At 36.0% G+C, this 72,089-nt stretch overlaps 4 protein-coding genes across 4 annotated transcripts; 3 read left to right on the top strand and 1 right to left on the bottom strand.

Moving 5' to 3' along the window:
- Positions 1–5,806: 5,806 nt before the first annotated feature.
- Positions 5,807–8,085, bottom strand: TMEM225 (transmembrane protein 225). Its single transcript, XM_004427183.3, has 4 exons — positions 7,908–8,085; positions 7,149–7,295; positions 6,745–6,879; positions 5,807–6,048 (listed from the first exon to the last, which is right to left on the bottom strand). The coding sequence occupies exons 1-4, from the start codon at positions 8,083–8,085 to the stop codon at positions 5,807–5,809; spliced, it is 702 nt and encodes a 233-aa protein (XP_004427240.1).
- Positions 8,086–19,620: 11,535 nt separating this feature from the next.
- LOC101404449 (olfactory receptor 8D4-like) lies at positions 19,621–20,568 on the top strand. Its single transcript, XM_004427463.2, has one exon. The coding sequence runs from the start codon at positions 19,630–19,632 to the stop codon at positions 20,566–20,568; it is 939 nt and encodes a 312-aa protein (XP_004427520.2). The 5' UTR covers positions 19,621–19,629.
- Positions 20,569–33,584: 13,016 nt separating this feature from the next.
- On the top strand, positions 33,585–44,919 carry LOC101404712 (olfactory receptor 6M1-like). The gene is made up of 2 exons (XM_004427464.2): positions 33,585–33,603; positions 43,970–44,919. Exons 1-2 carry the CDS (start codon positions 33,585–33,587, stop codon positions 44,917–44,919), a joined length of 969 nt encoding a protein of 322 aa, XP_004427521.2.
- Positions 44,920–67,281: 22,362 nt separating this feature from the next.
- On the top strand, positions 67,282–68,226 carry LOC101404963 (olfactory receptor 6M1-like). Its single transcript, XM_004427465.2, has one exon. The coding sequence runs from the start codon at positions 67,282–67,284 to the stop codon at positions 68,224–68,226; it is 945 nt and encodes a 314-aa protein (XP_004427522.2).
- Positions 68,227–72,089: the final 3,863 nt, after the last annotated feature.

Here is a 72,089-nt window from a genome sequence, read left to right as displayed (position 1 = left end):
TTATTCCAGAAATACACTGTTAGGTTAATATTGAAAAATCAATTTAACCCAATCAACCAAACAAACTAAAAGAAATTGTATGATTTTCTTATTGGTTACAGAAACACCATTTGAAATATTTATTATTTATTCGTGACAGGACAAAAAGTAACCTCTGGAAAATAGAAATATTTCCCTAGAAATAGAAGAGAACTTGCTTAATCTAATATAGAGAATTTACAAAAAAAAAAAATTCCTGGCAAATAGCATATTTTGATGAACTATTACAAGCATTTTCCTGGAGATCAAGAATAAGACTTAGATGCTCAACGGTACACTTCTATTAAACATTGTACTCATGTCCTAACCAGTGTAAGTAAATGAAGTAAAAAGCAAGTAAATGGCATAAGCATTATAAAGAAAGAGATAAAAACGTTATTGTTTGATATATAATTTTGTACATAGAAAATAAAATAATCTATTAGAATAAGTGAATTTAGAAGTTCATTGTACACAAATATATTGTATTCCTACAAAATAGCATTAAAGAGAGAAAAATGAATTTTTAAAGTGATACCATTACCAGTAGATTAGAAAAAATATGCAGGGATCTAACAAAAAATGTGAAAAGCCTCTATACTGAAAGCCAAAACCAGTACTTAGAAATATTAAAGATGATCTATATAACTGGAGGAATATGTCTGTTCATTGACATGGGCACTCAATATTGTAAAGATTTGATTTCTCTCCAAATGGATCTATGGTTTTAATACAATCCAGTCATAACAAATATTCTTGTGTAATTTGATAATCTAATTCTAAAATGTATATGGAAATTCAAAGTTTCAAAAGTAGCCAAGATATTTTTGAGGAAGAAAGCTGGAGGATTTATCTTACTAGAAGTTAAGTATGAAGCTTTAGAAATTAAGGCAGTGAGCTGCTGGCGTTAGGATAGACCCCACTCCTCCACAAAAAAGAAATAGTCCAGGGCCGGCTCCGTGGCTTAGCGGTTAAGTGCACGCGCTCTGATGCTGGCGGCCAGGGTTCGGATCCCGGGAGCGCCCCGAGGCACCACTTCTCCGTCCAACGTGAGGCCGAGTCCCACGTACAGCAACTAGAAGGATGTGAACCTATGACATACAACTATCTACTGGGGCTTTGGGGGGAAAAAACTGAATAAATAAAAAAAAAAAAAAGAAATAGTCCAAAAACAGATTCATACAAATATATTCACCCCATTTATGATAAATGTGATACTGCAGTGTAGTAGGGAAAATATTTTTTCACTAAATAATATTGGATAAATTGGTTATCCATTTAAGAAAAATAAATGTTGACTTCCTATCTTAAAGTATACATAAAAATCAATTCTAGATGAATTGAAGATCTAAACATGAAAAGTCAAACAACAAAGCGTTTTATTAGAAAACATAGGAAAATGTTTTCATGACTTTGATGTTGTAAAAGATTTTTTAAATAGGTTATAAAAAGTAATATCCATAAAATGAAACAATTGATAAATTGTGTTATAGCAAAATAAGAATATCTGTCCATCAAAGGCTTCATTATGAGCATAAAATGGCAAGCTATAGAGTAGGAGAAAATATTTGCAATATACAAATATTTATTATATCCAAAATATAATAAAAGGACAGATAATAGAGATATGGCAAAATATTTGAACAAGTATTTAAAAAAGAAGGATATCCAAGTGGTCAATAAATAAATGAAAATCATTCAACTTCATTAGCCATAAGAGAAATGCAAATTAAAACCGCAATTGGTATTTTTATTTTTAAGTTTGCCATACTATTACCCACCAGAGTGACTTGGCTAAAATGAAAAAGACAGACAACATGAAGTGCTGTCAAGGATGCAGGGCAATTAGAACTCTCACACACTGCTCATGGGAGTATGAAATTGGTACAATCATTGTGAATAATCATTTGGTGGTGTCCCAAATTTGAATGTGAACATGGATAAACTATGACTTAAAAATTCTCCTCTAGGTGAATGACAAAACTGTTTATGTATGTCCGTGAAAATATAGGTACAAGTATGTTCATAGTCCAAAACCTCAAACAACTTAATGTCCATAACAATAACGTGGATCAATATATTCTAGCATAGTCATAGAACAGAATTCTCTACAGCAATGACAATGAATAAACTGAATGAATGAACCACATACAACGTCATTGATCATTTCACACACATAATATTTCATAAAGAAAGCCAGGCACAAAGAGTACACACTAAGTGACTCCATTTCTATAAAATTTAAAATCAGGTAAAATCAATCTATAGCTTTTGAAATCATATAGTTAATGTCTTTGTACTCAAATGGCATAAAGGAGACTACTAGGGTACTGTTAATATTCTGTTTTCTTATTTAAGCACTTGTTGCACAGGTGTGTTCTCTTTGTGAACATTCAAAAAGCTATGTACTTATCATTTGTAAAATTTTCTGTGTGCATGTTATATTTCAAAAAAGTTTACTCAAACTTTCTTCCAAAAGAAAACAAACCTATAAAAAAGATAAAGTGACAACGAGAGTGCAAGAAGAGAAATTATAGCCAAATTTTACCTAAAAATAGATTCAAGAATTCTAAAATAATTAGAAAATTTATCTTAGCAGTTTATTAAAACAAATACAACATGACTAAATAGGGATTTCCCCAGCTATGCAAAGGGTTTATCAATGAGAAACAAAGGGGGAAAATGATTTTAGGGAAATTTGTACAGGAACATCAGCTGAGTCTGTAAGTTTAATTTAAAACAAATAGGGCATAATGTTAAGATTTTATAAGGTTAGGCAATGAGTACACAGGTGGTTAGCATATTGTTTTCTATTTTTTTCTGTATCTTTGAAATATTTCACAATGAAATACAGAAAAAGGAGCTGGCCCCAAGGCCTAGTGGTTAAGTTCACTGCACTCTGCTTTGGCAGCCCTGGTTTGGTTCCCAGGTGTGGACCTACTCCTCTCGGTGGTGGCCATGCCGTGGTGGCAACCCACATACCAGATAGAGGAAGATTGACAACAGGTGTTAGCTCAGGGCGAATCTTCCTCAAGCAAAAAGAGGAAGATTGACAACAGGTGTTAGCTCAGGGCGAATCTTCCTCAGCAAAAAAACCCTCAAAAAACAAACACAGAAAAATCTCCACAAATTATAATTTATTTATATAATTATATTAATTAATATGTTAATAGTACATCCTATTATGGGAATAGATGAAAAATCAATTGATATTTCAATAGATGCATAAAAATATTCAATAAAATTAAACATTTATTTTTGGTAAATATATTCTGCAAATTAGAGGGGAAGTCCTTAAATTTGATGAGGCAAGTATTCCAAATTCTACAGTGTATATATAATCAACTATTAGGATTATAAAGGTATTCTCATTAAAATAAAGAACAAGGAAAGGATGCTTATTATCTTTTTTCCTTATTCAACCTCATCCTGAAGGTCTGAGCCAATGTATAAGAAAACACAATAAAAAAGAAGTGATATAAATATTGGAAGGAAATAAACATTTCCTTTCTGCAGACAATATGTTTTCCTCCAAGGATAATCTAAAAGAGTCTGTAGATAAATTATTAGAACTAAAGTAAGAGTTTGGTAAGGTTTCTAGACACAAAGATCAACAGCTTTACACTGGTAATAAGCAAATAGAAAAGACTATAAAACATTCCAATTCACAAAAGCACAATACTGCAAGTCACCTATGAATCAACCTAACAAAAGATTTCTCTGGGAAAAAAATCACAAAACATTATTGAGGAACATAAAAGAAGACCTAAATAAATATCATATTTTTGGGTTGGATAAAGAAATACTATTAGCACTGTCAAAATTAGTTAATAAATTAAAAAGATTCTGAATGAAATCATAACTGGGATTTCTGCGGAACCCTACAAGCTAATCCGATTCATTATTTATATGGAGACCAAAAGGCCAAGAACACATCAAAATAATTCTGAACAAGAACAAGGACTTGGACCTATTCAATATCATACTTTCTTTTACTACATAGTAGTTAAGGCTATGGTACAGTGCAGGGATATAAAAATAGACCAATGGAATATACTAGAGAGATCAAAAACAGACTCACATGTATGTATATTGATATATGATGAAGGTTATGTTACAAATCAATAAGATAAGGAATTAAGTCATAAAATGTTCTGGATAAATAGTTATCCACGTGGAACGGGGATAAAATTGGATCTATACCCTATATAATTCACAAAGATTATTCCCAGTTGGAGTAAAGAGCCGGGAAAGAGTTCTTAAAGAAGACACATTAAAGCACCAACTAAAAGGAAAAGGTTGATATGCTGTTATTACATTTAATTTGAATACCTCTATTAAACAAATGACATCATAAATAAAGTTAAAAGCCAAGCACAACCAATTAGTACCAGTTTCCAGTATACAAGAACTACTAATCAATAAGAAATAGACAAATAATCCATTAGGAAAGTGGTCAAGCAGTAACTCACAGAAGTGGAAAGCCAAAAGCTCAGTTATGAAAAGGTGCACACACTCAGTGACAGTGCAAATAGAGATCACACAAGCACTGGCTAAGCACTAAGAAACTAGAACTCTCACACGCTGCTGGCAGAAGTGTAAATTGGTACAACCACTTTTGAGATCATTTTGTCAATATTTAGGTAACTTCAAAATGAATATACTCTCTGATCCAGCTATTCTAGTCCAGGTAAATACCTTAGAGAAACTCTAGCTCATAGACAGAGGGAGCTGTGTACAAGAATGTTCACAGTAGTATTGTTTGTAACAAGATAAAAGAAAACAACTAGGTTTTCATCAAGTGGAGAATGAGTACTTTACATTGTCTCTGCAATGAAAAGGTTAACAGTAGTTTCAATGAATGAAGTAGAAAACATCAATAAATCACAAAACTATAGAGTTGAGTGAACAAAGCAAGTTGCAAAAAATGATCTGTACAGTATGACATTTAATAATCTTTGAACATTCGGAAAGCTAATCTATATAATTTTTATAGATGCGTAATATTGCAGTAAAAATGACAACGTGAATGTAAAATGATCAGCAATGCATCATTAAAAGTGTTTCGTGATGAGAGACCAAAGAGGAAAACAAGATTAGGGAACATTTTAGAGGAACATCAGATATATCTATAAATTTAATTTAAAAATATCTGACACTGGGGGCCGTCCAGGTGGTGCAAGCGGTTAAGTGCCCGTGCTCTGCTGCGGTGGCCCGGGGTTCGCCGGTTTGGATCCCGGGCGCCCAGCGACTCACACTTGTCAAGCCATGCTGTGGTGGCGTCCCATGTAAAATAGAAGAAGATGGGCATGGATGTTAGCCCAGGGCCAGTCTTCTTCACACACACAAAAAAATATCTGACACAAATAGGGCACGATGTTAAAATTTCATCAAGTTCGATGATGTGTACACAAGTGTTTATCATATCGTTTTGTATTCTTTCTGAATGTTTGAAATATTTTACAATAAAAGAAACAAAATGTATTATATATTTTTCGAAATCTTTGTGATGTATATAATTAACAATGCAGCGAATATTAGTTATATAATAATATTTATTATATTAATAACAAATGTTATTAAATGGTGAGAACAAATAGAAGAAACTTTGTTCAGCAGGCCAGGATAAAAAAAAAAGCCATCTTCTGGATCTTCTTACAGACCTCAGTTTAGTCACAGTTATTTACATAATGCCAAACACAGACAACACAGTTGGAGATACACACAGCACATACACACAAAGCTGTTTCTATTAGGATGAGCATATACTGAGAGAGAAATTGTCAACTCATAGAGCCCAGGTTACACGACGTGTTTGGATTTGTGATTTGTTTGGAGAATCTTCCTTTGTATGTGAGGAGTGCACACGGACAATACTACGAGGCATTGCAGTGCGTGCTGGTAATGAAATAACTTTGATAGAATTCCCAGATTGCTGTATATCCTGACTTTCACTGGCAGATTTATGAATGATGGTCAGGCAGGCACAACTATTGATGGACTGCTTGTGCTGTAGGAGGGAGAGGATTCCTGGGGAAAAGAGAAGCCAGAAGAGAGCAATGAAGAAACAGTGGAGAGCCACAGAAGCATTTCTCTCCATGTTGTCTCCTGGCCTGAAGTCCAGTGGACTGCCCTTCAGGAGGGAGATGCTTTACTGGAAGAGACTGGAAGTGTGTATAAGCTAGCTTAATTCCTGCTCAACTCAACAAAACTGAGGATTCTTTTTGAAAGAGGACACGCTTCTGAGTTAGGACGTGCAATTTCAAATGAAATTTTGAAGACCTCTTAGGAAAGGAGGGTCTCCGGTGTTGATGGGTGGCCATTTAGCATCAGATATCGCTTCTCTCTGACCTCAAACTGCCTTGGCCCTACACTGCACACTCAGGATTACTGCCCCCCTTGAACACTCCATATCAGCCACTCTCCTTAGTCGTGACTTTGATGGTTATCTCTGTCCTGAAGCGGGAGGGTGTGAAAGACAGTAGAACAGGCAGAAATAAGGAGCTGTCCTCTGCAGCAAGCATATTGAACATTTCACATAGCCTTAATCTCTACCTTTATCCTTGCAGGAACTGTCCTTAGAGAGTGAGTCTACTTCAATTTTAGCCTTTCAAAATGCAGGGGTTGGCATCTTTCCCCCCATTCCTCTTTTCCATCCTTTCACTCTCCCCTCTATCAGGATTGGATTGGTTCTTATCACCTGTCAAGGGCCCTGAAGACACTCACCACAGGCAATGAAGACGAAAACATTTAAGTAGGCAGTGAAGATGATCCAGGTGATCTTGTAACTAGCGTAGTACACGGATTGACCTTGCCTTAGCTTTTGGTGATACAGTAGGAGTGCACAGAGCAGAAGGATACCTAATGTCCAGACAAAAGGAGAAAAGGTCCCTTCTGAGAAACTTTGGTTCTTCTATTCAAGCCTTAACCCCAGATATGCCTGACTTCCCAACCTCCACCCTGTACAATTGCACCTTGTTCAAAGACCAATCCCACTTCCATGGTAGATCCAATTCACAAGTTGTATATCTGAGCCAAAGAATTGGGAAGGCTGAGTTAGGCAGACCCACAGCCTGGACCCACAAACCAAGTATACCTCCAAGAGTGTATTAGGCGTTCCAAGAAGTTACCTGTAAGGAAACTGAGGAAGACAATGATGAAGAGGGTATGTTTAGTTTGAGGAATCAGATAGGTGAATTCCAAACCCAGGAACAAGTTATGGAAGAAGGAAAGGCTGAGGACCAAAATCAGCATAATCCTGACCACTTCCAGGTCATCTGTTGGAAAGTAGAAACTGTATTGAGAGAAGGACAGATATTTCTTCTAGGGTCATTTCCACCTGAGGGCCACAAATCTCTAAGAAAAAAATGGGAATAGGGTGAAAAATGTGATTAAATAATAAAGAGGGAAGGAAGGAAAGAATAAAGAGGCAGGGAACCTTAAGCTGAATGTGAGAGAGAACCAGAAGAAACTGTTTTCTATATTGGTGTCTCTGTTCTTTCTCTTCTGTTCTTTTCTCAGAACTTATTTCTTGTTAAATACTCCAGTTCATCCTGTCCACCTCTAGGGGCAGTACAACCTACTTTTCTTGCTGCCAGTTACCTTTTTTTTAATACCCTCATGTTCTAGATGTGCTGGCCCTCTGCTGCTATTGCCAAAGCATCTCAACTGTCCAGCAATTGAGTCTGTGAGCTTCTAAACTTTTCTCCAAAACATGCAAATGGTGAGATTTTGGAGTCGGCCTTGACTATGTTGATTATGGAAGTAGGCACACTGCAGCCTGAGGAAGTTGTACCAGAGAATAGTGGGTAATTTGGTGAGATGAATGGAAGTCAAGGAAAAATGAACCTTCCCTCTCCACCCGTCTCTGTCTGTTGTATAATTCTGACCTTCTGGCCAAATAGTAGTGGAAGATATCCATGGACTGTGGCTTATTGTATTTTTTTTTGTTTCCAACTTTAGTTCAACCCATTCTTCTATGATGATTCCTACCGCCAAGAAGACTAAGGCCCAGGAGGAGAAGAACATGTTGATGGCCTGGATATTTCTGGTTGACATATGCACCATTGTGAGTGGGGATTTCAAACTGAGATCACCACCAATATCTCACATGTGTCTTCTCTGATTTGATTAGTCACAGGAGGAAGGGCAAAATCTAGACTTTTAGCAATTGCTGAGGCATTGGCAGTGGCAGAAGCTGAAGTAGCCTATGGAACAGAGAAAATAAATCCCACTCTTCGCCACTCCTGTATCTGGGCTGACCTGCTAACAGGGCTGCCAACTGCCATGGAATCATCTATTGGTTTGACCCTTGACCCTGAGGCCTAGAGCAGTGGAAGGATCAAGGGGCCCAGAGGTCCTGAGAAAGCTATCAGATATAGAGGGAGATATGGTATCACATGTAGAGAGAGTTATCAGACATAGGGATAACTAGAGGCCTTGAAAGAAGTTAGACATGCATGACTAAAGAAGGCCTATTTTATTATTTTTTTTTCTAGATCCCTTAGAGAGATTTGCCTTTTAAAATATAGAAAGCCTATTAATGTGAATGAAGCACTATTTTGCAATGTGAAGAAGGCCTGTAGTCACATCTGCCCTCCGGCTGGAAATGAGACCTTCTTTGAAGTCAACTTCTGTAAACCGGCCCTAGCTCTTTTCTGCCTCCATTTCTGAGCCCCAAGTTGTCTAAGAATGCCATTTGTCCCTTGGTGGGTCCCTGGGGTGGCTCTGGGCCCCGCAGAAGATGATAGAGGAGGGCATAAATGATAGTAGCTGTTCTCTTATGTGAGTCAGTGATCTTTTAACCAATTTGAGTTAATTAAAATTATATGTTTCAGATTAGTTGATATTAGGTAGGGATCAGGGAAGATAAGAAGGAATTCAAGATCATTGAAATAAGTAGTCAGATAGCTTGCATCACAAAAGGCAATGACCATTAAAAATTTAGGATGTTTTGGAGAAACTTGGGTCCTCATTTGGTGAGCTTAAAGAAGTTTAATTAGGCAGGCATCTAAGAAATAGACTAGCACCTTGAAACCAAAAGAACTGACCTGATACACTGGACCACTGCAGTTTAATATAATTTATAAGGCACAGACAATTATTTCTTGTCAAAGTTGCCTTTGTAACTTGGCAGAGAAAACATTTTCAGATTCCTTGAGTAGGTAACCATGGTATGCACTAAGCTCAAAGTCAGAGGACATGTACTGAAATCCAGTAGAAAGCTTTACTGAACTAAGATGAAACTCATCTCCAAAGCCCTCTGTATGCCTATTTCTTTAACTTTACTGCAGGCCCCTGGATTTCTTTTATTGCCTCAAACATGCTATGCTGTTTCTCTTCCAGACCTCTGTACACATCCCGTTATATTTTATCTTTTTGATTTTTCAAAACAATGCTCAATATATTTAATCTTACAAGGGAGATTTTGTGATTAAGAAACTAGATTCAGGATCCTGGCTTTAAATCCTGGCTCTACTACTGAGCAGCATCATGGTCTTAGAAACAATAATGCTTCCTACTACATAAGGATTTTGTAAAGATTAAATGAGTTTGGAGATGTAAAGCACTTAAAAGAGTTCTTGGCACATAACAAATGGTATACAAGCAATTACTGTAGTATCAATTTGAATTCCCTGGAAGGAGACTCTAAGGCAGAGGTTTGTATGTGCGAGTTTATTGGGGAGTACATCCCGCCAGGAAACCACACGTGTTAAGTGTTTGAGGGAAGCAGGTTTGGGCAGAAGTTGAACTGAGATTTAGTTGCAACAGAAGAAACATTAGCCAACCCCACCAGGAGCACTGGATCTGAGATAGTCCCTCGGAGTCTTCCTGAATGGAGCAAGAGAGCTCAGTTTGTCATGGAATGCAAGCTGCCCTTGGGGTGGTATTTCCCTTCTGTCTCAAGGGAGATTCTTATATCTCTCCAGAACTGCAAGCTTCAGCAGTCAACATTTGTGGTAGCTACGGGAATGAGCTCCCATTCTTTATCACTTGCTGTTAGGGCTGCCAACTGCCGTGGAATCATTTATCTGTTTGACCCTTGACCCTTGGGGACAAGTGTAGCGGAAGGACCAAGAGGGTAATAGGCAGCACACCACGACAACATGTGTTATTACATTCTTACATATTGATGCATTTATTTCTATGCAATAGACCCTTAGGAGTAGGATTCCTGGGCTGAAAGATTTATGTCTCTTTTAAATTTTCGTACATAACGACAGTAAAGATATAATGATGTAGCCAGATTAGAGAAACTGATAGGATGTGAGGGATTAGTGGGATACAGGTCAAAGATGAAATCATGTTTCCAGCTAAGGAGGATAGTAGTCAATGATGCTATTAACTAAAACATAAAACATGGGAGGAAGCATAAGCCTGGTAAGGAAGAAGTTAGTAAGTTCTGGTTTGGGTTAAGTTTAAGATGTCTACAGGATGTACAATAGACAGAATTTAGTTCTGGAACTTAATAATAGATTAGAGGTTATCAGCCTAAGGATGGCAGTTGAAACATAGGTGTGCATGTCACCATGTAAGGATACCACATGGTATGTCACCACATGCAAAGAAGGAAATTCTGGAGAACATCTATACTCAGGAGAAAGAACAACAAGAAATAGAGAGAAGGTAGAGAAATGTTGCTGAGGAATTAAAAAGAGGATAGAGTTTTGAGGAGAGATCGGGTGATAGCATCTAATGCTGCAGAGAAATCAAATGAGGTGGGAGCTGAACATATATCACTTAGACAATCAGAATGTCGCTAGTGATTTTGGTCATAGCAGTTTCAGCAGAATGATGGGAGAAGTAGAAGAGAGAGTTTTATTTTTTTTTTAAACAGGCAACTAGATTAAATAAATAACAAGAGAAAAAGAAAAGTAGAATTGCAGCTTCAAGGGAGAAATGTGCAAAATAAAAAAAGTAGAGACTAGTGTAATGATTCCCATGTATCCTTCATCCAGCTTCAATGACCATTCCCTGAATTATTCTGAAACAGTCCAAATTTCATCTTTAAATATTTGTGTTATTAAAAGATAAGAATTGATTTTTTTCCCCATAGATTTATAGTCTTTCTCTCTCTTTTTCTTCTTAATCTGGTTTATCAGAAGGTTACCAATTTTGTCAGTCTTTTCAAGATCTCTTTATGCATTTATCCATTTGAAAATATTTTTAATATATTTCACTATTTTAAGCTTTTACCTCATTATTTTCCTTTTCCTACTAATTTTTTTTTTTTTGCTTTTATCCCCTGAATTTCTTAAAATAGTTTAAAATTCTTCTTTAATATGCCAGGCTTTGGACAATATATATTTTCCCTGTACATTAAGTTTGCTGTGTCTCATACATTTTTTCTACATTTTTGTTTTGTTTTTTTAATTTTTTAATTTTTGTTTGCTTTTTTTTTGCTTGTTTATTGCAGTAACATTGGTTTAAAACATTGTATAAATTTCAGGTGTGCATCATTATACTTCTATTTCTGCATAGATTACATCATGTTCACCACCCAAATACTAATTACAACCCATCACCACACACATGTGCCTAATTATCTCTTTTGCCTTCCCACCCCCACCTTCCCTTCTGGTAACCACCAATCCAATCTCTGTCTCTATGTGTTTGTTTGTTGTTGTTTTAATCTTCTATTTATGAGTGAGCTCATAGGTATTTGACTCTCTCCAACTTATTTCACTTAGCATAATACCCTCAAGGTTCATCCATGTTGTCACAAATGGCAAGATTTCATTTTTTTTTTATAGCTGAGTAGTATTCCATTGTGTATATATACCACATCTTCTTTATCCATTCATCCCTTGATGGGCACCTATGTTGTTTCCAAGTCTTGGCTATGGTGAATAATGCTGCAATGAACATAGGGATATATATGTCTTTACGCATTGGTGTTTTCATATTCTTTGTATAAATACCCAGCAGTAGAATAGCTAGATGGGATGGTAGTTCTATTCTTAATTTTTTGAGGAACCTCCAGACTATTTTCCATAGTGACTGCACCAGTTTGCATTCCCACCAGCAGTGTATGAGAGTTCCCTTTTCTCCACATCCTCTCCAACACTTGTTATTTCTTGCCTTGTTAATTATAGCCATTCTGAGGGGCATGAGGTGATATCTCACTGTAGTTTTGATTTGCATTTCCCTAATAATTAGTGATGTTGAATATTTTTTCATGTGCCGATTGGGCATCTGAAGATTTTCTTTGGAGAAATGTCTGTTCAGATCTTTTGCCCATTTTTTCATTGGGGTGTTAGCTTTTTGGTGTTGAGATGTATGGGTTCTTTATATATTTTGGGTATTAACCCCTTCTCAGATATATGGTTTGCAAATATTTTCTCCCATAGATGTTCTCTTTCAAGTTGAGGAAGAGTCCCTTTATTCTATGAGGAAGAGTGCTGAGAGTTTTTGTCATGAATGAGTGTTGGATTTTGTCAACTGCTTTTTCTGCATCTATTGATATGAGTATGTGGTTTTTCCTTTTTAGTTTTAATGTGATGATCTACATTAATTATTTTTGAATGTTGAACCAGGCTTACCTACCTGGGGTAAATGCCAATTGGTCATGATGTATAATTCTTTTTATACATTGCTGGATACGATTTGTTAATATTTTGTTAAGGATTTTTTCATCTATGTCCATGAGGGATATTGGTTTGTAGTTTTCTTTTCTTGTAATCTCTTTGTCTGGTCTTGGTATTAGGGTAATGCTTGCCTCATTGCTTCAACCTCTGAAAGAGAGTGTAGAAAATTAGTATAATTTCTTTCTTAAAATGGTTTAGTAGAGTTCACCAGTAAACCCATCTTATCCTGGTACTTTTGATTTTGGAATGATATTAACTATTGGCTCAATTTCTTTCATAGATAAAGGCCTATTCAGATTATCTATTTCTTTTTGGGTGAGTTTTGGGTTTGTACTTTCAAGGAATCAACCCATTTCACCTAGGTTATCAAATTTGTGGACATAGAGTTGTTAATAGTATTCCTTTACTATTGCCTTAACTTTCATGGAATTTATAGCAATGTTCCCTCTTTCATTTCTGATATTAGTAATTTGTATTCTCTCTCTTTTTTTCTTAGTTAGCCTGGTTAGAGGCTTATCAATTTTATTAATCTTTTCAAAGAATCAGCTTTTGGTTTTGTTGATTTTTCTCTATTGATTTCCTGTTTCTGATTTCATTGATTTCTGCTCTACTTCTTATAAATTTTTTTATTTTACCAAGTTTGGGTATGATTTTCTCTTCTTTTTCTAGTTTCCTAAAGTGGAAACTTAGATTATTATTATTCTAACAACAATGAAAGTAAATCAAAGGAGGAAGTGGAAGAGAATTTCGTGTGGCTTCCCGAGTTCTCAGTTCAAGAGAATTTTTAAAAAATTTTTTTCTTTTAGGTACCTTTTTCTGCATGAGGTCTAGTTTTTTCTGGCTTTTGATACTATCTTGTTTCAACAGGACACTTATCTTCAGGTACTCTCTTCTTTCCTTTCACATCCCGGACTCCATGTGGCTCATCCAACTTCCTAGGTGCCTACCTTTTCACCAATAAAGGTGCCCTCTTGGGACTGTAGTCCCATGAACTTTACAAGCAACTTCCTCTTGCTTTTCTAGTAGCCAGCACTATAACCTGTCAGATAGCAGACCTTTTCTTACTATTGTCTACTATTACTACTCAGAAGTAGCTCCTTCTGATGAGGAACACTAGCTGCTGTCATTTGTGTTCCATCAAAAGGATTGACTACTGAGGAAGAACACCCAGCATCATGAAGCAATATGTTTCGCCATTGGTGTAGTGTTTTGCAATAAGGTCTAAAAAGGTTATTAAAAAAAAGAATTACAAAACTTAAACACTCATATATAAGTGTATCCATAAGACTCCAACTCCAGGTCATTGGAGTCTATGTAATCAGGAATCTATGTAACCCACTCCAGACCTGACACAAGGCTTTTCAGAATTGAGGAGAGAAAATTGAAGGCAAATATTTACAAAATGATTTTATAATCCACTTCATGTGGCAATCAGAGACCAGGATTCAGAATTTTGCCCCATTTGATTTATTACTTCATTTTGGCCCATAGATAGACCTTTCAATTTCTGCTCAGAGAGATCTAAGAACTCAAACATGAACCATGCAGCTTTTTCTTACCAGCCTAGTAATAAATTCAGCTTTCTGTTAGAGTACTATGTGGTGTGCTTTGTTATTTCCTCCTGACAAAATCACAGCAGAATTCAGTTCCCACATCAGTGGACTGTACAGTAAGGAGATCTCTTCATGACCTCCAGAAGAATTCACACTTTTATTCCCTAGAGAGCCATTGGTTGTATTTCTGCCACAGAAAAGCCTATAGCTGAATAAGGAGGAGATATTTGAAATACACATCTCTGAGAAGGGAGTAGTGTCTAGGATATTTAAAGAAGTTTTATAAATAAGTATGAGAAAGAAGGGTTGCCCAATAGAAAAATGGAGAAAATGCAAAACCAGACATGTCACAAAGAAAATATCCAAATGGTCAATAAACATATGAAAAGATACTTAACCTCACTTGTCATCAAGAAATTGAAAATAGTGCAGAAATGATAAGCAAATACTCAAGATAAAAAATTATGGAACAAACATTTGATTTATTACTACCTGTATCACTTAAGCAACTCCTAAATGCTCAGAGCAGTACAGGGCCATTAGAAACATAATATCCTCTAAGATACATTTATGAATAGTTGTGAAGAATGTAAAATATTTTCATGCATAGCTTTTGTTCGTTCTCTTTATACAAAATGGAATTCTGCCCTTTAGAAATTCTACTTGGTTTCCCATTGTATCACTATATGATTAGTTCTTTGCAAGGGTTAAATTATGAGAAGAATTGAAGAAGAACCTCTTTGTAAGTCTGTGTGGGTCAAGCAAAGTGTGCTATGAAGTAGTAAAAAAGACCTGGATACTAGTTCCCGTTGTGCTACTAACTAGCCATTCTTGTTTGTGGGCAAGTAACTTCATTCTTTTGAGTCTTAAGTTAAAATGAGATGGTTTTATTTGATCTCTCTTATTTTCTCTTGCAGTAAGTTTCAATGTTATTATCTGATGTTGTGTGGGATATTAAATCTCTGTAGAAAAAAAAATGAGATGGTCTGTGTTTTAATCAAGGTTTAGGGTTTGCAAGGCTGAAATCAGGCCAAAGAGTGGGTCTGTAACTTCTTCCTTGCTAAGATGGGATAATGTCTGTGTGTTTTTGGTGTTGTGGAAATGACTACAATCATTCATTCATTTAATCGTTGACATTCAGTTCACATTTTTTTTAAAGCGACAGACATATCAGTAAATATATTACTTAACAATAAATGTCTCCTTTCTGTTCTTCTGCTCTACTTTGTGCACATTTTCTGAAATTATTTGTCACAAATGTTAAAATATTTTGTTTGTATGTGTATTTTTCCTATACAGTAATCTCCTTGAAGGCATAGCTTTTCCAATAATTATCTACTAAGCGCCTGAAATAGTACCTGTCACACATTAGACAAGACATATTGAGTAGATGAATTTCCACTGCCCTGACATAGACTAGATACCCTCGTAACCACCTTTCTCAGCTCCCAAACTCAGTAGGTGGGTAAACTTGTGAGTTAATTGAAGCAGTGCCTCAAAGATCTGACCTATGGCATTAGAAAACTAGGAAGAAGGGCTCAGCTGTTTATGTTCTTCATCTCCACTGCCATATATATTGGATTTAGTATTTAAATAGTCACCATAGAAAGTTATATTTTACTCAATTTGGTGTTTCCTTCCCTCTGATAATGCAGATGCTTTCTTTATTTCATCTACTTTGTCTCCTCTACCCGCCATCCCAACCCCTTTATTGTGATTTCCTACCATTGTGACTTGGTTCTTTTAAGGGTCAAGAAAGTCTGGGCTTTCTTTCCCAGGCTATTGCTCCAGACAAAATGTAGATGAGGACCCAATGGTGATAAAATCATCTCCAATCCTAGAATTGTATTACAGTGAAGTTTGATTCGCTCCTACCTCTTTAACTGCAAGACCTGAACACAGAGATCTTAAAAAACGCAAAATTTTTGTTCTCTGATGAATTAAAAAACTGACAAAGATAAGAACAGATCTCTATGGAAAAAAGACAAATTGAGATCTAAATCACAAGAAATTGAAAGAACTTAAATTATTATTAAAAAGAAAAGAAAAAATCAAAATTAAAAAAGTAGAAAAGAAAACAACACATGCCAGAATATTGAGAAAAAATCTTTAAATCATACTATCCTACCATAACAATTAATTTCCTTTTGCATGTTACCTTCCAGTTTCTGTTTGTATGCACATATGTTTATATGCACTACATGGATTTACATGGTTGTAATCAAAATGTATGTACTATACCTAGCTAATAGCATAAGCACTTAGAAACTCTTTAAAATGATAGTTTTAATGAATGCACAACAATCCATTGTGCTGATATACAAGAGTGTGATAACATTCTCCTGTAGTATTGACATGGTTTCACTGATTATACTGGATCCCTCTTGAACAGTGGAGTGGAATCAGAGGAGTTGGGTGGTTCACATGGTTGATTCCCTTCCTGTCTCCTTCCTGCCCCACAACCTCTCCCAAGGTATACAGTAGACATGTTAATATGAAGCTCTTTATATTTTATAAAATATTTCTCTGTGTATTTCTTATTTGACCTTAAAACAACCCTTAAAATTCAGATAGAACAACTGTTAGAATTATATCTATCTTAACAATAAGGAAAGCTTGGCTTAGAGAGGTGAGATAATTTGCCCAAAGGCCACACAATAGGTAATAGGTAGCAGAAATGGATCTTAATGTATCTTCAAAGTGAAAATCACGCATGCATGCTCTCTCTCTCTCTCTCTCAGTCTTGCTCTCTCTCTCTCAGTCTTTATTTCTCTGAATGTCTGTTCCATGCAGATATTTAGCCATTAAATTAGTAGGGTCCACAAGAGAATATGCAACATGAATCATGAATCATGTCAGTCTTAAGACAGATAACCATGAAAGGTCCAGTGACAATCGTAAAAATTAAAATCCACTCGGGACGTTGTACACAGGTACAAATGTTTTTGCACCTGAAAGTGTCTTGGGAAGGAGAGACTATGATATTTTAGTGTTCATGATTGCAAGATTCACTTGTAAACAATTGAACATAGTCTCATCTGGGGCAATTAAAACTTTTCCTAAACACCATGAGCTCTGGAGACCATAAATGAAAATGGAATAATTATTCCTCTAAATTAGTGTCTATGTCACTTATCAGTTTGATTAGGCACCTACCTCTGTGATCCAAACAATTTCAAGAATAAGATGTTGTTCTCTGTCTTCCAGGGCTGGGATTTCAGGGGCAAGCCTGTAATTGTTTCTGAGACTCTCAGCTGAATACTTGTTTTCCTTCATTTGAAAGTGAAAGGATGGTGGCTCCCTCCCTCTACTCCACCAGATACACATTTCAGCTTGAGATTAGAGACCAGATGCTAACAGGCCTTACTACCTGAGACCTGGGTAGTCTGATTGTTGCCCGAGGGAGATGGACTCAGGGCAATGCTGTATCATGTTTCCTGTAGCTGAAACAGCAATTCCTGACATCTTCTGAAGGGAAACGCACAAAGGACCAATGACTTGCTGGGCCCCTCAGAGAAAGGGTTTGATATATTAGGAATGATTACTGTAAGTCAAATAACACGTTAACACTTATGTATAGAGTCTCAGCTCATCTCTAATTCAACTATGATAAAGTTAAAATAGAGTGAATCCCCTAGATTAACATCTTCCAGATTGGGAGGAACTCTTGTCATATCTAGAAAGACATTGCTTTAGCTGAGCCACCCGTAATTTATCCACATTACACAAAAGAATACGAGATAATCTGAACTTTTCTCTTTACCTTTGAATTACATTCGTTCATTTGTATCTTGCAATCAGAACCCCCCACATGATATTGGTACAACAAATTACAAATATTTTTAGTTCCAAAACAAACTACTTGTGTGGTGATGAGGCAGTAACACAACACACACACACACACACACACACACAAAACGATCATAATAGGATGATCTGAGAGTGATTTCACTAAACAATATTCACAATATATATGATTCACAGGCTGGTGATGGGCATCTTGACTAAACTTGAAGTTTTGTGTTTAAAATACTTGAATCCAGTAGATCTCTATGCAATAAGTTTGCTAGGACACATGTAAGCAGAATAGAAGATTATGTATAATATTTGATTTTAAGGATAAGCAAGAATATTGTGCCATAAGTATGTACTCTTCTAAAACTATAAACTTCGTCATTCATGAGTGTTTTCTTTTGGTTAAGAGTTGACCTCTTAGAAAATTTCAAGTATACAATACAGTACTACGACCTAGATTAACCATGCTGTACATTAGATCCCTAGAATTCATTTATTTTATAACTGAAAGTTTAAAAACATGGCAACTATGAGGTGATGAATATGACAATTACCTTGATTGTGGTCATCATTTCACAATGTATACATATATCAAATCATCATATTGGACACTTTAACTGTATACACTATTTTTTTGTGACTTGTACCTCTAAAGGTGGGAAAAAAAGCCAATCTCATTTAGTGATTTTCCTGATAAATGAAGATAGTCCTCTGTAAGTTAGCCTATTTTTACCTGTTTTTCAGGTCACGATTTTATATCCAGGAGAAAACAAAGTATTCTGATTGAATTAGATGCCTAGTAGGGATGACTTTATCTATATCTTGCATAGCCCTTTGCATCCCCTCAGCTTAAGCAAATTCTCCCCACTCTAAGGCACAGTTTAAAATATACCCTTCCATAATGATTTTCTTTATCACTATAGACAGTAGTGGTCTGTTCCATCTCAGTGCTCAAACAATACCTACTGCTTATCACATAGAGCGATATATATGGCATTTCATTCATTCAACAATTTGTCAGAGCAAGGCACGATTTAGATAATACTCTGTCTCACTAGATTGCAAAGTTCTGAAGGGACTAATGTTGAATATTATTTCAGTGTGCCCAATCTGGGGTATATGGACAAATTTACTTAATTAATAAATAAATAAGATTCCATCACTTGCCATTTAAAAATATATAACTGGGAATCACCTCTATAGTTTAAAATACTTTCTATAAGAAAATTATATTCTTTTTTCATCCGTTTTATTTATCATTGTGTTTTAAATATATTCCTAATGTTGGGCTGTACTAATTGCAATACTCTGGAAATGTGCCCACATTTCATGGTTAGATTTCCTTATATAAGAAGAGTGTGATAGGCCAGCTCAGGGACTCTTCTTACAAATACACAGGCTGCTAAACCTCAGAGACAAGAAGCCCTTGGGGACTACTCATCTTTATATTTCCAGACATAAAATACTTGAACTGAGAAAACTGAGCACTGATTTCTTGGTGGGTCTGAGGCCCTGCGCATCAATGGAGACACAGGTTTAGTGCCAAGGGGATAAGATAACTAGGTTCAGTGTTTTCCTAGGTAGGGATACCTGGGCTTGGGGAATGGAGACAAGCTGGGATTCTGCCTGTCTAATCTGACTCTTTCCTCTCATCTCCACAGATTTCTCAGAGGAGAATGGATAGAAGAAATCAATCCACAGTGACAGAGTTTCTTCTTTCAGGATTGACTGACCAACCAGAGCTTCAGCTGCCCCTTTTCTGCCTCTTCTTAGGGATTTATGTGGTTACCATGCTGGGAAACCTGGGCATGATCTCCATAATTGGGTTGAGTTCTCAACTTCACACCCCCATGTACTATTTCCTCAGTGGTTTGTCTTTTGTAGATTTCTGCTCTTCTTCTGTCATAACCCCCAAAATGCTGGCAGGGTTTTTATGCAGAGACAAAGCTATCTCCTATTCTGGATGCATGAGTCAGTTGTTTTTCTTCTGTATTTTTGTCATTTCTGAGTGCTACATGTTGGCAGCAATGGCCTATGATCGCTATGTGGCCATCTGCAGCCCCCTGCTCTACAATGTCATCATGTCCCCTAGGGTCTGTTCTCTGCTGGTGGCTGCTGTCTTCTCAGTAGGCTTTACCGATGCTGTTATTCATGGAGGTTGTATCTTAAGGTTGACTTTCTGTGGCTCAAACGTCATTAAACATTACTTCTGTGACATCATCTCTCTTATTAATCTCTCCTGTTCCAACACTTATATTGATGAGCTTTTGATTTTTGTCATTGGTGGATTTAACATGGTGGCCACCAGCCTGACAATCATCATCTCATATGCTTTTATCCTCTCCAGCATCCTCCACATCCGTTCTAAAGAGGGCAGGTCCAAAGCCTTCAGCACCTGCAGCTCCCACTTGACAGCTGTTCTTCTGTTTTATGGGTCTCTCATGTCCATGTATCTGAAACCTGCTTCCAGCAGTTCACTCACCCAGGAGAACGTGTCCTCAGTATTTTACAGCATCGTGATTCCCATGTTGAATCCCCTGATATATAGTCTCAGGAACAAGGAAGTGAAAAACGCACTCATGAAACTCTTAAGAAGAAAAACATTTTCACAATGAATATGCTCTTCTTTAAGATTTATTTATATGTTCACCATCATATATAAGTATGTATGCGTTTGTACCTTAACTCTTTGAATTTAATATGAAGTGAGGTGAAATTACACATATGTAATTCTAAATATATATGTACATAAATATTCAGATTACTAAATATATTTACATGTAATAAGATTAATAAAATGTAAAACATCAACTATCAAAGTGAGAATTAGCAAATATTTTATTTATTTATTTATTTTTGTCAGGGAGATCAGCCCTGAGCTAACATCCGTGCTAATCCTCCTCTTTTTGTTGAGGAAGACCAGCTCTGAGCTAACATCTATTGCCAATCCTCCTCCTTTTTTTCCCCCAAAGCCCCAGTAGATAGTTGTATGTCGTAGTTGCACATCCTTCTAGTTGCTGTATGTGGGATGCGGCCTCAGCATGGCCAGAGGAGCGGTGCATCAGTGCGCACCCGGGATCCGAACCTGGGCCACCAGTAGTGGAGCATGGACACTTAACTGCTAAGCCATGGGACCAGCCCACAAATATTTTAAATTTAAAGTTTAGTACGATTGTTGGGATTCAACATCAATTTTTACCTTTAGTTTCCTGAATCTAAGCAAAAAGAAAACAAAATCATGACCTACTATATAATCAGAAAAAAACCCACCAAATTATTTGGTGAGACAAAGTGTTTCCTCTTATTTATCTCAATCAAAAAGAGATTTCTCTTATGGAAATTTCCATATAATATATTGTGCAGGGATATGGAAATCATGATAACTTTACAATAAATGTGAAAGAATTTTTCTATCGTTTCTTTTGAAGGGCTTACTAAAGGCCAATGTTGTATCAAAGTGGAATTCAATGAAGAAAATCCAGCAATGAGCTAAGCTAATATGGTCCAGTATTTGGCGTTTGGTGATCCAAGGATAAGACAGAATATCTAATGAGGAGGTGATATTTATACAGACTAATCTAAATATCTTGTTTTTTCCCATATGACCAGTGTATGTGCAGTATTTTACAACTTTCTATTTAATTCTTTTGAGTTGCTGTTTTCTTTCTAGGCCATAAACTAGGTGTCTTTAATTTCTTCCTTATAAAATGTTTTGAATTAAACATAATGATAAACATTGTGGTTTTCAAGAATAAATTCTTACACAACCAAGATAATGCACTGTGTAGAGAATGCAATGTTAATTAATTCATTTACTTAGCACATGCTTATCATGGACACTATGTTCCAGGTGATGTTCTAAGCACTGGAATATTATGGTGAATATAATAGACAAGGTCTCTACTTACTTTTCGTGGGTGAGGAAATGGCAGATAATACAGAAGTAATTAAATGAACAAACAGGATAATTATAGAGATAAATGCTTTGAAAAAAGTGAGGCATATAATTGTCAATGGAATATGGACAACTCTCAATAGAGCTCCTTGAAGAAGAGACATTTGAATGAAACCTAAATGACAAGAGTACAGTTATACAAAAGCAGAAGAGCAGAAGGAAGTGCAAATTACTAAAGCTGGAACAATCCTGGCCATATTCGAAAAACAGAGAAGGCAGTATGTCTGAAGAACAGTGAAAGAGGGGAAAGAGGTACCAAAGGAGGTTATATCAGTGGGCAAACGCCAGGTCATGTAAGGGGTTGGAATCTTAATCTCAGTACAAAGAGAAGCCACTAGTATGTTTCTAAAGTAATGGTGTAATCTGTTTTACATTTGAAAAATGTCTTCTAGTTGTTTATAAGAAAAGATGCAGATATGTGTGTGTGTATTTGTGTATGTGTATGTTTAGTGGAAGGATTTGATAGGGGAAGGGGGGTCTATTGGCCAGAGTGGACACTCAGAGAACACTCTGAGTCTATTAAAATCATCTTGGCAAGAAAAGACGTAATTAGAGTAATCGCGATAGAGACGGGAAAAAAATGGATGGATTAAAGACGCATTTCTGGGCCGGCGACATGGCTTAGCGATTAAGTGCACGTGCTCCGCTGCTGGCGGCCCGGGTTCGGATCCCTGGCGCGCACCAATGCACCACTTCTCCGGCCATGCTGAGGCCGCGTCCCACGTAGAGCAACTAGAAGGATGTGCATCTATGACATACAACTCTCTACTGGGGCTTTGGGGGAAATAAATAAATAAATAAATTAATTAATTAATTAATTAATAAAATTATTTAAAAAAAGACGCATTTCTGACATCGAATCAATAAGATTTGCTGCTGAATTCAAAGTGTGATGTCTGAAGATGATAAAGTTTGATAAGGTTAAAATAAAAGTTTAGAAATTAAGAAATTATAAACAATAAAATTGACCATTCAAAAGAAAAAACAGAATTGAACCATAAAAGCCTGAATAGTTGTGATATTTGAGCGTTACATCTGCCTTGTGTTTCCAAGTAGCCAAAACAAAGATAAATATGGTAGTAGAGATAGTTATACAGTTTCATTATTCAAAAAAAGAATCATTCCAAGTATTCATAGTAAGCAAAGCTTTCTCATAAAGTTGTAAAAAGCATCACCTCTAATTCCTTTCTCCTACCCAAAAGAAACAAAAGCAATTTACACAGAAATCGTATAGAGGCTACTAGAAGATGCTAGGAGGTAGAGCTTTTGAAAGAAAGAGGAAAATTGTGTTTTTATATAGAGTATTTATACCTCTTTGGTTTATATTTCCCTCATGGAATGCCCCTCCCATGTTACTGATGAGTTAAGTTGGGTTTGGAATGTTTTCCTACTTAAGAAAGTATATTCTTTACCCCTGTTTAGAAGATCAATTCAGAAAATTAAGAGAGAGGAGGCCAGAAACAGGCTGAGCCAGGGAAGATACATAGGCGGTATTCATATATTTCCTTTCTTATGCACACTCACGGAAGAAATCACTTTTTTGTGTGTGTGTGTGAGGAAGATCAGCCCTGAGCTAACATCCATGCTAATCCTCCTCTTTTTGCTGAGGAAGACCGGCTCTGAGCTAACATCTATTGCCAATCCTCCTCCTTTTTTTCCCCAAAGCCCCAGTAGAGAGCTGTATGTCATAGTTGCACATCCTTCTAGTTGCTGTATGTGGGACATGGCCTCAGCATGGCCGGAGAAGCAGTGAGTCGGTGCGCGCCCGGGATCCGAACCAGGGCCGCCAGTAGCAGAGCGTGCGCACTTAACCGCTAAGCCACAGGGCCGGCCCAGAAATCACTTTTATATCGTGGTACTCCAATACATCCAGATGTAGCCTCAAATTCTTTTAAACCCAGTGCTCCAGGCTGCCACTTTCATTTGAGTTGTAGTGGCAAATAGAAACAAACCTAATTTTCTTGCAGATTTTACTAATTTTTACTAATTTTATTTGTAACTGATAACGTAGAATAGAACATTTCACCAGGTTGAGAGCCTACATAGTGATTTGTGGACAACATCCTAGGTAGGGCTTAAGAACATTTGTATCTTGGATGTTCTCTTTGCATACATCACAATTTAAATTTGGAGGACATTGAGAGACACGTGCTGATCAAATCAGAGTTGCAGAATTATAATAATCTCTGTCTTTTTTACAAAAGTACAATTAATAAAATTTAAATGTAATTAATATGTATTTTTTTAAATTTCTACTCTCCTGAGAATACCTCTTTGTTTCTATCCATGATATATAAAAACCGATTATATAGGGGGCCGGCCTGGTGGTGCAGTGGTTAAGTTCTCACACTCCACTTCCGCTGCCCAGGGTTGGCAGGTTCAGGTCGCAGGCACAGACCTATGCACCACTAATCAAGCCACGCTGTGGCAGGCGTTCCACATATAAAAAGTAGAGGAAGATGGGCATGGGTTTTAGCCCAGGGTCAATATTCCTGAGCAAAAAGAGGAGGATTGGCAACAGATATTAGCTCAGGACTAATCTTTTTCACCAAAAAAAAAAAAGAACTGATTATATAATTTTCTAGAGGAAAAAGTCAACAAATTCAAAACAGTAGAAGTATCATTAACTACAACACAATAAATTTAAATTATCAAGTGCAGTTTAAGTACAACAAATCTTATATTTTAGACATTTTAAAAACTCAGACTTCTCTGAATGGCTACTGAGTCAAAAAACACAAAACTCTAATAAATGAGAAACTTCCACACTCCCTATGATAGAATAACTCGATCAGAGTTAACTTCCTGCCATAAACAACTAGAAAAACAGAAAATATTTTTTTAAACTATTCTGAGAGTTTGGACAGTAGATATCACAGGAGTATGATCCCTAATAGAAGAGAAATAAATGAGATCAGCCCTATAATCACCTTGACTTTCTATCTGTGGGTAATTTCCAGACCATAATTCAGAGAAGAGAATCCTGAGCAGAGCTCAGTAGTCTTACTGTGTTGAGGAGACAGATATCAGAGTTTGGGGAGGTAAAGACCCTTAGAACATTTGGTATACAGCACCAGAGAGGAGTGGTGTTATGCAGACAAAGAGGGCTCCATAAATCTTCATAGGAAGTACCTTGAGTGTTTGACTGAAGGCCAGCATGTAGTGAAAAACTTGATAAGACCAAGAAAATAATAATTGCTGGGAAGCTATAAGGTGAACATTTCTCAGAGCTCACAGGGATCTGGTAGATGTTCCAGCCAAAGAAGGAACTTTCTGAACAATTAGGAGAATCCGAAGTGTTAGGACTAGGGGCTGGCCTGGTGGTGCAGCAGTTAAGTTTGCACGCTCCACTTCAGTGGCCTGGGGTTCACAGTTTCGGATCCTGGGTCCAGACCTACACACCGCTCATCAAGCCATGCTGTGGTGGCATCCCACTGACAAAATGGAGGAAGATTGACACAGATGTTAGCTCAGAGACAGTCTTCCTCAAGCAAAAGGAGGAAGATTGGCAACAGATGTTAGCTTAGGGCCTATCTTTCTCACTAAAAAAAAATGTCATGAATTAATAATAGAGCTAAATTTTCTCTGGAGTAAAGACTATCCCAGACCTCCCTTTTTATAAAAGATATAAACTAAAGCCTGACAAGGCTTGACCTGATCAACAAATAACTAAATTGTCTCACAAAATAAATTTCAACACTTATTAAAGACAATACAACCCAAATATGCAATGATGTAGTATTAGCAATATTTGCATAAAATAGAAAATTACTAGATCCACAAGAAGTAGCACATTGTGTCTCAAAAACAAGAGAAAAATGAGTTAATAGAAACAGACACAGAATAACAGAGATGATGGAATTAGCAGAACAGAACTTTAAAACAGCTCTTATACAAGGATGTAGAGGAAAAAATAAGTATTAAGAAGAGAAAAATAAAGGACACTGAAAAGACCCAAATGGGAAAGATGTCAGCAAATATGGTAGAGTAGTTAGCTCCAAGAGCTCATCTCTCCACAGAAACATTGAATAATCGGCAAAACTTATCAGAATCAATTTCGTCAGAACGCTGGTAAACGATCAAAGGTTTGCAACAACCAAATGAATGCTGAATCAAGACAGAAACAATTTAAAAATAATAAAATTTTGTTACATTTTTACTTGCCTTTGCTTCATCTCCCTTCTTGGTTCAGTGGTGGACTTGAAGATGAGAGCCCTTGTTCCCAGTGTGGAACCCCAGTCCCTGATCCTGAAAAAGCAGATCTGACTTTATTCTCAAAGACCTGTGTTTGTCTGTCCTAACCTCTGGTGGTGACCTGAAGGACTGATGATTCAAGGTGCTTGTCTTTGTTTTACCCAATGCAGACCTCACTCAGAGGAGAAAAGCAGCAGGCATTCCTTGAAAAAGTTGTAGGGCAAATGAACAACTCGCAGCCGTGTGGGGCAAAAGATTACAGTTGAGAAAACAATAGGGCACTGGAAGCCTAGGAGTAAAAACTGGGAAGAGAATTACTTGGGGAAATTGAGGCATTCAAAAGTGTCCATACACGAGGGAGGAGAGCTCTACAAATACCCTGGACTGCCAGAGAGATGAACAAGTGGGTCCTAGAGCAAATTAAGTCTGAATTCTCATTGGAAGCAAAAATGATAAAACCAAAGTTGTCATACTTTGGGCACATCAGGGAAAGACAGGATTCTTTGGAAAAGGCAATAATGCTGGGAAAAGTAGAAGGCAGCAGGAAAAGAGGAAGACCAAATATGAGATGAATTAACTCCACAAAGGAAGCTATAGGCACGAGTCTACAGGAGCTGAGTAGGGCTGTGGAGCACAGGACATTTTGGACATCACTCACTCCTAGAGTCACCAAGAGTCAGAACCAACTTGATGGCATGTAACACACACATATAAGGGAAATTTAAAAATCCATGCAGGGGCTGGCCTGGTGGTGTAATGGTTACGTCCATGCATTCCACTGCTGTGGCCTGGGACTCACATGTTCAGATCCCCGGGCGTGGACCTACTCACTGCTCATCAAGCCATGCTGAGGCGGTGTCCTACATAGATGAACTAGAAGGATGTACAAGTATGACACAAATATCTACTCAGGGTTTTGGAGATAAAAAAGGAAAACAGGAGGAAGATTGGCAACAGATGTTAGCTCAGGGCCAATCTTCCTCAAAAAATAAATAAATAAAAATTAAAAAAAAAAAAACAATGAATTCTTCATCTTAAAAAAGAAAACAGAAATCCATATAGATATCCGTTGGAGGACACATGGTAAGAAAAGGCCTGAGAATACTCTAAGCTTTCACCTCTGGCTAATCTCTAGGCTCAGTGCAAGTAGGAAGTGAAGGCTAAGGCAGATTAGTAGTGCTCCAGCACAGAGCCAATCTGCAAAGCCTGGAAGGTGTTTTGTTTTTCTTTAGTTGTTTCTTTTCCCTCTCTCTCTCTCTCTCTCTTTCTCTCTCTCTATCTCTAAATACATATATACATATATATATATATACATACACACACACACGGCATACATACATATGCCTCTATATATTGGTATATCTATCTATCTATCTATCTATCTGGTTTTGGCTCCTGGTATTCAAGGGAATTTCTGTCAAAACACTAGTAAACGGAAGCAAAAGGAACAGAGACTTCAATGACCACACATGACAAAGAATACAGACTTTAAAAACATAGTTTAAAAAAGTCACTAAGAAAAGAAGCCCAGCCCATGGCAAGAAACAAAAATAGACCCTGCAAAAGGGAAGTATCTTATTTCAAGAGTTACCACACTATAGTATTCAAAATAGCCAGTTTTCAACAAAAAGTTATGAAGCATGCAAAGAAACAGGAAAGTATGGCCCATTCAGAGAAGAAATTAACTGAAACTGTCTCTGAGGAAGCATAGACATTGGACTTACTAGATAATGATTTTAAATCAACTGTCTTAAATATGCTCAAAGAAATAAAACTGTGAATAACAAAGTAGAGGAGACCAGGAGAATGATGTCTGAACAAATAAAGAGTATCAATAAAGAGATAGACATTATAACAATAACTGAAATGAAAAAATTCAATAGAGGATTTCATTCATGGATTTGAGAATGCAGAAGATGGAATCTATGAACTTGAAGGTAAAAAATTAAAATTACTGAGCAACATAAAGAAAACAAGAATGAAAAAAACTGAAACACAGCCTTAGTGACCTGTGGGACACCATCAAAATAACCAGTATATGCATCATGGGAGTCCTAGAAGGAGAATAGAAAGAGAAAGGGACAGAAAGATTACTTGAAGAAATAGCTGAAAATTAATTTGTCCTAAACTGTTGAAAGACATGAATGTACACATCTGAGAGACTCAATGAACTTCAAGTGGGATAAACTTACAGAGATCCATAGCAAGAAAAATTTTAATCAACAAAGACAAAGCCAAAAATTTTGAAGGCAGCAAGAGAGAAGCAACTAGCCACATAAAAAAGATTCTCAATAAGATTAATGGCCATTTTTCATTAGAAAACATGGAGGCTACAAGGCAGTGGAATGGCATATTTAAAGTTCTGAGAGAGAAAAAACTATAAACCTAGAATGGTATATCTGGCAAAACTCTCCTTCAAAAATAAACTAGAAATTAAGACATTTCCAGATAAACAAAAGCTGAGGGAATTTGTTACCAGTAGACGTGTCCTACAAAAAATGCTAAGGAGAGTCCTTCAGAGTGAAATGAAAGGACACTACACGTTAATTCAAAGCTTAATGAAGAAATAAAGATCTTCAGTAAAGAGCTATATACATAACTACAAAAAAATAACTACTTAGGTAAATATGTAAATATAAAAGTGAGTACTATTGTATTTGGTTTTAACCTCACTTTTTATTTCCTAAATGATTTAAAAGAGATATACATAAAAATAATTATAAATCTATGGTATTGGGCACACAATGTTTAAAATTGTGATTTGTGACAAAACATAAAGGGACAGAGTTGGAGGTGTACAACAGCAGAAATGTTTATATGCTATTGCAGGCAAGTTGGTATCAATTCAACCTAGATTGTTATATATTTAATGTTACAATTATGTTAATTTTTATCCCATGGTGACCATCAAGAAAATATATAAATACATGTATGTCGTCTATATATATCATATATAATAAATGATATATACATATACAAATGAGAAGGCAATCAAAATAAACCCTGCAATAAATCAACTAAACACAAAAAAGGCAGTAACTGAGGAAATGAGGAACAAAAAAAAGTGTAAGACATACAGAAATAAAATAGTAAATGACACAATTAATTCCTTTCTTATCAGTAATTACTTTAAAGATAAATGGATTCAGCTTCCAATCAAAAAGTAGAGATTGACAAAATAGATTAAAAAAAAAAAACATGACTCAACACTATGATGTCCACAAGAGACTCATTTTTAGATCCAAGAATACAAATAGGTTGAAAGTAAATCATGGGAAAATATACTCCATGCAAACAGTAATCAAAAGAGATTTCAGGTGGCTATACAAATATCAGACAAAATAAACTTTGTTAGTCTGTTACAAGAGACAAAGAAGGACATAATATATCAATAGAAGGGTCAATTCATCAAGAATGTGTAACAATTGCAAGCATATACACACCAAAAACTGAGCCCCCAAATATTTGAAGCAATATTGACAGATTTGGAGACAAAGATAATTCTATTACAGTAGTTGGAGACTTCAGTACTCCACTTTCAATAATAGCTAGAATATCTTGAAAGTAGTAGAAGAATGAACATCATTACAAACGAACTAGATCTATCAGAGACTATAGAGAACAATCTACCTAACCACAGCTGAATACACATTTCTGTGAAGTGCACATGGAAAATTTTCCAGGATAGACCATATGTTAGATCACAAAACGATTCTCAATAAATTTTAAATGATTGAAATCATACAAAGTGTCTTCTCCAGCCACCATGGAATAAAGCTAAAAATGAATAACAGGAGGAAAATTATTCATAAATATATGGAAAAATTTAAAATATGTGGAAATTAAACAACACACTCCTAAAAAACCAATAGGTCAAAGAAGAAGCCAAAAGAAATTAGAAAATACTTTAGGATGAATAAAAAATGAAAACACGATATACTAAAACTTACGATATGCAGCCAAAAGTGTGATTAGAAGGAAATTTATAGGTTAATTACATTTAAAAATTGTGTTGTTTCATCTCCACATATTTTGGGATTTTCCAGCTATCTTTCTTTTCTTGATTTTTAATTTAATTTTACTGTGATCTGAAAGCATACACTGTAGAATTTCTAATGGTTTAAATTTGTAAAGACGTGTTTTATGGCCCAGAATGTGGTCTATCTTGGTGAATGTTCCATGTGAACCTAAAAAGAATGTATATTTTGCTGTTTGGGGATGAAGTAGTCTACAGACGTCGGTTTTATCTAGTTGATTAATGGTGCTATTGAGTTCAACTGTATCTTTTTTCTGCCTGCTGGGTCTGTTCATTTCTGATAGAGGGGTGTTGAATTTTCCAACTATAAGAGTGGATTTATCTATGTCTTCTTGCTGTTCTATCAGTTTCTGCCTCACGTATTTTGACACTCTGTTGTGAGGTGCATACACATCAACTATTGTTATGCCTTCTTGGAGAATTGACCCCTTTATCATTATGTAACGCTCCTCCTAATCTTATCACTCTTGGTTACTATACTCTGTATATTAATTGGAGCAAATTGTTCATTGTATTATTCAGATCTTATTTATACTTACTAATTTTTTGCCTGCCTCCTATTATCTCTTAGAGAAGTGTCATTAAACCTCCCATTATAAATATGAATTTGTCTATTTCTTCTAATACTTCAGTCAACACATGCTTTATATATTCTGAATTCATAGTTTTGGTAGGTGCATATTTAGAATTGTTATATTTCAAAATATCCCTCTTTAGCTCTAGTAACTTCTTGTCATAAAGTCCCACTTTGATATTCACATAGCTACACTTACTTTTTTTCTTAAAGTTCACATTGTGATCTTTTTCAATTCTTTCACTTTCAACATGTCTGTGCCTTTATATTTAAGGTCTCATAGCAGCATAGAGTTGGGATTTGTATCTAGTCTGATAATTTAGGTCTTTTATTTAGAAAATTCAACATATTTACATGTAATATACATATTGACATATTTGTGTATATATCCACCATCTCATTGTTTTCTATTTAACCAATCTATTTCATGTTTATTTTTCTTTCCTCAATTGCTTTCTTTTGAATTAGGCAAGTTATTTTATTATTTGATTTTTCCCTCTATTAACTTTTATTGCACATGGTTTTACCATATTTTTAATGGTTACACTAGAAATTAAAACCTGTGTCCTTGACTCATTATGATAGTGTACAAATAATTACTCTTATCAGTTCCCCAACTGTGTTAGAAACTTAGAATCCTTAACTCCATTTCATATTATTATTATCATGAATTTTTATTATATGGTAAATATATTTAAAACTTCATAAAATCATTATTTTTATTTAGTAAAGTCAAATTAATTCCTATTGCCCACATGTTTATCTTCTATGTTGCTCTTAATTTCTTTCTACATATCCAAATTTCTCCTTGGGATTATTTTTCTTCTAGTAACTGCTTTTAGTATTTTTTTTTTTAGTGCTGATGGGCTGACAATGAACACCCTTAGGGTTTTTTTGACCTGAAATATCTTGTTTTATCTTTATTTTTGATGGATATTTTTTTCTGGACTTAGATTCTAAATTGGCCGTTGCTTTCCCCCCTCCCCCCAAGCATTAGCATATTAGTCAATTTGGTTATGTTATGCTGTATTAACAAACAACCTTCCAAATTTCAATGGCTAGCAAATAAATAAATAAGTAAATAAAATTTCTTTCTTACCCACATTGCATGTTGATGGCTCCCTATCTGCTCTATCCCACCTCTATATATGTTCTCATTCTGCTAAAGTAGCAGCGTCTACCAGAGACATGACATTCTTATGACAGAGGAAATAGAGCAATAGCTCAACTTTAGCTCAGACATTGAGCTCTTCAGGTCCACCTACAGGTCATTTTCTAAAGCAAGTCACGTGGCCAGTGTGATGGGTTGTATAAGTGGGGATATGTAATCCTCTTACAAAGAAAAGGGGTGCATAATAATTGGAAGCAATAATAAAATCTACTAAAGTTGGTTAATGTTTGTCTTGTATTATCCTTTTTCTATCCCTTTATTTTTCAATCATTTCTTCTGCTTCTGTTTTGGATATGCCTCCAGTAACCAAATACAGTTGGATTTTTAAAACTAATCCAACAATTTCTAACTTTTAATAGATAGAAATGTCAAAGTTTCAAGGCTTTAGAAGGAGTAAATTGATGAGTCCCAGAAACCATTTTTGATGTTGAACTAAATGGAGTAGACAAGAACCACAACGCAAAGAACATGTACAGGAGTACACTGTCAGAGAGTAATGCCATTTTCACACTTCTCCATTCCACATCTGGCTGCTTTGGAAAATCTCTACCCCATATTTTTTGCAGACTACATTTGGTCAATCTAAAAAATGTCTGTGTTCACTTATCGGCACCTAACCATCACTGCAATTCCTAAGAATTTTTAGGCTAATATAAGAATTAAGTACAGACTAATATAATGAATGAAGAGAAAGTCACCATTTATAGGTTTTGGCAAGAATGGAAGAATTTTTCTCCATTTTAATAGAGAAAGAAAAAAAGTTTATCATTTTCAGAGCATTAGAAAGATCATTTTTGCCAGCATTGCTGGGAAAGGAAAATCTGACATAATTTTGTCAATTATTTGGGGATATCAAAAGTTTTCTACATTTCAGTTTCCCTAAAACTCCAAAGCAGGCCGCCAAGCTTTTATTAATTGAATAAAGCAAAACACCTGGGATAATTCCCCTAGAGTCCTGAACATGTCTATTTGGTATCTCCTACTAAACTTTGTAATTGTGATTGTTTCTTCCAGATTAATTCTTCAATTACAATAATAGTAATTAACCTCTTTTACCCCACTCCCAAAGCCATTCTCAATTAAATCCTTAAGAGCAAGAAAAAGCTTCAAATACTACTCTTTAATCATGGCCTATTTTCCATAGAGGAAAGGACACATCACAGCCTAGATACAGAAAAAGCGATAGAATTTCGAAGTTCCATGTATCTTATAAAGAATTGGAATTTTCAGAATAAATTCATGAAAACAACTGGTAAACAGATTCCTAGTCAATGTAATGATGGACTTTGTGACAGCGCTGTAAAAAGACGTAATAGGCCATTCACAGTAAGTCTCTCAGACTATAAAAATATTTGGGAAGAGTACTGATATTTAGTCCTTGAGAGAACTACATTATCCTGAATATCCCTTCCAATCCTGAGATTCTTCTGAACCTAAAATGTACTCAAAGTAGTGAGAACAGCATTTCCAAATGTGGAACGTGAAGGTGATAGCAACATCTCTCCTTTGACTAAACTAGAGAGCTGAGTCCTGATGCAACTTTATGTGACTTTTCACTCCTTTAGACCGAAACCAGAACCTCTCTGACCTTGTTTTGCCTGTCTACAAAAGTGGAGATAAGAGTCCATATTTTACCCATCTCTAAAGAACGCAAGTCTCTGGAGCCAGGCAGAACTGGAATTGAATCTGTCTTTGCCACGCATGAGCAATGTGATTTTAGGTAAGTTGTTTAACCTCTGTAAATTTCAGCTTTTTCATGTGCAAAATGTAGATCACAACAATACCTACAATACCACAACAAACCAAAGTTTGTTGAACTTATATGTATGAAATAGCAGAGCCTTGAAACAAGTTAAAACAACTACTGATAAAACTACAAGGAGAATATGACAAATTCAAAATCAATCATAGGGATGGTTTAATATACATCTATCAGAAACTGACAGCTCAAAATCAAAAGGTAGTGTGGAAACAAAAGCTGCAAATCTAAAAATTAGCAAGAACATTTTCATCTAAGCAATAGATGATACACACAGTTTTTTAATGTCATTCAAATTTTTAAAGCACTTGATGAAGCGCCCGGCACATAATAACCAAGAACTCAAAGTACGTTAGGTAGTATCACAGCTATTACTTGAAACCTAAAAATAGAAATCAAGGCGTATTGAGAAGATGAGAATAGTGACTTTGTTTGTACAAGCTTTAGGCCATTACTGGGACCAGTTGGGGGAAGTTACTGGGGATAAAAGGTTTTATCTCAAGTTAATAAAGAATTTTCTAAGGGTCGGAGATGATCAAATATGAAATAAGATGCACGAATAAGCAATGAGTTTCCACAAGTGAAAGATTCTGAGCAAAGATAGTTTGACTTTTTACTGAGGAAGATACGATAGGTTTGGACAGATGACCCTAGACTCCCAATATCGTGATGTTTTCCAAGAAATCCTAGTCAGAACAAAAAAATAATTAATCATACAGCATTTAGAAGGAATCAGAGACAGTTCTGAAAAATTAAGGTTCTTTTTATGTTTAAATATACAAAATACATGCTTAGTATGGGGGGGTCAGATTTGAATTGTCTGCAGGATATAAGAATATCTTCCATTTTATTGTAAAGTAGAAACATAGGCTAACAATATATGCATATGCAGAAAGCAGTGTGGCTTACATCGTCAAATAGTTTCAGGATCTTTACACTATCCAAGGGTTTATTGTGAACAGAAGTCAAGCAGTTTCGATAGAGATCTGTGTTATTACTTCTCCACCGCGTATCAGTATTTTCATTTTATTATTCATGGAGATGGAGCTGACACTATGTTGTTTTCTCCATGCTTTATCCCTAAAGGTACCTCCCTCACTTCCATCCACCTTGCTCCCAGTCCTATTTACTTTGTTTGTCTGGGTTTTCTTTAGCAAAACATTTACTGAAAAGCTACTTTGTGCCAGGTACTATGTTAGTTGTTTGCTGGTAATAACTTGATCTCATTTCAACCCTCACAGTCATCGTAAGCAGAAGATATTTATGGCATTTCCATTTACAAGTGAGAAAATTAAAGTCACATCTAGAAATCACAGAAATTTAACTCAGCCCTCCAACTTCAAACACACTTACCACTTCACTATATTGCTCAGATTTATACATAAAATTTGAAGTGAGATATTATTTGGCTTTCTAAAGACTTGTCCACAATTTCAGTTATTTGAGGTAACGTCATGTGAGAAGAGTTCAGAGTAATTTGTATTTATATAAATTGACCCTTGGAACTGGAGGGAAATATAAACATCATGTGCTACAATTCAGTAAGGATACTGAGACTTGGAATTTAAAAGAAAACTGTTGAGTGAGAAAATATTTATTTATTTTCTGATTTTACTCAGTTTAAGCTCAGTTGCCTGTTCCATCTACAGTCAGCAGGGAACAAGTTTATTTGGCTACAAAGAATACTGATGATATGAACAGGAACTCTGGAAATGCTTTGAAAGAGATATACCTTAGTAACTACTAATAAAAATCATATAAAATTAAGCTATTTATGTCTTTAATGAATTGTTCAAACGTTACACACACACACACAATGTTTTAGAATTTAAAATATTGTAAAATGAGTTATTTCTTTGCTTTTAAATCATTGCTAGCTGGAGGCTAGAGATGGTTAAAACAAACAAAATAAAAAATAAACCCTGCTCAGAAAATAAAGAAAAAATGAAAATTTAATCTCATTTGAGGATACAGGCATGCAGTGGCAAAAGAACAAGAAGAAAGCAATGGAGGTATTCTCAAGAAAAGATACATAATAAATAGGCACAATAAAAGATACAGAATAAATAAGGAAGATGTTTAGTGGATTCCAGGAAGCACTTGAACTTGTCAGGATGCAGAAAATGCTAGTACCAAACTAAAACCAAATAATTGAAGTCATAAAGAAAGAAACAATGATTTTGAACATTGGGTAATGAATAAACTGAATGACCTGATATTGCAATTTTCTGCATTTAATTAGGTAATGTTGAATGCAATTAATAAACTACACATTTCTAATTATCCATTCTTATATCATTTGTGCTCCAAGATTTTCTCACAAAATAGTAAGCCAGTTTTTTACTCTAAATGATTTACTTGGGGTGATGGGCTGATGGTCTAAAATCCCAAGGGAAGAGTCTAATGAGGGGAAATCTCCTATTTCTGTATGTGGTACCATGTGAAAATTTTGAAGAATACCCTGAATAGTTTTCATAGAATCACAAAGGCTCAGAAGCTTAAAGGCCATTTAGTCCAATATTCCAATACAATCTTTAAACTACCACTAAATTATCACTCTTGACTTTGCTGCTGCTGTTGCTATGTTTTGTTTTTATAAGCTCTCACGCACAGGATTGGAATGGTTATAACCTTTGATTCATAATGCATTTTCACTGTTGGTCCATTCATGACCTTTTTATTTTACTGTTCGTTTGTTTTTAATAATGAAGTAAACGTCTATTATTCCACCTCCTACCCAAGAACTAGAACTTTATCAATAAACTATAGCTACCTGTGTGCTCTCGGTCCATCCCATCCCTCTGCGCCTCCACATAACCACAATAAATTTTGCGTTATAATCCAGTTTATATATCGTTTTACCATAAATACACATATTCTAAACAATGTATTGTTTAGTTTTAGTTGTAATGTATTGCCTTCTGGAACTTGCTTTTTCCCCCCAGCTTTACTGATGTATGATTGACAAAAATTGTGCATATTTAAGGTGTACAATGTGATTTTTTGATATACGTGTACACTGTGAAATGATTACCAGAATCAAGTTAATTAACATATCCATCACCTCATATAGTTACCTGTGTGTGTGTGTGACGAGAATACTGGAGACCTACTCTGTTAGGAAATTTCAAGAATATAATACATTATTATTAACTATAGTCACCATGCTGTTACATTAGGTCTCCAGAACTTACTCATCTTATAACCAAAAGTTTGTACTCTTTGATCAATATCTCTCCTTTCTGCCAACCCTCGGCTTCTGGTAATCGCTTTTCTACTTTCTGTTACTATGAGTTTGAATTTTTTTTTAGTTTCTACATATAAATGAGATTGTGCAATATTTGTCTTTCTGTGTGGCTTGTTTCACTTAGCATAATGTCCTCCTGTTCATTCATGTTGTCGTAAATGGCAGGATTTCCTTCTTTTTTAAGGCTGTATAAAGGCTGTGTGTGTATATGTAATATATATATAATTATTTATCCATTTTTTATCTATTCATCTGTTTATGGACACAAGTTGTTTCCATATCTTGCTACTGTGAATAATGCTGCAATGAACATGGGAGTACAGGTATCTTCTAGATAGTGATTTCATTTCCTTTGGGTAAATACCCAGAAGTGGGATTGCTAGATCACATGATAGTTTTAATTTTCTGAGGAACCTCCACACTATTTTCCATAATGGCTCTACCAATTTACATTCCCACCAACAGTGTATAAGGGTTCCCTTCAAAAAGTCAAAAGATAACAAGTGTTGGCGAGGATGTGGAGAACAGGGACTTGCTTTTCTTATTCAAACTTAGGTTACTGGAAGTCAGCCGTTCTTTCACTTGTAGCTGTAGCTAATTCATTTTTTCACTGATTCATTTCATTGTGAATATATTCCTATTCAACCTTTCTCTGTCAAAGAGCATTTAAATTTCTTTCACTTTTTTGCTCTCACAATCACTGATGTTCTGAATAATTCTCCATATGTTTCCTAGTGTAGATGTACAAATTTCTCTTGGATGTAGTTGGGGTTGTAGAGTAGGCAGTTGTTCAAGTTTACAAAATAATGGCGAATTGTTTTCCAAAGTGGTTGTTTCATTTTACACACTCGCCAGAAATATCTAAGATTCTGTTGAAACACATATTCTCTGCCACTTGGTGTTTTCAAAATTCCTGTTTTGGGGCTGGCCCAGTGGCATAGTGGTTAAGTTCGCGGGCTCCGCTTCAGCAGTTGGGGATTCACAGGTTCAGATCCCAGGTGTGGACCTATGTACCACTTATCAAGCCATGCTAAGGCAGCTTGCCATATAAAAAGTAGAGGAAGATGGGCATGGATGTTAGCCCAGGGCCAATCTTCCTTAGCAAAAAATAGGAGGATTGGCAACAGATGTTAGCTCAGGGCTAATCTGCCTGAAAAAAAAAAATTCCTGTTTTTACACAATTGAGTGGATATGAATTGACATATCATAGTGGTTTTGATATGTGGTTCCCTGTTAACTAATAAGATTGAACATCTCTTCATATGTTTACTGTTATATGTGTTTCTGTGAGTTTCCTGATTTTTCCATTCAGTCGTTTGCATTTCTGTTATTGGTCTAAAGGATGCCTTACATGTCTGGAGTTTACTCTCTATTTTATACAAGATATTGTGAATATCTTACCCAGTTAGGGGCTTGTCTTTTTTGTTTTCAATCAGGTGCCTTTGATAGTAGGAATTCTTAATTTTAAAATATCTGAATTTATTAATATTAGCTCTTATGGTTAAGACTTCTTTCATATTAATAAGAAACCATCCCTACAGAATTTCAGAAATATATTTATTAATATGCCTTTCTAAGTGTTTAAGTTTTGCTTTTATATATAAATCTACAGTTCAGCTGGAGTTGATATTTGTGTAGGTAGTAACCCAAATTTATTATGTATATATATACATACTTGTTACATATATATATATATATCCATTTTTTACCTTCCCTTTTTTCAATACTTCTATATTCACTGATTTTCTATGCATATCAATCATACGTCAAAGTCCTCTACTTTCCATGGATCTGTTTTATGAGCTTTCTGTTCTTTTGGTCAATTTGTCTGTCCCTGCACAAATAACACATTCTTAATTACAATCCCTTTATTATTGATATGTGATAGTGTAAATCCTGTCTCAAATACACTGTTAATTAAAGTCGTGATAGTGAACATCCTTACCTTATTCCTGATTTTCAATACTTCAATTGTTTCCTCATTTAGAATAGAATTTTTTGATAAATACTTTATAGCATATTAAATAAGTTCATTTCTATTTCTATCTTTCTACCTGTTATTATCATGAATATGTGTCAAAAGTTATTAAATACTTTATCTGTCAATTGAGATGCTAATGTGTTTTATCCTTGAATCTATCAATGTGACAAAGTATTTATAGAAATTTTGATGTTAAAGCATCCTTGCATCCCTGGGATAAACACATACACACTGTGATTTGGGTTTGCTAATTCTTATTTTTATTTATTCATTTGTTTTTATCTTTATTATTTTTGTGTGTGTGTGAGGAAGATTAGCCCTGAGCTAACATCTGTTGCCAATCCTCTTCTTTTTGCTGAGAAAGATTGGCCCTGGGCTAACATCTGTGCCCATCTTCCTCTACTTTATGTGGGACGCCACTACAGCACGGCATGACAAGCAGTGTGTGGATCCGCGCCCGGGATCGGAGCCTGTGAACCCCGGGCCATGAAGCAAAGCAAAGCGAACTTAACTGGTAAACCACCAGGTGACCCAAAGCTTCACTAATTCTTTATGAAGGATATTTCATATACTTGTGAATAAAGTGGGCCCGTAATTTCCCTTTTTTTCCTGTATTTGACTAATTTTAGTGTTAATATTATTACTGACTTCATTGAATGAGTTGGAGAATATCTCCTCTTTTTTAATTTTCTCAGAGTTTGTATATGTTGCAACAATTTGTTCCATAAAAGTTCAATAGACTCCCCTGTGAAATCATGTGGCCCTTGTGTTGTCTTTATGAGAAAATTGTATTTACTTCTTCAATTCCTTTAATAGTTTGAAGACTATTCAGATCTTTTCATTGCCTTCAGTCTACTGTGATAAAAATGTAATTTGTCCATTTTTTCTCAATTTTCGAATGAGATGGCATATAGTTGGTGATATAGGCTCATGATTTAATGTTTGCCTTATTCTTTTATTCATTCTTAATATATTATAATTTTTCCTCCTTTCTCTTCTTTTTTTGTCCCTTGATGAATCCCACTAGAAACTAGTCTTTTCAGAAAAACAATTTTGGCTTTATTAATTGTCTCTTTTTTATCTTTGTTTTCCATTTTATTGATTTCTGCTTTAATCTCTATGTCTGCTTTTGTCTACATTCTTGGTTTATTTCTTTAAATTTTTACTAAATCTTTTTAATCTTTCTTCTTTTAGAAATGAACTTTTAAGTCAATAAAAGTCACTCAGAATTGCTTTGTTATAACCCCCAAACTTTGATATGTACCATTCAGTTCTGTTTTTCACTCACATTGTGATTTCCTTTTTGATCCATCAATTATCTGGGAGGGAATTCTTTAATTTCCAAACACATGGATTTTTTTGTCTGTGTGTGAGGAAGATCAGCCCTGTGCTAACATCTGCCAATCCTCCTCTTTTTGCTGAGGAAGACTGGCCCTGGGCTAACATCCGTGCCCATCTTCCTCCACTTTATATGGGACGCCGCCACAGCATGGCTTGCCAAGTGGTGCGGCAGTGCGAGCCCTGGATCCGAGGTGGTGAACCCCGGGCCGCCGCAGCAGAGCGCGCACACTTAACCGCTTGTGCCACCGGGCCGGCCCCTGGATATTTTTAATATATCATTTTATTATTAATTAATTAATTGTGTTGGGTTCTGAGAACGTGTTCCCTGATACCTAGTTCTTGAAAATCTTTGAGGCATACTTTATGACATAGTATGTGTTAACGTTTTTAAGTCTTTCATGGGTGTTTGACAAGGATGTATATTCTCCACTATTTCAATACAGAATTTCATAAAAGCCCATTATATCAAGTTTTTTACTGCGCTGTTCATATTATCTGTATGTTTCCTGACTTTTTGAGAGTTTTATTGAAATCTTCCTCTATGATGATACTTGCATCTTATAGTTCTATAATTTTTTTCTTTATATGAAGCTGTTTATTAGATATACGGTCACGCCTCACTTAACAACAGGGATACCTTCTGAGAAATGCGTCGTTAGGCAATTTCGTCCTTGTACGAACATCATAGCATGCACTTACACAAACCTAGATGGTATAGCCTACTACACACCTAGGCTATACTGTACTAACCTTATAGGATCATGTTGCATATGCTGTCCTTCACTGACTGAAACGTTATGTGGCACATGACTGTATACGTGTTTACAATTGTAATAAGTTCATGAGGAATTAAAAAATATTTTATCACAGAGTGGCCCTCTCAAGCCCTAATGATGCTTTTTGTCTTAATGTCTATTTGCCAATTATTAATATAGTCACATTAACTTTCTTTAGAGTTAGTATATGTCTGAAATATCTGTTTTTTATCCTTTTATTTTCAATTTTTTCATGTTCTCAGATTTTATGTGTGTGTCTCTTGTAAATAGAATACAGCTGGAATATTTTTGTGTGTTTTGAGGAAGATCGGCCCTGAGCTAACAACTGCCAATCCTCCTCTTTTTTTGCTGAAGAAGACTGGCCCTGGGCTAACATCCACGCCCATCTTCCTCCACTTTATATGGGACAGCGCCACAGCATAGCTCGACAAGCGGTGCGTCAGTGTGCACCCAGGATCCCAACCAGTGAACCCTGGGCCACCGCAGAGGAGCATGCGCACTTAACCACTTGTGCCACCGGCTGGCCCCATGGAATATTTTTTAGTAAAATGTTACAACATCTGTCTTTTAACTAAGGAATTTAGTCCATTTTTCTTTATTAAAATTGATATATTTAAACTGGTTTCTACATCGTATTTTTTATTTTCATTTGTCCACATTTTCTGTTTCTTTTTCCATATTTTTTTTTTGTAACTAACTGACTATTTTGACTGTGGTGTTTATTTACATTTCTGTTACAGTTGAATTTTGTTTTTCTTATATCACCTTTTCCTTTCTAAAGGTTGGAAATTATACTATATTTCTATTCCTTTACTGAGTACCCTAGAAAATTTTATCAGGCTTATTTAACTCAAAATCTAAAATGAAAAAATATTTCATCCCCTTGCAAATGGTACAAGAAGATTTTAGCTCTAATTTTCCCTCTCCACATTTACATCCTATTGTCATCCATATGCCAATTCTAGCTTAACTTCACTAATTCAACACTGTTATTTCTTTTTACAAAGAATTTTTATTTAGATTTATGTATGTTTACCATTTTATTTATTTATTATTCCTTTTTACATTTTAAACTATCTCAAGATTATTTTCTTTATTTTTGAATCATATTATTTAGAAACTACTTTACAATTTGTCCCTTGGTAGTAAATTCTTGAAGTTTTTATCTGTAGTATATTTATTTTACAATGGAAGATACTCTTATCAGATGAATTGGCAGTTATTTTCTCAGCACACTTTAAAGATATTACTTAACTAATTTTTGGCTTCCTTTGCTGCTGTTGAGAAGCCAACAGTCGTTTTAACTACTCTTCCCTTATAAGTGATCTACCCTTTCTCTCTGGCTATTTTTCATATCCTCTCTTTGGTGTTCTGAATCTATTTCTCTTTAAATACTGTCCCACCCTCACTTCCTCTATTCTATCCTTCAGGACACAAGCTACATACATAAATGTTCCCATTCTCTTTTCCATTTCTTTGAACACTCTTTCATATTTTCAATATCTATCTCTCTCTGCTTCATTAAAGATAAATTCTTTTGATATATCTTCCTATTTACTAATTCTGTTTTAAATATCTAATCCATTGTTTATTCTAACTCAACTCAAATAACTGAGTTGTTACTTCAACAATAATGTTTTTTTTTAATTCTGTAAGTTCCATTGAGTCTTTTTAAAAGTCAATTTGCTGGTTTTTAAAAGTCCTGATTTTTTTTGCGGCATTCTCACTTTTAGAATTGCATCCTTTATTTCTTTAAATACTTCATACCTGAGTACACTATATGCTAAATCTGACATTTCCAAAGTCTGTTGTCCTTGTGCTAAATCTCCTGTTCTATTATTTCTTTTTTCTGCCAACTCTCATTTATAGTGATATACTTGCTGCTGTGTTTGGAAATCTTTGTCTGAAAGGCCTTTGCTTCTTAATATCTACTAGTTATTGGGGTCTAACAGGAAACTTTTCCTCTGGAAGGGATTTGCTTCTCCTCCTGCTGCTTGCCAAGGGGCATGCCTCACCCAGGGACACTTCACCCTCTCAAAGATTTTTGGTTCAGAGAGAAAGTCTCAGGATTCGCTTTCCAGCTTTGCTGATGTTCCAGTGATGGCTGTCCCATAGCAATATCCCTGTAACAATATGATCACAGGGTAACCCTGTTCCTCACAGATGCCTGTTGGTATAAGCAAAATCTGCTTTGGTTCCCTCCTCCTTCAATTATGTCATTCCCTCACCAATTCTCTGTCTCAGCTGATTCAGTCCCAGCCGTCCTGGCCTTGGCTACCAGATGTTCTTGCTTCAACACCAGTCACTGAAGCTCTGACACCTAATTGCCTTGGGCTCAGCCCCGAGTACTCTGAGCTCAGCTCATGTTGATTTCTTTGTGTGTTGTTTAGGAAGTGGATCCGGACACCTCTCCTAACTTTTGATGCAACCAGCAATGTCTCAAAGAGTGTGCCCTATCCAGTTCTTATTGTAGGTTACTAAGAACGTTCAGATCATGATTGCTAGTCAATCTTGATACAGGAATGAAAATAGAATTTCTGTCTAATGGCTTCTCTTCCTTCAATAAAGTATGACGTGAGGTTATCAGCTAGGATATCCATGTCATTAAGGCTTAAAATATATGATAAAATAACTTGAATAATTTTCAGTTAATTATATACTTCAGTTAGTTTAAATGTATTTGGATTTAAGGAAGGAAATAAAGAGAAAAGAAATATATAAATCTAATAGAAATCAAAAAGTTAGAGTTTAAAGGGACCACAGAGATTTTTTTTTTTTTCCAACCTATCAATTATACAGATGACAACTGAGGCCTAGTGAGCTAATTTGATTTGCCCAAGGCCACATAACAGAGTCACAGACAGGACTAGAACCCCTCCCTCTTGAATGTTCTCGCTATTCTATACTTAGCAAGATCATAGAAAATTTGAAAGATATCTTAAATTGTTCTAATTTTCTTTGTTTATTTCTTCACCCCTCAAGCAGAAATAGCCCTGAGAAACCAGACCACTGTGACTGAATTCACCTTGGTCTCCTTTCCCGTTGTTCAGGAGCTTCAGATCCTGCTGTTTGTCATTCTTCTGCTGGTTTATATGCTCACCATAACAGGAAACTTTGTCATCATTTCCTTAATATGGACCGATAATCGTCTCCAAACACCGATGTACTTCTTCCTCAGTAATCTGTCATTTTTGGACATTTTGTTCACAACTACTATTGCCCCAAAGTTGCTAGCTTGCCTGTTAGGAGAGAAGAAAACCATATCTTTTGCTCGCTGCATCATCCAAATATATTTCTACTTCTTTCTGGGGACAGTGGAGTTTATCCTCCTGGCAGTGATGCCCTTCGACCGCTACGTGGCCATCTGTTACCCCCTGCGCTACACCATAGTCATGAAGAGCAGAGTCTGTTTCCTGCTGGTTCTGGGCTGCTGGATGGGGGCCTTCCTGTCAGTGCTCTGCCCAATTATTGTGGTGTCCAGATTGCCATACTGCACTGAAGAAATTAGTCGTTTCTTCTGTGACATTGCTCCTTTACTTCAGGTGGCCTGTATTGATACTCATTTCATTGAGATGATAAAGTTCTTATCTTCCCTTGTGGTCCTGACTTCGCTGGTGCTCACCATCATCTCCTATACCTACATCATTTCTACCATCCTGTGCATCCCCTCAGCCCAAGGACGTCAGAAAGCCTTTTCCACCTGTGCAAGTCACATCACTGTCATCTCCATTGCCTACGGCAGCTCCATCTTCACGTACGTGAGGCCCAACCAGAGCTATTCACTGGACTTTGACAAAGTGACAGCTGTCATCACTACAGTAGTGACCCCTCTTCTTAACCCCTTCATTTACAGCTTGAGGAATGAAAAGGTAAAGGAAGTCCTGAGAGATTCAATTAACAAGATAGTTCCACCACATTCCAAAGGAACATGACACTAAGTAATTTCAGGACATCTAAGCTATGCTTCCTCTATGTGACACCTCGCTCTGTGTGCAAGTAACACAGAAGTGTTACTGAAGTCTAACAATATGTAGGCAGGATGAATAAGCATCACACACCATCAATAGTTAAATATTATAACCTTTTGATGGAAAACCAGAAGATAATAAGCATTCTATGGCTTCTCAGCCTTTGAAATATTTGCATATAGTATATAGGATGGTGCAAACACTCCAGACCCTGAGTCATAAGAGCTAATGTCTAATATTTGTTCATGCACTGACTTCAATGGACTTAGATTAGTTATGTTAATTCTCTAAGCTTCCACTTGCTCATCTATAAAATGGTGGTAGGAATTTCTACTCTGTTTATCTTACAGGGCACTTGTGGCCATAAAATGAGATCATTTGTATAAAAGTAACATTGTTATCACTTGGGGGGACTGTTAGAGTAGAAAGTAGGAAGCTTTCATCAGCCCTGAGATGCTTCCCCTTTGATGATCTTGACTATATTAAGAGGCAAGATTTTTAATCCCGCTAACCAATATGGCAAAGAAACAAGTTTAAGAGACTGATGAATGGAAAGACTATCAAATGCTGCTTCTAGGAAAAAGGTCCATCCTGACTCAAGTCAGGTATATGCCTGCTGTGGCACTCAGAGCCTTAGGTTATCTTTTTCTTTACCTGGTTCAATTAAATATTTTATTTGAGTTAATAACTTTCCTTGTTCCGACTCTAAGTTCACCAAGCACTTTTATACCTACTTTTGCCTTCCCATATAGCTTGCCAATTTGGAGAAGGTATTCTGGCCAAAGCAAAGGCTGTCTAGCCATCTACTACTGTCTTTGGTACTGTAAATTAATTACTATTATATTTTGATTAATGTGAATCTGATCTCTGATTCAATGTGATAACAAATAGAAACGTGATGAATTTATTAGTATAATATGACCCTATAAAGAATATATCTAGAAAGCAGGATCACCTTTTAAAGATATTATCATTTCCTGTAACTACATGCATAGCTCTTTTCTTCAAGCTTTGCTGTTCTGCTGAGTTTTTATTGGTCAGGAAGAGAAACTGGGCAGTGTGCCCAGTGTAGCCAGGAAGGGAGAGGAAGGCGAAGACTGTTAGGAAGCAAGATTAAAAAAAGAGATGTAACCATGGAAGTTCTGACCCTGTTGCTGAGCACCTTAGAGGATAAGAAAGCCTGAGCTTTTCAACAACTAAATATAATCTTAAGAACTGAAGCAGGATTCAGCCCAAAGTAGGGAAGCAGCACATTGCCACTGTAAGGAGAAGTGCAATAACCTACAAGAAAAAAAGCAACTCCTGACATCCAGAACTGATCTGATGTTCACAGATAGGTCTCAATGTTATTCTAAACTGATATGATGCTCACAGATAAGTCACGCTTTTCTCCTGTTGGCCGTAAACAATTTCACAGAATATCCATTTCAGACAAAGTCACTGTGCAACACAAAATACCAAACAACCTCCTTTCTTGCAGAATTGAATGGCTGCTACCTCTTTACCAATTACAGCTTTATTTCACTCCCTCTACCCTCACTACAGACAAGATGTACTGAGATACCCAATCACAGAATTGCCACATCTTTCTGATAGCACCCGAACCAGCACAAGCCCTCGCTTCTTTAGATCCTCCCCAAAAATACCCAACCAAAGCCTAAATCCTATAATAGGTACACTGTCTTACTGAGACATTCCATATTCTCCATAGTGTGGGTTCTCCCTCACTACGATGAATAAAAACCCAACTTTTCCAGCTATAGATATGTTCCAGGTAGCTTTTGGCATAAAGGCAATGACCCATGGCAGGACGTAAGGCCCTGATGAAAGGCAGAACAAGCCTTAGAGCCCCTGAATCCAGTTCACAGGATATCTGAGAAACCCAAAAATAAGAAAAAGTAGACAAAAACACAGAATGATGTAAAAACGAACCATGAAAAGGACCAAGAATCTGCCTTGGGCTCTTCATCACCTGATGAGTCTAACAATCCCTAATGAGAAGGAACTGATGATTAAATAAGACCACAGAAAATACAGATTATATTAATTATGTCTTTGCATTCCTAAATAAAGGGTATATAAAGCTGTGTTTTGTTTACCCATAAAATTGGTTTTGTTATCTCTGTTATCAATAATACCTATGTTATTAAATCCGTGGGTTAAAGAACTCCATTCAGGTGTTGTTTATGCAAAACATCTAAACATAGTGGGCATGGCCAATATTTGTCGATGAGTTTGGTGTCAAAGGCCCGTGAGGGCAGCAGTTATGGAAACACTTGTAAACCAGCTGGTATGAAAAGAGAATGGCCCGATAAGGAATTGCAGATAAATCTGTCTGTGCAATACTTTGTAATCAGAAAAGCCCTATTTTGATTACTTCTTCCTCAAATTCTATTTTGATTTTTATTTTTCCCTTGGAACTGCCCATTTTTTAAATCCTATTGTCTTTTGCTTGCAGGTCCAGACCCTACACCCAAAGAGATCTGTTTGAATTCATTGATGAATCCGGTTTACTAAACTGCTCTCATTTACTAGATGTTCTCATGCAATTTTGGGATAGTTGGAAAATATTAAGTTATCTAAGTCCTTGCCAGTTATCAAATCAATGTCTGACTTCTTGAATGTCTTTTCCCTCTATGATTTCCCCCCAGTTTTCACCCTTCTCACTATAGGTCTGAGAGAGCTGACTGTCAGACGATGACCCAAAATCTGTTGGAAAACAGTTCTTTAAACATAAGCTTCTATCCTATACACTAAAAGGCTAAGTTGATATTGTTTATGTTAATACTTTTTTTCTACTCATGTACATGGTTTTGAGATCCTGGTAAAGATTGGATTCAAGCAGCAGTACCTGAGTTCAGCCAAGCATTTTAAAATGTTCAGGATGGTCATATTTATTTTGAGAAGACCTCCATCCCATTCAGCTTATACAGTGGAGGCCTGGAAGAAAGGGAAAGTCATGTTCAAATGAGAAGTGGAAGGTTCTTTCACTTGTATACAAAGGAAAGCCTACAAGGGTAAATAGGAAACTAAATATTTAGAAAAGAGATTTTGAAAACTTCTTAATTCATTCATACTTATCTCTCACTTGAAAAATTTTTCAAAGCCTGAAAGAAAATACTCCAAATAGCAAATACTAATTAATTTGTGTGATAGCTTAGGGGACATTTTCTTTAACACTCTACTGTTCTTCATTTCCTACATTTCCTGTGCCAAAATGAATAAATTTTACTCTAAAAAAAAACTGAATAGGAATTTTTTTAAAGAGGTTAAATTTATTTCTATACTGAGGCATAGATATCTAAGAAGTGAGTCTCTTATTTGGTATATAAACATGAAAGTATTTTATTCAATCTGTTTTAAACTCACATAGTTTAAGCCCTTATATTTGATGTCCATTTTAAGAGTAAGAATAAATATCTAAAACTTCCATTTTTTAAAAAACCCAACTAATTTGTGCTTTATTATTATAGTTAAATGCCCTAAGGAATTCAATTTTAAGTTCAAAGTTTGAAAATTAATCCTGAGGGAAATGTATTGAGCCAAAGTGAACTGATTGCAACATTTACTATTTTCGGAATATCTCCACCTGCAGCAAGTTAGTTATGAAGTTCCTAAGTGGTCATAGTAACTAAAGGATACAGTAATTAATCTGGGACTCTAGATCCCATAACCAATATAAATAAATCATAGCTTTGGAGTAGAATTGAAATTAATACAAAAGTCATAAACTAATCCACCATCAAAGGATAATTATCATGACATTCAGGGTCCCACCTCAAGTGAGAATTCTGTGCACTTTTGAAAGTATGTATTATTTGTGATTATTTATGATGCACAACCTGATATATTTTAGTGCCATGTACAAAGTAGCACATCAAGAGAGAATCTGAAGCTACATTATACACTGTCCCTTTAACCAAGAATTTCTAAATAATTTTAAAAGCCATGAAAGCTTTACAAGGGTAAATATTTACCCATGGTCATGCATGTCAGAAACTGGTATAAATCATAGACTCCTTCCTCACTGCCCCAGACGATTGGTCAGACCCTTTCTTCTGCTTCCTGTCTTTCAAGTCTGTTTTCTCCTCTTCATCCTTCTTATGTTTCAGAAATTAAGGCTTTTATTATGCTTCATGGAATTATTGGAATGGCCTATTAACCAATCTCTCTATCTCTAGCCTTTCTCTCCATCTAATTAACCCTCCACGTGTTAGCCAGAGTAATTTTCTAAAATACAAGTATGATCAAATAACATTGACTCAATGGTTCCTAATGACTTCTCACAATATGTCATAGAAGACCATTATATCTGTCCCTCACTTGTGTCAACCTCACCAACTGCTCTTCCTCCCAAGTGCCTAACTCACCAAATAACTTGAAGATCCCAGGGTGCTCCATGCCCTTCAAAGTCTTTATCTTATAAAATTCTACTTATTTTGACATAAATGCTTGCCACCAGCACTATTGCCACTAGTCTGCTTAGAAACATATTCCTTATCCTTTAAGAGTCATTATCTTCTCTGTGATGGCATTCTTGTCTAACACTCACCACACACACACGAGGAAAAGTAGTTTTCCTTCCTCTGCTGCCATAGCACTGCTCTCCTCTATCAATCCTACAGTAGTCCTTGATTTTTCTTATCTTCCACTCATGAACTCCATGAAGATAGGTATTTCCCCTAAGTTATTGCTGCATCACTAGTTCTGAGCATCAGTTAGCTACATTTAATAAACATGTATTGAATTATCCTCTCAATAAATGTTTATTTAATACCTAAGTGTGCCAGGTACTCTCCAGGCACTGGAGGTTCAGCAACGAACACAAGAAAGAGTCTCTCTTCTCATTGGGCTTATGTTCTAGTGGTGAGAGGGATGACTTAAATAAATAAATTAGAAAATATTAAGTGGTGATTAGTGCTACACAGAGAATTGAACTAGACTGAAGTGATTGAAAGTGAGTGATGGTTACTTTAGGGTAGATGGTTAGAGAAAGCATCTCTGAGATGATAATATTTACATTGAAATTTAACAATAAGAAATCAGCCATGGGACGCTCAGGAGAAATAGCAGTCCAAGACATCCCAAATGAGGCAACAGCTAAAGCATAAATCCTTAGAAGGAAATGAGTTTGGCATGTTCAAGGAGGAAAAAGTAAGCAATGTGACTGAGAGTAATAAATAAGAGAGCTTGAAAGTGACATAAAGTAAGGTCAGAGAGGTCAGCATGTAGTGATTTATAAAATTGGGTAGGAAGTTTAGATTTTATTCTAAACATGTTGTGAAATCATTGGAGGATTTTAATCCCATTGATATTTGTAAAAAAAAACATTCTAATGACTGCCTGTGGAGAATAGAGTATAGGAAGAAGAAATGGCAATGAGTTGTTCTAGACTTGTTGCAATGAAGGGGGAGGAGGTGGTAGAACATGGAATATATTTTGATGATAGAATCATATGACAATATAACTGGCTACATCTGAATCTCTCCCAGACTTAAAGTGGTTGTTGGCTTCACTACAATCTAACTGAGATAAGACGGGAAAGCATGGAAATAAGCTCATCTTACTACATTAACTAGTAGTTGCTAGCCAAGAGTAAAGGGCTCTACTTTTAGTATAAAGAACTAAGGAAGGATTTTCACTTCCATAGACAGTATACTAGGTACTTTGGACTAAACTTTCTACAGAAGATAACTAAAATATTTGGTTTTAGCACACTTCTATCTGGGCAGATAGATGTGGGGGAAAAAAGATTTGGAACATCAAAATTAGCAAGAGCAATATAATATAATTTTATATAGAATTCATTATCCAACAATCTAGAAACCTAGAAAATATATCCAAATCTAGTTCATATGGAACATTTACAAAAATTAGCACATGAGATATCACAAAGAAATCAATAAATTTCAAAAAAATAATTAAACCTTCTTCTTAGAACAAAGCAGCTAGGTTAGAGATCAGCAATTAAATAAGCAGTTTTTAAAACCCATTTGTTTGGAAGTGTATGTGGGATTTCCCAAAAACCCATGAGTTAAAGAGGAATTCATAATGGACATTATAAATATTTAGAAGTAAAAGACAACAGAAGAAAACTTTTAGATTTCAGCTAAAGTTTGATTCAGAAGTAAATTTAGGTACTTTTATTAATAAGAAAAGAAAGATAAGAGCCAGCCCTGATGACCTATTGGTTAAACTTCAGCACTCATCACTTTGGCAGCCCCGGGTTCCCTTCCTGGTCGCGGAACCATACCACCTGTCTGTCAGTTGCCATGCTGTGGTGGCAGCTCACATAGAAGAATTAGTATGACTTACAACCAGCATATACAACCAAGTACTGGAGATTTGGGGAGGAAAAAACAAAAGAGGAAGACTGGCAACAGATGTTAGTTCAGGGCGAAACTTTCCCTGCACAAAACAAAAAACAAGAAAGATAAAATTAAGCTAAGCAACCAAAACAAAACATTATTAAAACAACAGTTTTGTAGGGTAAACGAGTTAATAGTAGAGCAGAAACAACCAAGAGAATCAACAAAACCAAATGACAGTCTAAAAATTCTAAAAAAATATATTTAAAAGAGCAAAAAGTGAAAACAATATTATCAAAGAAAAGGAGAAGTAACAACAGATATGACTGAGATTTTTTAAACCATAAGAAAATATAACGAATAACTGTATTATAAAAACAAACTTATGGATAATTACTTACAAAACCGTGTTATTAAATCTAATTTGAAAGAGAAAGCTTAATTAATTACTAACCATTTAACGAAAATCTACTGATAATCCACCTGCCCCCACCAAAAGGCACCAGGTTCGGGCACTTTTACAGGTAAACTTTGTAAATTTTAAAGGAACAGATAAACATTATATGAGATGTTTCAGAGAAAAGAAAAAAAGCTACGAGAGAGAATGGGTTGCAGGCTATGTTCATTTCCTATCACTGCTGTAACAAATCACCACAGTCTTAGTGGTCTAAAACAACATAAATTTATTTTATAGTTCTTGAAGTCAAAAGTCTAGAATGGGTTGGCAAGGCTGCATTCCTAGGGAAGGGATCTGTCTCCTTGCTTTTTCCGGTTTCTAGAGGCTGCCCACATTCCTTGGTTCTTGGCCCCACTTCACTCTGACCTCTGCTTCCACCATCACATCTCCTTCTTAACTCTGAGCTTCCTGCCTCCTCTTATAAGGAGCCTTCTGATTACCTCAGGCCCACCTGAATAATCCAGGATCATCTTTCCATCTCAAGATCCTTAACAATCACATCTGCAAAGTCCCTTTGGCGTGTGAGATAACACATTCACAGGTTGCAGGTGTTAAGAACTGGACATCTTTGGGGGCCATTATTCTGCCTACCACATGAGCCCATGTTAACCTTTCCTTCTTAGTTTACATATAGGGTTATTTTTATATATTGCTGAATTCAATTTGCTAATATTTTATTACATATCATTGCAGCAATTACATAGGCTCAGGTAATTGAAAGGCTTGATGAAACTCCATGGGATATACTCATATAAAGCTATAATAAAGATAAAAGAAGTGATACGACAGGATACAGGAAGTATAGTAAACAGGTTCAAGACTTCCAGGCATAGCTTCCAAGGCTTTCCAATTAGCAAATCACTTTTCATCATTTTTTTCCTGCACATTTTATAACATTTATAGATCAGAAAAAGTGTAAGATCTGAAAATTAATCATTTGACCATTCCAAGAAGTACAGGTATTGCTTTAAAGAAACATTTCAGGAGCCGGCCCCGTGGCTTAGCGGTTAAGTGCATGCGCTCCCCTATTGGTGGCCCAGTTTCGGATCCCGTGCATGCCCCGACACACTGCTTGTCAGGCCATGCTGAGGTGGCGTCCCACATACAGCAACTAGAAGGATGTGCAACTATGACGTACAACTATCTACTGGGGCTTTGGGGGGAAAAAAGGGGGAAAAAAAAGGAAGAAGATTGGCAATAGATGTTAGCTCGGGCCAGTCTTCCTCAGCAAAAAAAGAGGAGGATTGGCATGGATGTTAGCTCAGGGCTGATCGTCCTCACAAAAGAAAAAAAAGGAAAGAAACATTTAAGTTTACCAAATATTCCAAAATAAGTATGTTTGTAATCATGTACAAGCTTGACATCTCCTTTACCTCTTTTCACCATTGAAATGGGAACTTTATAAAAGGTACCAATAGATTGATTCAATGTGACATGTAATTGTTTATTACCTTACTCTGGTTATTTCTCTCATCAATCACTTCCATTGGAAGAATGTCAGGGAGATGTGTTAATTCAATGTCCCAATAATTTATTATTATTATTATTATTATAAAATTTTGGTTACCAATATCAGTATTATTATAGGTTTTATTAAAATCAGTGAAGTTAATCTTACCTATTGCACTAGTGTTAAACCAAATAGCAATTATGTTATTTTGATTCAAACTAAGATCATTACAAAATAAATCAGAATAACAGTAACACTGTAATATTTTCTCATCATTCCTAACAAAATCAGCTCTTGCCCATACATCAAATGTCATTATGGAATTGGGTATAACTCAAAAGCCAAGTTATAGTTAAGTCTAGATTTTAAGTCTTTTATGAGCCCAGCTACATGCCCTATTTCATACTAGAAAGGTTGGCTTCCCAATTGGTGTTATTTTTAAGTAACACCCATCTTCCTCTGATGGGTAATTTCCTTGTCAAGTTTAATACGTCTTCAATTCTTAGTAATTGCACTAATGAGTAAGTCTGGGTTTTGTATATGCATGGGGCCTGAAAAGTTAGGGAGCATCTATGCAAACTATATTCTCCATTTATAAATTTCCATAGACTAGAGGGACCATAAGCCACCATTAAGTCATTCTTGTGTTTTCACTGCTGAGATCTCAGGCCATTTTCTTTGAGCAACCTCAGCTTTTATCTGGAGGAGCACACTCAAGAACACCTTTTGGGTTACATCATTTCCCATCTTTGTCCCAACATGTTGGCTAATGTTAGAAAGAAAAAAAAAGAAACAGGTCCAAAGTGGACTCACTTGCCCCCAGAACAGCAAACCAAGACTTAATTGCAGTTTCAGCTCCTCTCAGGAATATGACCTTAAACCGATCAGTCCATAAATTTCTGATCAATATTAGTGAGGTAATCTGCCTGACAAGACCACACACCACACTTCCTCCAAAGAAAGGTGACCTTGTTTGAAATAAACCTTTCTTTTCTTTTGCTGATAACTTGCTTGTCTCACCCAGTCTTTGCCTATAAATACCTTCCATTTTGTACAACTCTTCCAAGCACGTTTCTGCTTACTAGACGAAATGCTTCCCGTTTCATGAATCGTTGAATAAAGCCAATTAGATCTTCAAATTTACTCAATTGAATTTTTAATTATTAATAGTATCTTTTGAGTTTATTTACTTTTTAAATACCAGGTTATCTGTCCAGGCTGCTTGCTATCCTTTACCATCTTCCTAAAATAACAACCCTTCCAATAGCCAGTTTGGGCCACTAAATCTTTTTCCTCAGTAGGTCTCTTTTCTCATTAAAGATAAACTCAGCTTGTCATAGGGCTTCTAGATCTGTGCCAATTTCACCCAAATCTCTTTTAGAGCATTTCAGCCAATATTAGTTTACAGGCCAAATTGAGTGCTTATTTTTGTTTGAGTGGAGTTTGAATACACATTTTTGAACCAGACGTATTGATTCCCCAAGACTGTGACATATAGTTAGTAGTAACCCACAAATAGACCTCAGTTTGCATATGCCCAATATACTTCACATAGGTGCCCTCAGTAAACATTGTGGCTTTTGATGGTAGGTATGTGAGCCCACCAAATGTTACCCCTAAACTAACAGTGATTTCTGTTTGTTGCATGTCTTTACTTCGTCACTGCCATCCATCAACAAAAACAGGATCTATAGATGTTAGAGCACTATGAAAACTGAGGCACGCAGCAGACATTTTTATGTTCATTTTATCGAGGCACCTTTCTCAACATGTCATGACTTAGGTTAATAGTTGCACAGTGGCTTTGTCTTGAACAATTCCCTATTTGCGCACACCGGAAGCAAAATGCACATATTACCTCCTAACAGGCAAAACAGCATTGGAATTATTCCAAATATTTATATACTAGGTATAATTAGTATCATCAAAATGTATACATACATGACATCAGACTTAATGCTTCTTAAATCAGCCTGAATGCATCCTAGACCTTGCTTCAAACAAAGGAGTTTTCTCAAGACAAAGTGCATTGCCTTTACGCACATCTATACATACAACAAAGAGAATCATTCTCTTGTTCTCAATCTTTCATGAGGGAACAAGGTAATATAGGCCTTTCCTTTTTGTGTTTCCATTTATAGAGTTCCTTTCCATCAGCATTCATTTACCCTTCTTCTCCTTTGTTATTTGTTATTAATTTTCACTCACACCCTTCCCTCTAGGATCTGACAGTCAAGTTCAGCAGGTGCTCTGAGCAATAGAGCTAAGAGTAGTATGATTCTAGCAAATGTTTCCTCCTTCACCCAGTCTCAGTTCTAGAAGCAGGGTTGGATAAGTACAAGCTCATAGGAATATCTTGTCCAGTAGGTAAGAAAGAGATAGAAACCTTTAATCTCAGCCTAGAGAGGTGAGAAGAAGGACCAAACCATCCCATAATTCTGTTAGAAATTTGGACAGTAATATTTACAAGTATCATCAGGGTGTCACATTAAGTCATTGATCCTTCCTGTGGAACTTGTAAATGGAATCCAGGTACCTCTACTACAAGATAAGGCAGAGAAAAAGAAAAACTTTTAGAATTAAGAAAAAAGTTTGTGTAAGTTATTATGTTGTTCTCTACCCGCTTTTCCCCCTCTTCTTCCCAATGTATCCATGACCTATATAACAGTGACCCCCTTGTAGTAACCATATTTACTCAATCATGCAAGTTGTTCCTTCAGTAACTTATCACCCTCCAACCTAGTGAGAAGATGTTTCAAATGTTTATCCCAATTTTCAATCAGTCCATTACTTTGTGGATGGTAAAATACAAGATCATTAGATTTGGTGCTTTTTCTTGCACATACAGCTCGCATATAGCTCATTGTTACACATACAGTGAAATGAGTTCCTTGATCAGATGATATATGAGCAAGAGTTTTAAATTGAAATAATATTTTTTGTTCTAGACCTCTAATAGCATTAGAGATATTTCCTTCAGTTGCCGTGTATCCAGACCCAAATTCAAGATGAGCATCTCTCTTATACCCACCCAGAGCCATAGGTAACTAACAAATGTCATCTAGAGCCCAGATTCTCTTGGAAATTGGCACATAGCTGCTTTTAGTCTCTGACATTCCTGTTGACAAACAGAGAAATTTTTAGTTACATTTCAACCTTATGAGAGGTATGATGGAATACCATTTTTTCATCCATCATTGCAGTACTTGAATATCTCCATAATTGCTCATCTCAGGTACCCAAGATGCCACTTGCATACCTCCAAGTACAAAGAATAAGAAACAACAATATCCCCATATGGGTTCCAATTAAAATGAGAAGATTTTTTTTCTCTGATGGGCATCAAAATATCCCACTTTGATTTTGTCCCTCCATGCCCATAAAGTTTTCCATAACTTGGTGCTTCACACTGTGATTCCTTTTATCTTCCTGTTATCTATGTTTTCTGGATCATATTAGCAATCTCTTGCTTACTTTCCAAGAATTGCTATAAGTACATACCATATCATAATTTTTATTTTTTAGTTCCTCTGTTACCAAGGAGAATATCGATCTTAACTTTTCCCCTTAAGCATATTTATTGTTTTATTTTTCAAAGTGTAGCCATCCACCAGTTTCAATGTAACTGTCTTCCAAATGGAATTTTAATCTTCCACTCTTGAGTTGCCACCTATAAATTATGCTGCTTGTTTGGCATTCTCTGATAACTGATCATAGGGAGTGCCCTATTGAACTATGGAGTTAGGTCACTCATTGGGGATAGCCAATGTGGGGCCAAAAGGGATAGCAACCACCTGTTCACATATTCAGTGAGTACCTACAGTGGCTCTCCACACTGCATATTTTTGAATATATCATTTCCATTTGTTTGAGGAACCTCTCTGTGCATTTATCTCTCTATTGGGAAGTTGTTCTGACAAAACCCATGATAGTATAAGTATTACAGGTATCAACTAATTTTATGGATCTTTGTAATAGAAGTTTCAATTAAAGCCAATGAGCTATTTCAACCAAAGACCAAAACTTGCCTATGAAAGAGAGTACACCTAAAGACAGACTCAGATGATTTTTTAGTACAGAAGTCACTGTTTCTAGGTGACAGTCATGGACATTTGTAAAGCTTCGATTTGCCTTAGTGGGCATGGTTGATGTTTCTAATATCATTTGAATATCAGGATTGTACAGTGCCAAAGGAATCAAATGGCTCTTTAAAGCTACAATCCAACCTATTGTTACACACAGCTCCATTTAAATTCAGCTTTTTTCCTGCTAACTTTGTTAATAGAAATGTAAAAAATTCTCAGATATACTATGATTTCTCCAAAAACCAAAAAGTCCATCAATTTTTTTGCCTCTTGTTTTGATTTTGGAGCTAGAAGAAAAATTACTTATTTAATACTTGGTTGAAGAATAGATATTCTAGTGGCTTCAGCCCAAGCAATTCCTAAGAATTTTACTAATTTTGCTAGGCTCTGTACTTAGTCATGTTAATCAGCCACCCCTTAGTCATATAATTAACCAGCAATTGTAATTCTGATATAGCATGATCTTCAGATTGAGATAGCAAAATTATATTACCAATATAATGAAATAATAATACTCTTCAGTTGAATCATATTTAAGAGAATGTCAGATAAAAAGACAAGCCTCATATTGGGAGAAAATATTTGCAAAATATGTATTTGATATGTGACCTCTATCTGAAATATATTTGTAAACTTTTATAACTTAATAGGAATACAAACAACCTGATTTCTTTCTAATTGGCCAGAAGATTTGAATGGATACCTTAACAATGATGATATAAAAATGTGAAAAATTCTCAACCTGTATCTGAAATATATTTGTAAACTTTTATAACTTAATAGGAATACAAGCAACCTAATTTCTTTTTAATTGGCCAAAAGATTTGAATGGATACTTTAACAATGGAGATATAAAAACATGAAAAATTCTCAGCACCATTAATTATTAGAGAAATGCAAACTAAAAATAAAATTAGATGATTCTGGGCAATGATGTCAGCAAAATAGCAGAATAGAAGTTTTCTACCATATTTCCCCAAAGAACATCAATTTTGACAATGATCCATGGATGAAAGTGCCCTTTCAGAAGTCCAGGAGTCCAGCAGAGAAGTTCTAGCACAGTTTTAGAGAAAAAATCCAAGATTGGATGCACTGAAGAGGATAAGAGGGACAGTTTCACTGTATTCCCATAACCCCTCCCCCAAGGCTGCACAGCTCAGTGCCAAGAGAGACCTTCTTGGTTGGCAATTTCTCCCATGGAAGAAACTGAGAACACGTGAGTGAGCTCTTCCCCAGCTAAGCAAGAAACTGACAAAGAGGCCCACTGCTTCCTTGCCCCATCCAGAATACGGAGGTGTTCTGAGGGAGAGGAGCAGGGAGTGGATGAGAAAACAGCAGCCGGGACTCTTGGAGGGCATCAAAGGACATGAGTCCTACTAACTGACTTGTAGACTCTGCCAGGAATCCTGATCATGGAGTGCTGGGAATGACTCCCTTGTGGATCTCCCCAACTGACCCATGGGCACCTCTATTGTTTTGGGTGACTCACCCATATACCCCACACCTTGTGGCTAGCTTCCTGTGTGCACCCCAAAGGTAGTGAGTGTGAGCCTTTGCAAATGGCCTGTAAGCATACACAGAAAGCCAACCCAACTCTGCAGTAATGGAGAAACCACACAAACTTGAGCATTCAGCACCTCCTTAGGGAAAGCAAACAAGAGACTATCAGCACCCAGCCTGACTTTACAGGATTGAGAAAAGGAATACAATCTTTTTTTTTTTTTTTGGTAAGGAAGATCAGCCCTGAGCTAACATCCATGGTAATCCTCCTCTTTTTGCTGAGGAAGACCAGCTCTGAGCTAACATCTATCGCCAATCCTCCTCCTTTGTTTTCCCCAAAGCCCCAGTAGATAGTTGTATGTCATAGTTGCATATCCTTCTAGTTGCTGTATGTGGGACGCTGCCTCAGCATGGCCAGACAAGCGGTGCATCGGTGGGCGCCTGGGATCCGAACCCGGGCCGCCAGTAGCAGAGCACGTGCACTTAACCTCTAAGCCACGGGGCCGGCCCAAGGAATACAATCTTAAGAAGGGAACAAGAAGTATGGAGCAGGAATATCCATAGAAATGATCTGATAAAGCCTCAGAATCCTTAGCAGAGCTGACAGTTGGTATTTCTCTCCTGAAGTCAGTAAGTACAGAGGGGAGAAGGTGATTGCTTCCTCAAATACTAAAACAGCAGTGCAAGACTTCAAAAAACTTGAAAAATCAAGAAGACATGACACCACCAAGCTAACACAATAATTTTCTAGTAACTATCCCCAAAGAAAGGGAGATCTGTGATTTGCCAGATGAATTCAAAATAGTCATTTTAAGGAAGCTTGGTGAGCTACAAGCAAACACAAAAAGACAACTCAAGGAAATCAGGAAAACAACACAAACAAAATGAGAAGTTTAACAGAGAAATAGAAATTATAAAGAAAAGAACTAAACAGAAATTCTGGAGCTGAACAACACAATGAATGAAATGAAAAATGCACGGAGACCATCAGCAAGAGACTTTATCAAGCAGAAGAAAGAATCTGTGAAGTCAAAGACAGATCATTCAAAAGTATCCAGTCCGAGGAGAAAAAGGAAAAACAATGAAAAAGAGTGAAGAAAGCCTATGCAAATTATGAGATACCATTAAAAGAAATAATCTACACATTATTGGAGTCCTAGAAGAGACGAGTGGGAGAAAGGTACAGAGAGCTTATTTCAAGAAATATGGCTGAGAACTCCCCAAATCACAGGAGAGATTTGGACATCCAAGTTCACAAAGCTCACAGTTTCCCAAAAAGATTCAACTCAAAAATATTTTCTCTAAGACACATTATAATACAGTCATATATCACTTAATGAAGAAGATGCATTCTGAGAAATGCATTGTTAGGTGATTTCATCATTGTGAGAACATCATAGAGTGTACTTACACAAACCTAGATGGTATCGTCCGTCACACACCTAGGCTATATGGTACTAATCTTAGGGGACCACAGTCCCATATGTGGTCTGTTATTGACGAAAATATCATTGTGTGGAGCATGATTGTAAAACTGTGTAAAATCAAAGACAAAGGGAGAATTTTAAGAGCCACAAGGGAAAAAAATTTCTCACATACAAGGGACACCATAGGACTAGCAGCAGATTTCTCAGTGGAAACCTTGCAGGCCAGTAGAGAGTGAGATCATATATTCAAAGTACTAAAGGAAAAAAACTGCCAAGCAAAATTACTTTATCCTGCAAAGCTGTCCTTCAGAAATGAAGCAGAGATAAAGACTTCCCCAGACAAACAAAAGCTGGGTGAGTCCTCACCACTAGACTTGTCTCACAAGAAATGCTGAACAGAATTCTGAAAGCTGAAATGAAAGGATGCTAATTAGTAACATGAAAATATACAAAAATATAAAACATATGGGTAAAGGTAAGACTATAGTCAGATTCAGAATACTCAATTCCTAAATTTCGGTAATTTGTTAATCACTTAACCATAGTACAAAGCTTAAAGAAAAAAGGTATTAAAATAACTATAGCTACAATAATTTGTTAGTGATATACATTAACATTAATAAAAAAGGTATACATTGTGACATCAAAAACATAAAATATGAAGAGGGGAGAAAAATGGTAGAGTTTTTGTATGTGATCAAAGTTAAGTTGATATCACCTTAAAATGGGCTGTTGTAACTAAAAGATGTTTTATGTTAGTCTCATGATAACCACAAAGCAAAAACCTACAGTAGATATCCAAAAGGTAAAGAGAGGGAATCAAAGCATACTACTAAGTAAAATCATCAGTTAACAAAGTAGGACAGCAAGAGAGGAAGCAAGGAACAAGGGAACTACAAAACAGCCAAAAACAACGGATAAGAAGGCATTAGTAAGTCCTTACCTATCAATAATTGCCTTAAATGTAAAAGAATTAAATTCTCAAATAAAAAAGTATAGAGTGGCTGAATGGATTAAAAAACAAGACCCAACTGTATGCTGACTATAAGATACTCACTTCGGGTTTAGTGACATACATAACTCAAAGCGAAAGCATGGAAAAAGATATACATGTAAACACAAACCAAAAGAGAGCGAGGGCAGCTACACTTACATCGGGCAAAATAGACTTATGGTCTAAACTATAACAAATGACAAAGAAGGTCCCTATATAATGATGAAGGGGACAATTCATCAAGAATACAAACATTATAAATATATACACATCCAATATCAGAGCACCTAAAAATATTAAGGAAATACTTGCAAATGTGAAGGGAGAAATAGACAACAATATAATAATAGTAGGGGGCTTCTATGTGTGTCAAATCATCACTGTATATTTTAACTATATACAATTTAATTTGTCAAGTATACCTCAATAAAGCTAAAAAATAAAATAAAATAAATTAAGTGATTCCACTATAAATGCACTAGAATGCATAAAATTTAAAATGACTGCCATCATCAAGTGTTGGCAGAGATACAGAACTATAGGACTCATACATTGCTAATACAAATGAAAGTGGTACAATGAATTTGGAGAACACCTTGACAGTTTCTCATATAGTTAAACATATACTTACCATAAAACATAGTCATTGCACTCAGAGGAATGTAGCCAGGAGAAATGAAAACAAATATTCACATAAAAAAATGAACTCGAATGCTCATAGAAGCTTTATTCATAAGAACCAAAAATTGAAAACAACTCAAGTGTCCAACATCTGATGAATAGACAAACATGCTGTGATATATCTATACAATCCATAAGATAAATAGTCCTCAGTTATACATGGGAAGAAATTACTGATACCTGAAACAATTGGATTAATCTCAAAGCATCAGATTAAGTGAAAGAACAAGCACGAAAACTACATGCTGTGAGATTGCATTTATATAAAATTCTAGAAAATTCAAAATTCCACTGAAAGAAAACACCTCAGTGGTTGTCAGGAGCTAAGGTGGGGAGAGGAGAGCATTTACTGCAAAAGGGCAAAAGGAAACATTTTAAGGCAATGGAGATATTTTAAACCATTGTTGTAATGGTGGTGGTGGCTGCATGACTGCATGTTTGTCAAAACTCAAGAAAATATACACTTAAAAGTTATCTATTGTGTATAAATCCTATCTCAATAAAATGGATTTTAAATATGTACATAGACATGTTTCTATGTAAATTATCTCAGTTTGAAAAGCAATCTAAAGCTTATTTCAATACATTATGACATTTCAGAAAAAACATTTCTTAAGTTTTCCAACTTTCTTGTTCCCTGAGGCTTTAAAGCAGTTCTCTAAGTTTGTCTTGAACTAAATAAAATAAACACCCCGGAGAGTCTCCCAGGAGACCTTAACTTTGTAACTGTGATTGATTATATCAGTTCTAACATTCTGTGATTGCAATAATAATAATTAACCTTTCTTCATGCCATAGTCCCAAGAGCCATTCTAAACCAAATCTCTAAAGGTGAATAAAACATCATTCAATATCACAGTTCATTCAATTGTAATCACTTTAATATAGGCAAGGTAATATTTTCTGTAGAAAGTAAATAAGGTGGATATATCTGAAATCAAGTCACAATATGCCTGATGAATGAACAGGAGTGACTTAACCAAATGATGCAAGTTTAGAGAGATATTTCAGTGACTGCAAACACAAATTTTTCTAATAGGCCATTAAGGTAGAATGAGATGTGTAAAGAAACTATGAGTTGAACATCACTGGACAGTAACTTGGTGGAGACATTGCAGAATATTTTAGGACCAGCCTGGCTCATATGCCCTTTAAGTTCTCTTCTAATCTCAGATTCTATGGTTTTGGATAATTCCAAGTTTCTACATGGATCCACAAAAGAAATAGAAATTCAGTGAATAGAGAGGAAATACATTCTGACAACTGAAAAAAAACCCTGCGATTTGGGAAGCTTTCAGTCACTTTTGCCAGAGATCTAGAATAGAAGTCAGAGGACCTGCTCTTAATTCAGTTGCATATGACTTGCTGATTCATCACCAGACCTAACCATTCTGCCCCCCTTGGCAAAAATGTGATCCAGAATACATATTACTTAAAACTCAGAGGAATATACTGAGATTGAGATACATTGGATGTGTAAAATAAAAGATTAAACCATAATATAACACTTGGACTTGTTCTTAGTGTAATTCAAGACTTTGACTTTTTCTGTGGGAATAAGAAAAAGAACTGAAAAAAAGTAATCATAGTTACAAAAAGACAATGTTACATTCAGAGGAAGAAGGACAGAGTACCTAAGCAAAAATTGAGTAACCATTTGGTGTGGTTTTGACAAAGAGATTAACTATCATATGAGGAAGACTCTCAGACTAAGACTGACAGATATTTATGTGGAATTCAAAACTGAAGCAATAAAAGAATTTGAAGAATAATGGATGGAATGCAGTAGGAAAAAAATACCCGAAGTTCAAGTTTCTTAACGTATTTGAATGAAGAAAATACCAACTATTCCACAATCAGTATGATGTAAGTATACTTTATAGTGTAGTGATCCATATTTATATATTAAACAGTATATGTCTTGCTAAATATGTTTGCATATATATTTTATAAATTAAAATGTAATTACTGCTCTGCAAAAATTATAGTGACAGCAGATGTCGTTATAGCTTTATCGTAAGTGAAAGTTTTTAATGTTCTTCAATTACAATGTAACTTTTTCACATTTTACTGATAGCAGCAAAGATCTCAAATTATCACTAACTCCCCAGACACACACACATCTTAGTCCGTTCTGTTCATCCTTCTCCAACCCTGCGTTCTCACCACATACTTATTGAACACCAGGTAGGCATATATAGGACCTTGAATCTGGCATTATGACTATCCTCATTTTACAGATGAAGAAGATAAGACTCAGGATGCTTAAGAGTGTTATTAAAGATCTTGAAGCTACAAGTGGCAAAACAAGAAATACAACACAGGTTCTCTGATTCTAAAACCAGCAGTACACATTTTTCTGACTAAATCTAGAATCTTGAAATGTGCAAACATGCAATTTCATACAATTTTTTAGGGATACACAGAAATGGTAATGATTAAAAATACCCCCACAAAAATGAAAGCCTTAATTTGCAAGGTTACAATTAAATTATTAAACACAGATTGCCATGGTCCAGAACCTTTCCTCCTAGACATGGTGGGCTCCTGAGGGTGCAGAGATCATCTAGAAAACGCTAACACAAAGCCAGGTTTTTTTCACTATCATCAAGTTAAGAGATCCCCTAGAGGAGAGCAATGCTACATCTTTAGTTCTTCTCAGAGAAGCATATTTGACCCAAACACAGCAGAATAGAAAGTTCTCAATGTCATTTCTTTTATAGTTAGGTAACCCTATGACAACAACGGCAAACATCAATCTATTTGTGTTTAACCATCCTAGATTTTTGTTGTTCAAAAATGGCATAATGCTTTTGAAGATCCCAAACTATCTAACTTTTACAATACTAGAGGGGAATCAAGCTCCTATCAGGGCCATCAAACACTACGTGCAAGAGGGAAAATGGAGGATGTTATAGATGTTGTGAAACAATTAACTAGATAAACGGAAGGACCAGTGGAAGAGATGATAGGCAGCTGCATGAGAATCCTTATTCTGCCTTAAGACACCTATCAATCTCCAGTACTGCCAGTGATGAAGATGAAGAGGGGGAAATGAAAGGGAATTTTACAGCATTTCTACTTTTCTGCAGAGTGTGGTCTATTCTATTTCTATACCAGACTTTGATGATATTAATACTTGTCCACCCAGATACTGTTCTGCCTTTTGTGTAGTAGTAATCATTTTGGAAGTTTATTATTTGGGTGCAGGAGCAGTGATGGGAGGAGTGAATATTCGAATATTTATGGTGGTAAGAGTTCCTTCTGGTACCAAGACCCTATTTCAATAGATGAGACCCTTTGGAGTCCTTTGATAACTTAAAAGAAGATTAAACAGACTGCCTTGTAACACTTTGAAAGAATCCTAGAAGAAAAGGAATAATGCACCTTGCTATTGAAAACTGCTATTTTTTATCCTAAACTTTCCCTGTCTTGTGACACTCCCCAGCTCTAATCCTGAAAGATCTGATCTATTAGACACTTTGGTTTTTGGGTCGTTTCCCCATGCCCAGCATTAATATTGCAGCAATCAGTTTTCCAGAACAACATACCCCCAAAGTAACAATTAGAGTAAAGGTGACACACATCAGGAATGTACGGGTTACGATAAAAATCTGTATTTGATATATGAAAATGCAAACCACAGAGGTTACCATTGCTTAATCTTGGTCAGCGGGAATGGCATACTTAAGGGAAAAGCTCCATATATTTTGATTTATTTATTTAATAAATAAAAGAGTTCCTTTGGTGCCCAAAGAATGGAGGGTTAAATAGATAGGGTGCCTGCCTACATGGAAAACAAAAGAAATATTTAGGCTGGAAAGGAAGATGTAGATGATCAATACTCTTCTTTTACAGGTGTAGAAACTGGGGCCAAGGATTTAAAAGAAAGTAAAAAGAGCTCCTCTACTAAATCACACAGTGAGTCAATTTATTCAGCTCCAATTACATTTGATAATTACTCATAGATGGGTGAAAACCACTATGTATTTGTGAAGGAGTTTACTTACCAACAACCTAGAAACATCAAATAATTCTAAGAAACCAATATTTCCTTAAATAAAACAGATAAGGTGAAGACAAAACACTTGTTCTTAAAATAATAAGGATAAGTTGATTTGTGGGATAAATGACTGTTGAATGAAAATAAAGAGACAACTGAAGAAAAAGTCAGCCAACTTTTCAGATGGAAATCCATTCAGAAAAAAAAAATGTCTTTAAGGCAAAATAGATGCTAGAAGTTACTTATCCCAGACAGAGAGCCTGGGGAAAATTATTTTCTTTAAAGAGGAGTTGGATAGGCTCCAACCCTAGAAAGAACCTAGCTCAGAGTTCACAAATTGGTCATTTTAATTTGAAACTAAAAGATCAGCCACAAAATAAAAACCAAAGGACAGTGTTTCAACGGAATTTTACAGACATGCAACAAGATGTTCAGCAAGGTTGAGCAGTATTCAAAGATTAAGCTGAGCATTTCAAACACCGTCTATCTGCTTCCACTTTGTTGCACTACTGTTAACAACATGATCTTCAAAAGGCTGAAAAGAATATAAGGTATAAGAGATCTATTTGAGAGAACCTGTAAGAATCATTGGGGAATGGGAGAGGAAAGATTTGTTATTTTTCAAGAAGTTGCCGTTGATGTAACATTGCAAAGAACAAAGAAGAAACACACTAATCATTTTCCCAAAAACTTTTCCCAAAATATATAAAATAATTTATGAAAATTATGAACCATATACCATATACTTGCGTAATAATAGTGCAGAAATCAAAAAATTTATATCATTATAGAAAATAAAACAAAAGTCACGCAACCTTATTACCTCAAAATAACTTGGGTCCAACTAGATATTACATTGATAATCAACACACAATACCAATAACAAAACAGACAAACACAGGTTCCTTTTCATGTGAGTGTCCAGTTTTCATAGTTTTTGCTCTTTGATTTAGACAATACTCAAATAGTTAAAATAATCTTGAGAAAAGTAACTCAACTTTCATTATCATTCTGTTTCTCAAATTGATTGGATTCTCAGTCAACTGTGTCTCTCTTCTTAGGCACAGAATTTAGCTGGGAAAACAGTAGGTCAAGAAGACTGAATGAGAGAAAGGAAGGAGCACTGGACAAAAGAGAATAAAATCATAAAGACTAGAGTTTCATGGAACCATGGAGATAATTTCATTCAAACAAAAATTTTAAATGCATTCTGAGAATACTGAGGTTAGAAGAAGTCATGTAATTTATCCAATATCCTACATTTATTAGGGTCAAAGGCAGGATGAAAACAAATCACTCTTGACTCTTCATTCAGAGCTTTTTCTACTTCTTATCACTGATATTGACAGTTGAAAATTTATTTAAGCTGATTTTCATCTCTATTTTTTCAGAGACGTGCTGCCCACTAGGCATTGTATGCAATGGATATGCAAAATCAGACCACAGTGACTGAATTTACCCTGACTGCCTTCCCCGGTCTCCAGAAGCTTCAGATTTCCCTCTTTGTGGTCCTCTTGTTTACTTACATGCTTACTCTAACAGGAAATATTGTCATCATTTCCCTAATATTGGCTGATAATTGCCTCCAAACCCCAATGTACTTCTTCCTCAGTAATTTGTCATTTTTGGACATTTTATACACTACGTCAGTTACCCCAAAGCTGTTAGCCTGTCTCCTAGAGAAGAAGACCATATCTTTGGCTGGCTGCATCGCTCAAACATACTTCTTTTTTTTCCTGGGGACAGTAGAGTTTATCCTCTTGGCAGTGATGTCCTTTGACCGCTACGTGGCCATCTGTAACCCCCTGCGCTACACCATAGTCATGAACAGCAGGGTCTGTCTCCTGCTGGTTCTGGGCTGCTGGGTGGGGGCCTTCCTGTCAGTGCTCTGCCCAAGTATTGTAGTATCTAGATTGCCTTTCTGTTATAAGGAAATTAGTCACTTCTTCTGTGACATCGCTCCTCTGCTACAGGTAGCCTGCATAGACACTCATTTCATTGAGATGATAAACTTCCTCTTATCTTCCTTTATCCTCCTGACCTCACTGGTGCTCACCACCGTGTCCTATACCTACATCGTTTCTACCATTTTGAGCATCCCCTCAGCCCAAGGACGTCAGAAGACCTTTTCCACCTGTGCTTCTCACATCACTGTTGTCTCCATTGCCTATGGGAGTAATATCTTCATGTATGTGAGGCCCAGTCAGAGTCATTCCCTAGATTTTGACAAAGTGACAGCTGTCCTCACCACAATGGTGACCCCCCTTCTTAACCCCTTTATTTATAGTCTAAGGAATGAACAGGTAAAGAAAGTTTTAAGAGAAGCAGTCAATAAAATTATGTCCTTATTGCACAGGAGAACTTGAAAGTTTGTTTGCTAACAATGGCTATTTTCAAAAATTTGGACTCAATGTGAAGAAAGTCATGCTTGAAGACCAAAAATCAAAGATACTTGCAAAGATATGAAAAAGCTTCACGCCACATCAGATGAGAAGTGTTGTAGTCTAGGTCCAGAGGAGGCAATTCAGTCATAGAGAAAATAACATGTTCTGAACACTATCATTTGACTGTCTCACACACAGAATATCATGGATTAATGAGAAATACTGAACTAAAGTCACAAAACCTGAATTTTAAGCCTGGCTCTATTACTTTTTTATTAGGTTACTCTTAGCTTATCTGAACCTTAGTTTTCTCATTAGTAAAGCAGTGAATAGCTCCAAATCACTGGAGTTGTATAGTGCCAAAGGAATCAAATGGCTCTTTTAAGTTACAGGACAACCTGTTGTTATTTACAGCCCCATTTAAATTCAGCTTTTTTCCTGCTAGCTTTGTTAATAGAAACTAAAATAATTCTCGGATGTAATACAATTTCTCCAGAAACCAAGCAACCCATAAATCTTTTTGTCTCTTGTTTTGATTTTGGAGCTAGCAGAAACAATTACTTGTTTAATAGTTTTTTGAAGAATATCTCTAATAGCTCCAGCCCAGGCAATTCTGAAGACTTTTACTATTTTTGCTAGGCTCTGTACTTCAGTCATGTCAATCAGCCACATCTTAATTATATAGTTGACAAGCATTTGTAATTCTGATTTTGCTTAATCTTCAGATTGAGATATCTACACTATATTATCAAAATAATGGAATAATAACACTTTCAATTGAATCATATAAAAGAAAGTCAGAAAATGAAAGACAAGCCACATATTGGGAGAAAATATTTGCAAAATACATATCTGATAAATGACCTGTATCTGAAACATATTTTTAAACTTTTACACCTTAATAGGAACACAAACAATATGATTTTTTTAATTGGCCAAAAGATTTGAACAGACACTTAAAAAAGATGATATACAAACAGAAAATAAATACATAAAAAGATTCCAAACACCATTAATCATTACAGAAATACAAAATAAAAACAAAATTATATGATTCCAGGTAATATGTCAAAAAAATAGGATAATAGGAGTTTTCTACCATATTCCCCCAAAGAACACCAATTTTAGTATGACCCATGGATGAGAGTGCCTTTTTAGAAGTCTGGGAGTCCAGCAGAGAAGTTCTAGCACAGTGTTGGAGAAAAACATCCAAGGTTGAATGCATTGAAGAGGATAAGAGGAACAGTTTCATATTACCTCCATAACCCCTCCCCTAAGGCAGCACAGTTCAGTGTCATGAAGGACTCTCTTGGTTGGCAATTTCTCCTACGGAAGAAACTGAGCAGGCTGGCCCCGTGGCTTAGCAGTTAAGTGCGTGTGTTCCACTACTGACGGCCCGGGTTCGGATCCCGGGCGCGCAAGTGCGCACCACTTCTCTGGCCATGCTGGGGCCGTGTCCCACATACAGCAACTAGAGGAATGTGTATCTATGACATACAACTATCTACTGGGGCTTTGGGGAAAAAAAAAAGGAGGAGGATTGGCAATAGATGTTAGTTCAGAGCCAGTCTTCCTCAGCAAAAAAAGGAGGATTGGCATGGATGTTAGCTCAGGGCTGATCTTCCTCACAAAAAAAAAAAAAAAAGAAACTGAGCATATGAGTGAACTCTTCCCCAGCTGTGCAGGCCACTGCCAAAGGTGCCTACTTCTTTCTTCCTCCATCCAGAATACCGAGGTGTGCTGCAGGATAGGAGCAAGGAGGGGATGGGAGAACAGCAGCCAGGGCTCTTGGAGGGCATCAAAGGGACGTGGATCGTACTAACTGACTTGTGGACTCCGTCAGGAATCCTGATCATTGAGTGCTGGGAATGACTCTCTTGTGGATCTCTCCAACAGACCCATGGGCACCTCTATTGTTTTGGGTGACTCATCCATATACCCCCACACCCTGTGGCTAGCTACCTGTGTGCACCCCAAAGGTAGTGAGTGTGAGCCTTTGTAAATAGCTTGTAAGCATACACAGAAAGCCACCCCAACTCTGCAGTCATGGAGAAACCACACAAACTTGAGCATTCAGCACCTCCTTAGGGAAAGCAAACAGAAGACTACCAGCACCCAGCCCAACTTTATAGGATTGAAAAAAGGAATACAGTCTTAAGAAGGGAACAAGAAGTATGGAGCAGGAATATCCATAGAAATGGTCTGATAAAGCCTCAGAATCCTTAGCAGAGCTAACAGTTGGTATTTCTCTCCTGAAGTCAGTAAGTACAGAGAGGAGAAGACGATTGCTTCCTCAAATACTAAAACAGCAGTGCAAGACTTCAAGAAACTTGAAAAATAGGAAAACACAACTCCACCAAACTAACACAATAATTTTCTAGTAACTGTCCCCAAAGAAAGGGAGATCTGTGATTTGCCAGGTAAAGAATTCAAAATAGTCATTTTAAGGAAGCTCAGTTAGCTACAAGCAAACACAAAAAGACAATTCAAAGAAATCAGGAAAACAACACAAAATGAGAACTTTAACAGAGAAATAGAAATTATTTAAAAAGAACTAAACAGAAATTCTGGAGCTGAAGAACACAATGCATAAAATGAAGAATGCAATGGAGAGCATCAACAGCAGATTCATCAAGCAGAAGAAAGAATCTGTGAAGTCAAAGACAAGTCATTTGAAATTATCCAGTCAGAAGAGAACAAAGAAAAAACAAGGAAAAAGAGAGAAGAAAGCCTATGTGAATTATGGGGTACCATTAAAAGAAATAATCTACACATTATTGTAGTCCCAGAGGAGAATAGTGGGAGAAAGGTACAGAGAGTTTATTTCAAGAAATATGGCTGAGAACTCCCCAAATTAGAGGAGAGATTTGGACATCCAAATTCATGAAGCTCATAGTTCTCCAAAAAGATTCAAGGCAAAAATATTTTCTCTAAAACACATTATAATAAAACTGTGTAAAATCAAAGACAAAGAGAGAATTTTAAAAGCAGCAAGAAAAAAATTTCCCCCATCTAAGGGACATGATAGAATTACCAGCAGGTTTCTAAGCAGAAACCTTGCAGGCCGGTAGAGAGAGGGATGATAGAGTCAAAGTACTAAAAGAAAAAAACTGCCAACCAAGGTTACTTTAACCAGCAATGCTGTCCTTCAGAAATGAAGGAGACACAAAGACTTTCCAAGACAAACAAAGCTAAGGGAGTTCTCAACACTATATGAAGAAGTATTGAAAGGAGCTCTTCAAGCTGAAATGAAAGGATGCTAATTAGTAACATGAAAACATATGAAAGTAGAACATATACTAGTAAAGTTAAGAATATAGTCAAATTCAGAACATTTTAATACTAAAACATGGTGTTAATCACTTAACTTGAGTATAAAGGTGAAAAAAAGCATTAAAACTAATGATAGCTACAATAATTTGTTAATGGATACACAATAAAAATGGATATACACTGTGACATCAAAAACATAAAATGTGACAGGGGGAGTAAAAGGGTAGAGTTTTTGTATGTGATTAAAATTTAATTGTTATCAGCTTAAAATACACCGTTCTAACTAAAAGATGTTTTATGTAAGCCTCATGGTAACCACAAAGCAAAAACCTACTGTACATATCCAAAGAGTAAAGAGAAGGGAATCAACACATAGCACTATGTAGAATCATCAATTCACAAAGTAAGACAGCAAGAGAGGAAGCAGAAAGAAGGAAACAACAAAAGAGCCAAAATAGTTAATAAGATGGCATCAGTAAGTTCTTACTTATCAATAATTACCTTAAATGTACATGGATTAAATTCTCCAATCAAAAAGTACAGAGTGGTTGAATAAATTTTAAAAAATGATC

This window comes from Ceratotherium simum, chromosome 7 (genome assembly GCF_057802395.1).
Source record: "Ceratotherium simum simum isolate JZ-2026a chromosome 7, ASM5780239v1, whole genome shotgun sequence".
Taxonomy (NCBI): domain Eukaryota; kingdom Metazoa; phylum Chordata; class Mammalia; order Perissodactyla; family Rhinocerotidae; genus Ceratotherium; species Ceratotherium simum.
The sequence above is the reverse complement of the archived record's forward strand: the minus strand, read 5'-3'. Positions and strand labels throughout refer to the sequence as shown.

Bases quoted from the DNA above. Each gene is read 5' to 3' on its own strand.
- LOC101404449 (XM_004427463.2), top strand. From the start codon at position 19,630: ATGGATAGAAGAAATCAATCCACAGTGACAGAGTTTCTTCTTTCAGGA.
- LOC101404963 (XM_004427465.2), top strand. From the start codon at position 67,282: ATGGATATGCAAAATCAGACCACAGTGACTGAATTTACCCTGACTGCC.
- TMEM225 (XM_004427183.3), bottom strand. From the start codon at position 8,085: ATGGTGCATATGTCAACCAGAAATATCCAGGCCATCAACATGTTCTTC. The intron at 7,296-7,907 runs GTCAGAATTATA...ACTTTCCAACAG, and splicing joins CACTACTATTTGGCCAGAAG to ATGACCTGGAAGTGGTCAGG. The intron at 6,049-6,744 runs GTGAGTGTCTTC...TCTTTTCCCCAG, and splicing joins TTTCGTCTTCATTGCCTGTG to GAATCCTCTCCCTCCTACAG.